The sequence below is a fragment of the Miscanthus floridulus genome, chromosome 1 (genome assembly GCF_019320115.1).
Source record: "Miscanthus floridulus cultivar M001 chromosome 1, ASM1932011v1, whole genome shotgun sequence".
Taxonomy (NCBI): Eukaryota; Viridiplantae; Streptophyta; class Magnoliopsida; order Poales; family Poaceae; genus Miscanthus; species Miscanthus floridulus.
Window position 1 is genome coordinate 190049361 of NC_089580.1, and position 71398 is coordinate 190120758.

At 45.9% G+C, this 71398-nt stretch overlaps 4 protein-coding genes across 4 annotated transcripts; 2 read left to right on the forward strand and 2 right to left on the reverse strand.

Moving 5' to 3' along the window:
* The first annotated feature begins 4521 nt into the window (after positions 1-4521).
* LOC136551847 (serine/threonine-protein kinase RIPK-like) lies at positions 4522-9645 on the forward strand. The gene is made up of 4 exons (XM_066543393.1): positions 4522-5045; positions 6080-6215; positions 7815-7951; positions 8615-9645. Exons 1-4 carry the CDS (start codon positions 4599-4601, stop codon positions 9206-9208), a joined length of 1314 nt encoding a protein of 437 aa, XP_066399490.1. The 5' UTR covers positions 4522-4598; the 3' UTR covers positions 9209-9645.
* A 1588-nt stretch (positions 9646-11233) lies between these two features.
* Positions 11234-12330, reverse strand: LOC136506515 (protein LURP-one-related 6-like). The gene is made up of 3 exons (XM_066501443.1): positions 12032-12330; positions 11654-11896; positions 11234-11514 (listed from the first exon to the last, which is right to left on the reverse strand). The coding sequence occupies exons 1-3, from the start codon at positions 12263-12265 to the stop codon at positions 11383-11385; spliced, it is 609 nt and encodes a 202-aa protein (XP_066357540.1). The 5' UTR covers positions 12266-12330; the 3' UTR covers positions 11234-11382.
* A 6224-nt stretch (positions 12331-18554) lies between these two features.
* On the forward strand, positions 18555-24629 carry LOC136551856 (probable lipoxygenase 6). Its single transcript, XM_066543400.1, has 9 exons — positions 18555-19089; positions 19932-20215; positions 20889-21126; positions 21988-22311; positions 22501-22586; positions 22713-22820; positions 22909-23213; positions 23335-23601; positions 23719-24629. The coding sequence occupies exons 1-9, from the start codon at positions 18711-18713 to the stop codon at positions 24476-24478; spliced, it is 2751 nt and encodes a 916-aa protein (XP_066399497.1). The 5' UTR covers positions 18555-18710; the 3' UTR covers positions 24479-24629.
* A 42451-nt stretch (positions 24630-67080) lies between these two features.
* Positions 67081-69805, reverse strand: LOC136506526 (uncharacterized). Its single transcript, XM_066501451.1, has one exon. The coding sequence runs from the start codon at positions 69513-69515 to the stop codon at positions 69114-69116; it is 402 nt and encodes a 133-aa protein (XP_066357548.1). The 5' UTR covers positions 69516-69805; the 3' UTR covers positions 67081-69113.
* Positions 69806-71398: the final 1593 nt, after the last annotated feature.

The following is a 71398-nucleotide window of genomic DNA, read 5'->3' on the forward strand; positions in this document are numbered from 1 at the left end:
CAGTTGGTCGCGCCCACAGCTGGTGTGTGGCATGCCTGTTCGACCAGTGGAGGGCCGCATCCAGGCACGCCAGCGCCTCGGCCACCATGGATGGGTCTCCGCCCCTAACGCCGATGGGTGGCGGGAGATCCTCCCTCGACAGGAAACTTGACCTGCGACCGCCTCGCCTGAGCCTTGACACGAAGGAAAGCAAGCTCGGCAGACCCGGAAGGTACCCACGGAGCTTCCACGACAGATGCTTCAACTGCCTCTCCTACTCGCACCGGGTAGCGACTTGTCGGTTGCCGTGGCGTTGCCTGCGCTACCAGGGCTTCAGCCATCTCGCCAGGGACTGCAAACGGCCCAGGCATACGGCGGCATCGGTGGCGAAGGATGGCGGCCGACTACGGCACCCCGCTCGCGGTGACAACTCGACGCCCCCCTTGCACGCGCCCTGCGGTGGCTCGGGCGCGGGTCTCATAGGGGGTGCTAGCTAAACCCGACAAAGACGGTGGCGACGCCGGAGTGAGCCGCGCGAGGGATGTCAGCTTTTGGGTGCGCCGACCGGCTGCGACGCAACGTTGCTGCTGCTGCACGCTGCTTCCCTGCTTCCTTGCAAGATTCGCTGGCGTTGGAGGTGTGGGCGTGCTCGGGGCCTCCCGCATGGATCGACCCAATGTTGGAGGAGTTTGCCACCTCGCTCGTGGTGAGCCCCCAATAGGAGCATGCTCGACTACTCGAGAGGGTGCCTCTTAGGAAGTGGACACATCACTAGTGGACACCCATTCTCCGTTGAAGACTGTACAGTGGATGACGGACTCGCCTCCGTCGTCGCATGTGCAGGGGCCACCACAGGTCACGCTGTCGCCGGGGGGCAACCTGATGTCGTGGATGCCGAGGTATGCCTTGACCCAGCGTTGGTCGGGGCTGCCACCTCGGGAGGCACGATGGTAGTGGCTGCCACGCATGTCGTCAACATCACTTCATCCCCTCAGATGGACTCCGCCGACAGTAGCCTCAAGAGTTTCATCGAGCGAGTCATGATGACGAGGCAGCCGCCGCTCCTGGAGATGCCCGGAGATGATTCAGCCCCTGATAGACGTCCACCGCTCGTGCTCCCCAAGAGGAGCAGGTGAATAGTAGTGCAGAGCCTATCCCACATCCCGGTGGTCAAGCGAGGCGAGCACCTTGTCTTGAAGCGCCTGGGACTAACCAGCAGGATGTCGACCCCGTCCACGTCAGCCATGAAGGCGTACGAAGAAATCTACGACGGTGACCCCGGTTGCATGGAGGCGCTTCGTGAGCTGTTCCCGTCGGACGGCGACGTGGGTGCGAGTAAGCGGCGCCGCCGCTGCTCGGCTGCGCCGGCATAGGCCTCCTAGCCGGTGTCTCTTTTCAGGTTGATCAGTTCTCAATGTAACACCATAGATTTGAGTACACTACGGTGGTTCTAAGGCCAATCTCAATGGGGTTTCATCAGAGTTTCATGGGCATTAAATATGCTGATGTGACATAGTATTGATGAAGAGAGAGATGATAAAAATTTTATGAGAATAGAGATAGTTTTATGGGGATGAAATTCTTCTACACCGTTTCCAAAATATGTATGCGTTGGAAACTGTGACATAAAATCCCTACTGAGACGGGCCTAAGCGTCCACGTACAATTCTTCTGACCCCCTAGGGCGCCGCTAAGGTGTGTTGTATTAAACTTTTTCTCTACCTTAATACAAAGAAACGCAAACCTTTTGCGTGATCGAGAAAAAAAAATTAATAAGAAAAGGAGGCAAGGAACCATCTAATTTTAATACAAAGACGTGCCTTTTGTGTGATTGAGAAAAAAAATTAATAAGAAAAGAGGCAAGGAACCTTCTAATTCATGCGTGCCATTCATCGCGCGTCCTCACGCAGACGTACGTCCGAGTTCTGGCCGTCGTCCCTACCTGCCACGCATTGACCGTACTACGTAGTACAATTTCAGCTTGCTCGCTACATCCACATGTACAGCAAGCACAAGGTCATCAACAAGTTTCTAGAAGGCCACAGCCATGTCAAGTGCAACTAACACCGTACAAGATAATCTGGATATATACTAGTTTTTTACTTTGTCTAATCTTCATCATTGAGTTGATGATTAGTATATCATGTCCCCTGTACGTGTGCGCTTTTATATAAGTGGCCTACCTAACCACAGTCCCTTGCAATTGGAAACCATGCAGCCTGTTCGTTTCGGCTGAAACGATATGGATTATTACTGCTGGCTGGTTTGGTGTGAGAGAAAAATACTGTTTTAGTTTATAATCCACGATTGTTTACGACCAAGCGAACATGCTGCATATCTGACATAGCTTTATTATCTAATAAGGCGTTGCTTTCGTTTCCAAAGCAGCCTGAAATTTGGCGCTCTGTCCTCTTCTGGATGAGTTGGACAAATTAAAGCATGAAACATCATATGGTAGTTTTTTGGTAGAACAACGAGCTGGAGGAGGTATCTTTCTTCTAGATAACGTGATGTGATGGAATGTTCATAACACGTACATGTGTGTACATCTTAAAGGACAAAATAAGCATCATCGAGTTATTTGGTGTTGTTAATAGAATAGGATGAACTGCTAAATGACCTGTTGTAAAAAAAAACTGCTAAATGACATATATAATAACAATAGATTATCTGTTTCGAGATCCTCTCAAGAATACTATGATACATTATTTACATGAGACTCTGTTTGACTTTGCACTGTTACTAACATCATCTGCCATTGGTCCAATCTTTGGACCTGCTGGGGTTTTTTTTGTTAAGGGAAGACGTTGCGTGCATGTGACTGTTCAATCAAAATAGATACTAGTACACGCGGATTTGCATCCAGTTTAGACCTTGTTTGGATTCGTATGTATTCATCGCAATCCACATGTGTTCAAGTGGATTGGAGTGGAATTAAACTAAATTCCATTCCATTTCACTCCAACATATGTGGATCGAGGTGGATACATATGCATTCAAACAAAGCCTTAAAAAATATTTAAGATGTGACCCACTATATATATATATATATATATATATATATATATATATATATATATATATATATATATACTGTTCTACGACCAAGAGAAGCAACATGAACCGGATTGCCGATCGGATCCCTCCACAAATCCCATGGCCAGACAATATATAAATGCATGCAAATTGGAGGTTAATATAGGCTCAGTTTATTTCGTTGAAAAAACAAGCCGAAATACTGTTCCAGCTGATTTGTTGTGAGAGAAAAATATTGTTCTGGATGAAAAAAAAAAAGCTGAAAAAGACAAATTAAAAGAGAAGACATGTGATATACGTGGCCCAGCTGGCACCAATTAGCGTGCGCGTGCATGGAATAGTACATCGGTACAACAGATTTGCTGAATCCCTGTTGCTGTTTGAAGTGTCACCTTGCGCTGCACCTGCACCTACGTACGTGTCCTGGGTGGCCGCCGTCCGGCCGGTACGGTAGCGGGTAGGCAGCTTGCGTCGCGGAGGATTCTGAAGCACTCCCCGTGATATGTGGCTGCTATGGTCCAAAGCGGGAAGGGCTTCTTCCCTGGCAGGTCTGATGCAGTAGCAGCAGTACGAGTTGTCGAGAACACGAGTTGTGTGGTGTGATAGCTAATTACCAGTACAAGTTGTACGACGGTGCATTATCGACGAGCAGCAAACTAAACGATCCTGTCAACTTTTCCGCGGAAGAAAAGGGAGAGGAGGAAAACGATCCACATGTTCTTCAGCAGTAGTTTTCAGCGAAAGAATAGTATTTTTCTCTCATAGGAAATCAGCATCATCAGCTAAATTTCGGTGAAACCAATTGGACCATATGTCGTGCCAACCTGCTGCAAGCAGGCTTAACTTTCCCGGAGCACACTGCACACGTGCCGCGCTTGCTCTCCTGATCTCACCGTGCCTGTGCCCTGTGTACCGTCTGAAATGAAGGCAAAAGGTACGTGTAAACAGCCCTCCACAAAAAAGTGGCCATTTTGCATCCACACGCATACGTCTGCGTCCAACGGGCCTCGTGCACGCATATTCTTAGACCAGGGTATGTTCGGCTAGTATTAAAATTCAACCGATCGAAGCTATTTTATTATGAGAGAAAAATATTGTAGGTTCCGGTAAGTTCAAACCAACGAGCTCTGCGCGCCACAGGTGACCCCGGTTCTGCTGCCTGGGCTCCGAACCTGCTGCTGGTGAGAACGGCGCGCCCCCCGCCGTGGCGCCCAACTGCCGGCACGCGCGCGCGGACCGCGCGGCCCCCCGCGCCTCCGATCCGGGACACAAAAATCCTCCTCTCCCTGCGCGGTTTTAATTCCGTGTCGTGTCAGGTGCAATGCAACCCGGCAACCAAGTCAGAGGCTGTCCGCCTGTCCGTCCCCAGTCCAGTCTCCCTACCAAACCACACCCCAGGGCCGCCGCTGATCGACTTGATAAGATTAAGCCAACAGGACGAGGATTAAGCCTAATTAACCCACCCCACACGCAAGAGCCAGCGTATATATACCCCGATGCGTCCAGCCAAAGCCGCTGGTGGGAGGCAATAAACCGGCGCAGCGAAGAGTCCATCCAGAGACCGATCGACCGACCGACCCGGCATGGCGAGGCCGGGGTGGGGCTCGCTGTTCGGCTGCTTCGGCAGCAGCTCCCACGGCAGGAGGAAGAAGGGCAAGGGCGGCGGCGGGAAGAAGAAGAAGAGCAAGCAGCAGAAGGTGGCTGCCGCGGCAGGTGGCAGCGGCAGCGGCAGCGGCAGGCCGCGGTCGCTGCAGAGCCGGATGTCGTTCACGGAGCTGAGCCTGAGCGGGATGGTGTCGCCCGAGGACCTGTCGCTCTCGCTCGTCGGCTCCAACCTCCACGTCTTCACCATCGCCGAGCTGCGCGCCGTCACCCGGGACTTCTCCATGACCAACTTCATCGGTGAGGGCGGCTTCGGCCCCGTCTACAAGGGCTACGTCGACGACAAGACCAAGCCGGGACTCGCCGCGCAGAGCGTCGCCGTCAAGCTGCTCGACCTCGAGGGCGGACAAGGCCACACCGAATGGCTGGTACGGTATACATATATAACGCTTGCTCTTGCTTATACGATGGATCGACCTGGTTAATACGGAGTATGACTATTAATCAACGCAACGCATGCAGTACTAAACAATTTCATCATTTATATATAGATAGGAATTAATATATAGTACGTCAGATTTAAGTGAGGAGGAGGAATTTACATACTGATCTATGCAACAGTGTCAGCGATGTTGTGCACGCATGGGGTTCATTAGCGTCTATCAGAGAGCAATTTCTCCTGCTTTAATTAGCTCAATAGACTTTGCTTGTTCCAAGTTAGTTGAGCTGCTCGAAGTCTGAACTCTATGGTCACATCTTGAGTCAGTCAGTTAGCTCGGAATTTTCACAGTACGTGTGCCTCGCAAGGTCTAGTACTACTCTCTCCAATCCAAAAATACATGATGCTGCTTATTAGAGATTCTGAATATTAATGCCAAATATTCACAACCAAACATATATCCTATTCTTGTTGATATATTAGCAGTGATATATAGTATTATTAGAATTTTTTAGAGCTAGTAGTAAGTAGTAAAAAGTTCCACGTCTTGTTAAGAGATTTATTAAAAAAAAAAACTAATAGGACAGAGTAAAAAGTGCACCTTTGACCCCAAAATAAAAGGGAATCATCTCGATCTGCACATTTCTTTTATTTATTCTCAAATATTATGGTTTCGTACGTACTTCCGTTTAGTTTTTAATTACTTGTATATTTGTCAATATTCGTTCAAACAAGCAAGTTGTCTTTTATTACAAGTAGAAGTTCGATCCACGGCTTGAAGTATTCCACGTACTGAACTTGTCTTCGAAAGCTTTCCTCAGTGGCTCGGTATGCTTGCCAGCTGCTAGAATGAGAGGATTCAATGGAACAGTGACAGTGTTTACTTTAGTTCAATTAATTAAATTAAAGGCTTATAGGTTCCTCAGGTGAAGCAAATCAACAGAGTATTATAATGAGAGATATTTACAGTAGTTAAACTGACAGATCCATGATCTATGTATGTAAAACCATGCATGCATGCAGACGGAGGTGTTCTTCCTGGGGCAACTGAGGCACCCTCACCTGGTGAAGCTGATCGGCTACTGCTACGAGGACGAGCACAGGCTGCTCGTCTACGAGTTCATGACCAGGGGCAGCCTGGAGAAGCATCTCTTCAAAAGTAAGCACACGTAGCCTGCCTCTTTCCATTTCCCTTTTTTATTTCATTTCCTACATAAACTTCTCATTTTCATCATGCCATATTGCCATGGCATGTCGTTTTCATAATTTCATAGGGCTGCAAGTAAGCCTGCAAGAATAAAACATATAGAGCCTAGCTAGAAAACACTGTGGCGGCAAGCAGCCAGCAGACATCGATGGTGCAGGCGACAAGAAAGGGATATCCCTTGCACGCTGTTGTCAGCCTCCTTTTCCCTCGCTGCATCGCTAAGCTAGGAAAGATATTCGGATCTCGAGACACACATCAGTCGAACTGGACGGCTCGATCACCAGCCTTTTTTTATTTCTCGCATAAAAAGCTTTATTATCGGCGAATTTATTTTGTGGCCGCCGGATCGGCAGCAACTAGCACTTTCCGTGCTCTACACCCTTGGTTTTTGTCTCGTCCATTTTCTCCCGGCCGGCCCGTTTTCTTCAGTGATGGTTCAAACTGCCTTTCGGGCGTGTCGTTGCGGCGTCAATTGATTGATGCAGTCTTGTTACATCATCTCGATCGATCTCTACTTATTCTGATCCCCTGGATCATTTTCTCTTAACCACTTTGATGTTTTTCACACCAGCATCGTCGTCCTTGGTTATGCTCTCAAATTTCATGCTTGATTCTACTGCTGCTGTACGACAGTATAGGAGTAGGACGGACGGAGACCTACACCTCCTGTTGCGTATCTAGTACTACTTGTTTTCACTGCTTTAATTAGGTTCACTCTTTATATGCAGACAAGAATAAAAACCTATTTTACTGTACGTGATTAGAATCAGTAGGTAGCATATACAGCTGTCATTCTGGATTATAAGTCAAAAGGGGGATGTGATGACTTAATTGTGCTACTACATATACACGATTCATCTCGATCATTGTAGGCACTGAGAGAGCCAATTAGCAAGATGCTTGTCGTGCTTTAACTTTGACATAACAGAGTGGAATTGAAGTTCCAGTGGAGTCTCCATGCATGGTCACTGTCAGTCCATCACACTAGGTTCTGCTATATATATTAGTAATTTTAGTATAGGGTAAAGTTAACATGGACTCATCAGAGGACCCGTTTGGAACACATAAATCTAACAGGATTCATGAAAGAACTCATCTGTTTATTTGGAGTTTTCCCGGTGATATTTATGCTTGCAAACAGTGCCTGCTGGTTGTTTTTTTGAAGTTACACTGTAAACAGTTGGCCACCGATGTGGAAGTTAGTCACTAACTCACTATTAGGCAAATCTTGTTGTGTAGTATGTGTATGTCACATCTTAATATCTTGTAGATCTGAATAACTGCACGCGGTCTGAACTACAATGAACATGAACTCGACCATATACCAGAAATTAGGTGTAGTTCATTTCCCTCATTCTAAATAAGAGGATGATGGTATTGGAAATGGACATACTCCGAACATTTGACAGCCAGCTGCCGGCATTTTACTCTGAATTATATTCTGACAGCTTTAGTTTCTTCAAATGTTTGTGCATCATCATTCAGCTGGAACCTAATTAATTTGATTACCTCAGCTGATCACCATAGCACTCAATGTGTATGTTTTTGCAGAATACGCTGCGTCGTTGCCATGGTCAACACGGCTGAAGATCGCCATTGGCGCGGCCAAAGGGTTGGCCTTCCTCCATGAAGCCGAGAAGCCGGTCATCTACCGAGACTTCAAGACCTCCAACATCCTGCTGGACTCGGTGAGCTCGACAACTAGTGCATCCGTAACAACACACACGGCATCCACACATATCCGCATCCACCTACTACTACTACCTCTCTTCACTGTTTCATATCTATCTCTCGCTCGAAAGATCAGACTCAGCTGTGGTTGGGTTCGGTTTGATGGCCGGAGCCAGTAGTGAAATATCCGCCAGTCGCGGCGAGTAAACCAGCGCTGAAATCAAACTGAAATCGTCAGGTCGCCAATAAACCAAATGCCAACTGCTGAACAACAAAATCTTGACTTGGCCTCCACCAGACCAGATCACCACTGCCGTCAGCTTCTGGGGCTCCATCAGGCAGGCAGGCCTGTGAACCAGAACGGGTCACGTGTCAACCATTGCAACGCTAGCGCCCGGCCGTATCCGTATCGAACTGTCATGTTCATGCATGCGTGCCACGGAAAAAAGATTTCATTTTTTTCTCGCAGTAAAAGCTTGCACTACTAGCGATGATGAATAAAATATGATCCATTCTTCTAAAGTTTCTGTTGCCAATGAGTAACGGAGTTGTTGGGTGTTAACTGCTCTACGTACGCGAGATTACGAAGATAGCTGACATCTGCGTGCATTTTCTACAGTACCATCCACTTTCCTTACTTTTGGAATTGATTGAAATCCTCTTTGTTAATCTGTATCCAGGATTACAAGGCGAAGCTGTCGGATTTCGGTCTGGCCAAGGACGGGCCGGAGGACGACGAGACGCACGTGTCGACGCGAGTCATGGGGACGCAGGGGTACGCGGCGCCGGAGTACATCATGACGGGCCACCTGACGGCCAAGAGCGACGTGTACGGCTTCGGCGTGGTGCTGCTGGAGCTGCTGTCGGGGCGGAAGGCGGTGGACAAGAGCCGCCCGCCGCGGGAGCAGAGCCTGGTGGACTGGGCGCGGCCGTACCTGACGGACGCGCGCCGCCTGGACCGCGTCATAGACCCCGCCCTGGCGGGCCAGTACTCCACCCGCGCCGCGCACAAGGCCGCCGCCGTCGCGCACCAGTGCGTCGCACTCAACCCAAAGTCCCGCCCCCACATGTCCGCCGTCGTCGACGCGCTCGAGCCGCTCCTTGCACTCGACGGCTGCATCGTCGGGCCATTCGTCTACGTCGCGCCGCCGGAGACGACGGCCACCAACGGCGACGAAGCGGCGGTGGGTAAGGGGGGGTCCGGCAGACGAGGAGGCCGAAGGAGGTCGTCAGGCGAAGGTGCCGCGGCGGCCGTCGTGCGGCCGGAGGAGTGATCCGTCTTCCGCCCGTGCTATCTGCTATGATGATGATGATAATATGGGTGGATTTGCTAGCTTGCACGTCCTGTGCGTGACTGGATTGTTGTCGCCTGTCGCATATGCATGCAGCTTGGAAGCATGAGCTATTCATGATCCATCGATCAAGCAGCTAGACGATCGGTGGAAGTTAACGTCGTCGTCGTTTGTGTGATTGGAAGCAGCTGGTTGCGTTTGGCTTCACGATGGAGCACGTCTACAGGAACAAGTATCCAAGAGGTTTTGAAGCGTGTAGTGTGTATGTACATATAGGATCTAGCATCTCGTCACACTTACACGAGCATCGACATTTTTAGTTACTTTTCTTCATGGTTTGGCAGATCGATATGGCAAAGGATAATGGAGTTTCAAATAGCGAAATACTCAATAGACATGAAAATGGATGTGCATTGCAATTCCACATCTCTATCGGAATCGTGAGAAACAGGAGTGCCATGGCTCTCACGTGGGCCTCGAATCGTAAGCGGGAATTCCGGAGTTGAGGCCCATCCTGACTCAAATGCAACAATTGAAACGAGCCGGAGGCAACAGTCTAATATGGGCTCCACTAAACAAAACAGTCTAATATAGGCCTACTCTGTCTCAGACCCAAGGAGAAGAAGCATACGTCTAAACCTGCTAATCACGGTCCTCCTAAATTAAAAGTACTTCCACCGTTTCAAATTATAAGTCACTTTGAATTTTTTTGGTACATCAGTTTTGCTATGTAGCACCTAGACATATGCCATATCTAGATGCATAGCAAAACGAATGTACCAAAAAAATCAAAGCGACTTATAATTTATAACGGAGAGAGTACATTTTTAGCCATCCAACTATTCATCGATTTTAGTTTTAAAAAAACTATTCATCGATTTTATTTTTGCTCATACAATATTAAAATAAAAAAACTTCGATAACTGAAATATTAATATGGATAAATATATTCATCTAGTTGGCTTCAAAGGTTGTTTTGTATTTTATAAAAAAAAACAATAAAATTGGTCTATTTCCAAAAAAACATAGGAAATAATTCATTTTAAATAAAAAGTACAAAACTGATACCATATTTTTTTCTTATAAATATAATATATTTTTTTATGTTCTATTAGGAGTTATTGGTATTATATTTGTTCCTATTCTTGGTGTTCTATTGTTAGTAATTATGGTTATTATTTATTTAAATCATCATTTTGTATTATATTATACCCAGAATTGACCAAGATAATCCATAGTAGACTATGAGTAAACAAAAAATATGTAATAGGACAACCAGCCTCATAGGGCCAAGCTCCACCACATATAGGTTGCAACTAGTACGATATTATTGGCACGACTGCGAGCATAAAACACTAGGAATGACTACAAATAAGGTCCAAACAAATCCAAATCTAGCACCAATATAGACATACAATATTTTTAGAAACATCTTTTATAGTGGTTTCACATATTTTTATTTAAATGAATTATTTATGATTTTTTAAAAAAGCTAAATTTTAATTATTTTGAGAAAAAAATAAACCACATTTGAAACCAGCTAGATGGTAATTTGCTCGATATTGATAGTTCAATGGTAGACATGGGTAATTTGTATGCAAATCTAGTGTGTTATTTTAAATTATTTTTCATAATGACAGATACCAGCAATTTAGATGTAGATTTAGGAGCTCCTTTATGTATTTGTATAGATATATATTAGATCCTACTAAATTAATGGCTAGCGGTTTTCAATTATTTTGATAATTTGTAGCACTATCTTTTTTCCTTCTTCTTTTTTTTTTTTGCAGCGCGTCTCATGAATATTAACATGGAGACGAAGTTGAGGGCCTCCAATTTGTAACGTCAAGATATGTTGGTGCATTAAGAAACAATAGTGAAGAAGCAACCTGGAGAAAAGTATTCACGATAAGCTATCATCAAGAACTTAAATCCTTTGCATGTAAACTAAATTTGAAATACAACACACTTTGATATCACATATATATATCATATTATCATGTACATGGTAACCTATCAATGAAAAGATAGGGTAAGTAACGTACAGTCCAATAAAATAATCAAGTTGCACAACTGTATTCTAACAAATTGCTAATGGAATGAATCTTATCGACAGAGGGATATGAGCAGTCTCATATATCTTGTAAGTTGTAACATTAACAGCTTGTGGACTCTCCATTCATGTTGTCAAGAATGGCAATAATGGCAACCACAAAGGCCTGGTCATAGCCCGGTTGCACCACCACTTGGTAGAAGTCCCTGCCTGTCATCATCCCCTTCGCACCAATCTGTGGAGCAAAAAATAGCATCACCCGTTGCATCATAACGTAATTTGATCTACTTCTAATTAAATTCCTCCAGACTTCATAGTCTTGGCCATGGAGGGGTTTATTTATTTATTTATTTATTTATTTATTTATTTTATACCTGCGCTACAACCTGGCCTGCTCGGTTCTTGATGGCGCAAGACCTCTGAACAAAGGATCCAGTCACCTCGTAGTCCCAGTGCCTCTTTCTCCCGTTGGGTTCCACGGTGACCCGGACATCACCCTTCATGCAGAGGACAGGCTTAGGATCCTGCAAGCTGAAAACCAGCTTGTTCGGTTCACCATAGTCGGACAGATATCCTCTCCACCAGTTGTTAACACTCAACGCTTGAACGACACCTTCCTGTGAGACCAGGTTTCAATTAGTCAGTTTTTCAACAACTGAAATGAAACATCAGAAAGTTTGATGGAACATTCAGAAAAGAAAACATATACTGTATAAGCTTCCAGCCTAGCTAGCTAGCTCCTGAATGTTTACCTTCTTGTGGATGAAGAGGATTGCACTGCCATCACCATTCCTGACGATCAACTGCCCGCTAGCTCCGATGATTCCACAGCCATCGACGCTGAAAGCCGCCCTCTGATCCTGGTTTGTAACAACAAGGCCGCCGCCGTTCACGGTCGGAGGACGCCTGCGCACCATCAGCACGGCGTGCGAGGAGCTGCAGAAGATCTTGCTCACAACTGGAGCTATGGTTGTGTACGCACCCATGGTAGTACGCGCGTATGTATGTAGCTCGATCTTTCTTACAGTTGAGGTAGAAGATAGTTATATACTCCTTCTGAATGCACACAGTCATTAGCTTGGCAATGAAAGCAAGGAATAAATAGAGTCATTTGAGTGTGGATGTGTCTCAATGACTCATCTGTGTACCTGCCTAACAGGTAACAGGGGTTGCGCGTAGAGGCTGTGAACTCGTTGATCATTGTGAGCCAAGCAATCTGGATGAAGTATGGCATTTGAAGCAAGCCAATGAGACATGCATGGCAATAACGCTTTGGTGAGTATGCAGGGCTGCTGAATCCCACACGAATTGAAGAATCTTTGAACAAGTTTGCTTTAGGCTACCAAACTACTTTATCTTTACCTTTTTGAACTGTCTAAGTTTAGCTGAAGACGGACTACTGCCTAATTACGTGCCTAATCATACAGATTGTAGTTTGTTCGCTGAATGCTGTACGTCAGTGCTAAGTGCGTGCCTTGTGAATTGTGATGCACACACAAGGTTGAGGAGATTAAACCCAGCTTATCCCTTCTATAAGTGGTATCTAATCATGCTACGGAATATATAGCAGCTCGTAGTTATTTTGTTTCCTAAAGTAGGACATTGATCTCTTCTTCCCTAAGCAAACGTTTTCTCCTTTCTTTTATACTTTTGGTCAGGAGAGAGTATAGAGTCAAACCTGCAAGCAACTCGTTGGGAAAAGAACTTTAGATGGCTTTGAACTAGGGGCGAGAGTGGCGCAGATAATTGTCTGGTCTCCGAATCACAATTTCGAGGATACAAAGAAGCATATTTTCCCAACGAATGGAGAATTCGAATCTGTTTGTGTACGGACGCGGCTAGAATATAGAATTGACAAAATCTGGCCGATACGGATTATCTGACTAGTAAGCTCGTTAGGGCACTCCCTATATAGAAATCACCATAGCTGTTAGGGACATTATTTGTACCGCCACCTAAGTGTTTTATTAATATGGCAAGGTAGTTATTGAAGAGAGAGTAAAAATCATAGAAACTAGGTCTAAGTTAGAAACCATGTCTACACAAGAACCAAGACATGAATGGATGTGATTGGTAGAGAATGGAGAGAATGTATGTGATTGGATAAAAAATTGTTCTGCAAAAACTATCCATCAGGACCTTTGTTTCTATACGTAGGGTCTTTAGAAATTAATAGGTAGCACTGGGATTGCCCTTAGCGCTCCGACGCTGATCCGACTCATATTAACACATGAACGGGCGTGACTAGCGCCCGTCGTGACGTCCGTTCGAACATCCGTGCCTACTGCCCCGCACGCGTCTGGCACGCTTCCTCTACATGCTGCAGGAAACGGCGCAGGCGGCGCACTTCCCTAGATGCATGCGGCCAACAGGAGGGACACGTGCACCGCGCCTCCGCCTCCCACTTTGCTTGTTCAGGGCCCACAGCGCATGCATATGCAGCTCCTGCCTGCCGCACCTGTCCGCGCGTGCTGCTATGGTCGCCACGCGCTGCTGCTGCTGCGCCTGCCACGCCGAGCTCCCCTGCTGTTGGGGTGCATACATGCGGGGGCCACCGCACCCGCTTTACTTCCTGCGCACATGCGGGGACCGTTGCACCTGAGGGGACCACCTCCGTCTGCACCCACTCTCCGCGTCTGGTCATGCAACACTTGCAAATAAAGCATTTGCTGCAACATATGTCTGAAACAGATGAAACATTTACAAACATATGCTTGCAACATATGTGCATGGCCATTGCAACATATGCAAGATCCAGATAAAACGCATGCAGCATATGTTTGAAACAGATAAAACATTTGAAACATACACTTGCAACATACGTGTGTAGCCAGTGCAAAATATGCAACATTGAGATGAAACACCTGCAACATACGTCTGAAACAGATGAAATATTTGAAATATACACTTGCAAAATATGTATATAGCCATTGCAACCTATGCAACATCCAAATAAAACACATGCAATATGAGTTTGAAACAACTGAAATATTTGAAACATACACTTGGAACATACGTGTATAGCCATTGCAACGTATGCAACAACAGATCTACTTTTGAAATAGTTAGATGAAACATATGCAACATACATATGAAACACATAAAACATACGGTTGCAACATGTGCTCAACTGACACCGGCGCGGAGCTCAAGGTCGCCCACGATCGATAGGCAGATGGATAGCGGCCCCGTTGAGACTTGAGAGGCGCGATGCGCGGAGGAGCGCAGAGCGGGGTGCAAGGTGCGGGCAGGAGCGCACAGCGCGAGAGGCGAGGCACGGTCGCACGGGCGGGGACGCACAGCGTGAGGCGCGGGCGACGAGTGACGTGTGGCACGAGCGAGGGTGCGCGGCGTGAAGCACGGAGGTAGGCGGGTCGGTCCCGTCCGGAAAAGGATGGACGTCGTGAAGGTACCATTATCGCACATAAATCCTTGCAATATCCACCCACTGTGAATCTAACAAAATAAAATGGATCAGGATACGAAAAAGGTATTATCCACTCCAGTCTGATTCACTTTCATCTCTACTTTGAATGTTCCTATCCAACCTGCAATGTTTGCACGGCTAGCGAGTTTTGGCTCTAACTTTGAGCTTGGCTTGTTTATACTAACCAGCAAACATGTTCATGTGCTTCAACGACATATACCTTGCTGCGTGGTTACCTGGATGATTTGCGACCATTTATTTAATGATCACTTCGTTTATTTCAATCGTCTTGGAAGAACCAGACTCTATATCGTTGTTGGATGCACAAAAAAACACATGGTTCTAACTTGCATCACCATGAGTCGTGAGTTTAGGTCACATACGGGACGAGGGGTGTGAAGCCATTGTGCAAACAAAAAAAAAGTTTGGAAGAGTCTCTTCTCTCTTTAATACTAGATAGATATATGTATAGGTATTGATATAGATATTTGGTTAAGTAGAAATGACAATGTGTTTAATAGAACAAACACTAACACTTTCTTGCGATGGTCATAGTTATCTAAAGAGAAAGAAAGAGTAGAAGTGAAAGAAAGGTGTCATTTGTTTGGAAATAACGGCGATCAAAGTCTTTGAAAAATTAGGGTGTCGAGGATGTGCCCTTTTGTTTGGATTTTGTTTGTGGAGTTTAGTATAATTTAATGGCGTGTTTGGTTTACAGAACGAGACTATGCGGAACGATCCGAACCTATAACCGATCGACGCTAACAATATTGTTTGGTTTGCAGCGCGGAATCACACCGTCCGTCGTCGAGTGCTTCAATGGAGAGCTAATTCTAAGCCATCACGAGGAACCAACTCATTCCGTGAAAAGTGCCGGACCGACTCATTCTGCTTCACTTTATGCCGCATGACTTCGTTCGCCAAACCAAAAAAAAGTTGTATTGGATGGCTATGCTTATTCACTCGCGGATGTTACAGCCCAAATATTTTACATTCTTGAATTATATAAAAAATATAGATATTGATTTGATTTAACAAATAAGGGATCTACCGGGAGTACTTGGCAGCCCAAGGCTCTGTTCGACTGGTATTAAAATCTACTGATAAATCAGCTGGAGCTGTTTCGTTGACAGAGAAAAATACGATACATTCTGTTATAGAGCCGGCTGATAAGTCGGGGCGGGCGAGATCCCACGTGCATCGTACCATGCGGTGCATCTCGGTGGGCCGCGTGGCAAGGGTGTGGGTTTGGGCGGGACGGCAAAGCCCACCCCGTGCTAAGCGTGGCACTGGGCTCTTGGCCCACCACCGGGTGTTCTTTCTGGAGAGCATCGTCGTCGAGGGTGGGCTGCCGTGTGGTCCTGTGCACTTTGCCTGCAACTCTTGGGTGCAGTCCACCAGGGAACTGCCGGGAAAGAGGGTGTTCTTCAGTAACAAGGTAATAAGCATTTTCTGCTAAAGAAAACGGTAGTACTAGCAGCATTTTATTTCCTTACTAGTTCAAGAAAAACGTGCTGTCGACCTATGCCTGGACCTGGAGTTTCTGGTACTAGATTATCATCAATCATCATTAGTATGTGCCTGCTACATCAATCCTGTGACAAATGATCGCCATTTCTGTTGGCAAGCTGGTCATGCATCCTTTCCTTCGATGTTGATAGCGAAAGGAGGCCATTCACTATAAACGTGGAGCCCAGTCTAAAGGCATGATGAATTAGTTTGGAAATGGCAAGCTTTTGAGTTGACCTCAGTAGAACATATCTGTAGTACCTGAGCTTAGTGGGTCATCAATCCCTTCAAAACATCCCCAATTCCCCAGTGGGAGACATGCCCGGCAGGAAAATCCCAGGAACGTCAAAAAGGGCAGTGCGTTCTTGGGAAAAGAACATCATTACTAATACCACTTCCAAATGTAGTCGACGCACTGAAGCAAGCCGTGGTGGCCATGATCCAGCACAAGGCAAAAGGAGGTGGAAGAAAAGGGTTGGATTTGGGATGGCACCGGCCTAAAGACGAGCAGGCAAGCCCAGCCTCCCTTTTCTTTCACCGGCACCATCAGCCACAAGCCCACAAAGATGTTCACAAAGACTGTCCACGTCGCGCGTGCATGACCATCCGACGAGGCCAGACGGGCAACGGCCGGCGGCCGCGTCGACCGGCGGCACCACCTGCACTGCACGGAGCGCGGGTGTTGGAGCCTGGAGGGCTGCTTTGCTAGTTGGATTGGACCATTGAAGCATCAAGCATACGCTACCACTCTATGTAACTTTAGCGCATCTTAGATGTGGTTAGATTCTTTTAGCCTGTTCGTTGGTTGACTGATAAGTCCGGCTGGTGCTGGTTTGTTGTGAGAGAAAAACATCGTTGGCTGACTGATAAGCCCTGGCTGAAACCAACGAGCGAACAGACTGTTTGTGACGATACATGTTTATCTGAGTTTAAAATTTTAACTTAACACGGATATTTGCATTTTTCTTGAGCATTCCATGTACTGTATTTTGCAGAGCACTGTTCCTGAATCCCAAATAGGGTACGCGCCTTTTTTTTCCATCTCGTGAAAAGACCACATGTGCCTTTTCGCACATGCCTGCAGATGCTTCTAGTACGAGGAGGATCATCTCATCGGTGAACGGACGGACCAACACATCGGCTCCACTTACGTCACTCTAATGCAACGTCGCCAGATAAGCCTTCGTCCTGTACTGCTCCTAGTATACCGCACAAGACCAGCAAGCTAACTAATTAAGCACACTCCATGCCCCTACCAACTTCTTTTAAATAAGCTAGCAAAAGCGCATAAAAAAAAGAGAGGAAACGTGCCGAAATGAGGCAAGCTTTTTACATGATTTTTTTGCTGCACTGCGCCGGGGATTCTGAGACCCAGATTCCGTTTTTTTTATCCAACACGGTGTGAAATTTCGGCCAGATGGACCGGACGGAAACCGTGGCGGCTTCACGGTGTTATGTTCGTGCCCCCATGGTCCATGGATATGGATAGCAGTACATACTCAGCATGTTCGCTCGTTGGTTTCAATCAGAGTTTATCAGCCAGCCAACAGTGTTTTTCTCTCGTAACAAATCAGCACCGGTCGGACTTATCAACCCAGAAATCGACCAACGAACAGTCTAACCACGGCGAGTAGCGAGGAAGCTTCGAGCTTCCCAAACGAGTTACGACCGACCGATCATTGCGAATTGCGAGAGAAAAGCCAACATCCTTTTCATATGAGCCCTTGTTTAGTTCCACCCTAAAATCCCAAAAAGTGCTACAGTACCTGTCACATCGAATGTTTGCGGCCTGTGCATGGAGCATTAAATGTAGACGAAAAAAAACTAATTGCACAGTTTGATGGGAAATTGCGAGACGGACGTTTTGAGCCTAATTAGTCCATGTTTGAACATTAATTGCCAAATAAAAACGGAAATGCTACAGTAGCCTCAAATTCCAACTTCCTGAAACTAAACGCCCTGACACCAAGCTGTTCGATTTTGAATTCAAACGGACGGCTGCTGATAGATGATCGTGATCTGAATGTGGCTGTCATGTCCATGTCCAGCAGAACAAACGCGGTTTCAGATGAACAGCACTGTTCTGAACTTCTGACAATTCTATCCTAACGGTTTTCACGCACAGCAGTCAGCAGAACAAGCTAGCTGTTCAATGGTACCTTAGGAGTAGTAGACTGGTAGCTGCCTGTTTTCTCAGGTCAAACAGGAACAGGGAGCAGGCCAGCTTGACAGCTTCCCTGGTCCCTGCAATGCCACCAAGACTCCGTTCCGTTCCGTTCTGCCCAGACTTGCAAATTTTATAAAAAAGAAGAGAAGGCGCACGAGGCCGAGGCAGTCGACACGGCTCCTCCTCTGCTAAATCCTAGTCACTGCTGCAGTGCTGCTGCTCCATCACGACGACGCCAACAACCTCACCTCACTAGCTCCCGCTCCCGCGGTCCCGCCTGAGCGCAGCCAAAACAAACCGAAGATCCCAAGGGCGCAGGCGCAGCAGCATGGCCGCGCCATGCAGGGAGCTCACGGGCCTCCGCCGGGGGCCAGCCGCGGCGAGGCCGCCGGTGCCGGGCCGCCGGGGCGCGAACGAGCTCTGCGTCGCGCCGTTCCACCACCGCGCGCCGCAGCAGCGGCGGCGGCGGGGGCTCAAGGTGGTGGCGGCCATCAGCGAGGAACTGCCGAGGCTCGCGGCGCCCGGGACCGGGAAGGGCGCGCCGGAGGGCAGGCGGCCCGAGAAGGTGCTGGTGCGGGCCGCGCTCACGGTGCGCCGCAAGCACAAGGAGGACCTCAAGGAGGCGCTGGCCGGCCACCTCGACGCGCTCTGGGACATGGTCGGCCGGAGCGTCGCGCTCGAGCTCATCAGCACCAAGATCCACGCCAGTAAGCAACTCACACCGCCCCCTCGCTCCTCGCTCCTCGCTCCTCGCCCTCGTCCTCGTCCAATCCACCAAGGCGCGCCGTCCGTCCTCCCCTTTTCTTTCTCTCGCTACTTAAATTACTTCGAGTTGACCTGCCTGCTTGCTCTTAATAAGTCTCGACAAACTTTCGAGCTGCCTCTGAATTTTAGCTTGCTTTCGCTAGTCGTTAGAGCTATCGGGGGCTCGACGTGCAAAGCTTTTGCCTTTTTGGGCATCTCCGTCTGTCCTTGACTGACCGCCCTGATCGGTAGCCAGTAGGTGGCACCAGCAATTAGGAAGATGCTAACTAGATGCACATGATCAACAGATCTTTCTGCGGATCTTCAATAGTGGAGGCGTGATAGCCAATGAGCGTCCGTGTGTGCGATTCTCCGCATTAGTATATTCGCTCTGCATTTTCCAACAAATTGTTTAACCACAACAAACAAGGGACGACCTAAACAACTGTCAACTGGAGCAGTTCAACTTTATAACCGCTGGCATCTTTCGCTTGACCATGATTTCTCCAACATGAGAACAAATGGAGCAGATTTTTTACAGGACCTCCTACCTCCCAGTATTCAGAGCACTGCAAAACATTAGCCTCCCCTTTAGCAGTAGTAGTCCCCGTCCTGATTACTGCTCTGAATAGTTCAAGCTCAAATGAGTCACTATGTAATACTGAACGAGACATGTTTCCCCTTCTCTCCATTATCACCATGTGATCGGCACCCAAAGCTAGTCGCTTTCCATGTCTCCATATTTGACTTCTCTTCTCAAGGTCGTCCTAACCTTCCCGGGTCGTGGCACGTGAATCATTGGCAGGGACCAAGAAACCGTTGCAGAGCGGTCAGGCATCGATCAAAGACTGGTGCCAGAAGAGGGGTGTCAAGGGAGAGCACGTCGTGTACACGGCTGAGTTCATGGTGGATTCAGACTTCGGCGAGCCCGGCGCCATCACCGTGGCCAACCGGCACCACCGGGAGTTCTTTCTGGAGAGCATCGTCGTCGAGGGTGGGCTGCCGTGTGGTCCGGTGCACTTTGCCTGCAACTCTTGGGTGCAGTCCACCAGGGAACTGCCGGGAAAGAGGGTGTTCTTCAGTAACAAGGTAATAAGCATTTTCTGCTAAAGAAAACGGTAGTACTAGTAGCATTTTATTTCCTTACTAGTTCAAGAAAAACGTGCTGTCGACCTATGCCTGGACCTGGAGTTTCTGGTACTAGATTATCATCAATCATCATTAGTATGTGCCTGCTACATCAATCCTGTGACAAATGATCGCCATTTCTGTTGGCAAGCTGGTCATGCATCCTTTTCTTCGATGTTGATAGCGAAAGGAGGCCATTCACTATAAACGTGGAGCCCAGTCTAAAGGCATGATGAATTGATATGTTGTTGTCTATGCGCTGTTCAAATGGCAAGCTTTTGAGTAGACCTCAGTAGAACATATCTGTAGTACCTGAGCTTAGTGGGTCATCAATCCCTTGCACTGTATGTTCATGTGTATTTTTAGTAAAATTGTAATTTTTACGAGCCCTGTTAAAATTTATATTCTGCCGATCTCTTACAGTTTAGTAGATAATAGGTCAAGGACCATTGAAAATCCATAATTATGTGTAGTTGTAGCATTAGCCTTATTTAGGGTGTAACCCCCATATGTTGTCTTTAACCATCAAATGGATTACCTTTCCTCTTTATGAGAACGTAACTAATATTAAGAATTTACCCAATAGGAATTTGCGGCATCATATTTCTGATAAGACCTAGATAATCTCATGCAGCCGTATTTACCATCTGAAACACCACCTGGACTTAGAGAACTAAGGGATAAGGAGCTGAAGGACCTTAGAGGAGATGGCACAGGAGTACGGAAGTTATCTGACAGAATATATGATTATGCAACATACAATGATTTGGGGAATCCAGATCGGGGAAAAGAGTTCACCAGGCCAATCCTTGGAGGTGACAAGATCCCTTACCCACGGCGATGCCGAACTGGTCGTCCACCAACTGATACCAGTAAGTTCTGTTGTTCTCTCAAAAACCAGTAATTTCTGTTACCTTTAGGAAAAATGTTTGCATATAATGGCAATTAGAATTTGGCCAAAGGCAAAATGATGCTTGTTACTTTCCAACTATAGCCACAATCATATGTGCATGTCCAATTCTACTTTGATCAAATGCCTTGTCACTTTCAGACTTGACAGCTTCACCCATCAGCCACCTTCCCCACATGGGTTGATGATGTCCAAATTTTGAACAAGATAACATATGCCTTTTGAATTTTGCTTTACACCTAACTTGAGGAAGACAGAAATTAGATTGACCATTTGATTGCAGAATCTATTCCACACGCTTCTTGGAGAAAAATAAAATTTGAGTTATCATGTTTCAGCAGAACAATTCAATGGATTCAGATCAGGATCACGGAAATGTCATGGGTCAAGAGTCTCAATAAGTACTGAACATTTCGGTTAGTTAGGTTGGATGTACATGACCTTTAGCAATCAGGAACACCAACAGGCTGTATCCACACTGAGTTTTATTCCCTGTATTTTCCCTTTTTTCATTCTTGGGCATATTTTCTCTTGGATGCTCTCCATGACATTGACTACCGTACAGAAAAGTATTCGTCATCGTTTCTCTCCATTAATTTTCTTCTATCCTTCAAAATGACACAGAGTTTCCAGCCTGTAATGATTTACCACTGGAGGGTTTTACTAAATTTTATCAACCAACTCTTATGGTAAATTATGGCATTTATGATTTAAATGAAGCTGTTTACTACAAAATGGTTGCTCCAAATTTTGAAGACTAAGCATGCCTGTCTTTCACCTCATAGAAACACTGTAGCTAATTGTGCATTTACCTGTGGTGTAGACATGCTGGCTGAGAGCAGAGTAGAGAAACCACACCGGATATATGTACCTCGGGATGAGGCATTTGAGGAGCTGAAGCAAGGTGCCTTCTCATCAGGGAGGCTGCGGGCAGTACTTCACACCCTTATCCCATCGATGATTGCAACCATCTCAGCTGAAACCCACAGCTTCCAAGGTTTCCACCACGTTGATAATCTCTATAAGGAGGGCCTCAGGCTGAAGTTGGGTCTCCAGGAGCACCTGTTCCAGAAAATACCCCTTGTTCAGAAGATTCAGGAATCAAGTGAGGGGATGCTTCGCTATGATACACCTAGAATTCTTTCCAGTAAGTAAAATCTATTCACCCTGTTTTGCAGCACTACTTCAGCTGTACTTTTCAGCGAACGAACAGTGTTTTCCTCTCACAACAAATCAGCATAAGCATCAGCAGCAGCCAATGCTAGATGTTCTTCAGATTCAAGTGCCTTCTTGTCCAGAGAACTGCTGCTTTAATGATCATACTTTGATTATGCAGAGGACAAGTTTGCATGGCTCCGTGATGATGAGTTTGCTCGTCAGACTGTGGCAGGAATAAACCCAGTTAGCATCACCAGGCTCACGGTAATGAACTTAAAAACATGATTATTGTGTACATAAGTAAATATACTGCTGATAATATCGATCAACCCCAGTGATACATAGCCTTCTTATACAGTACTACTTTACTGAGCTGTTATTTGGAAATAGGTTTTCCCACCAGTGAGCAAGTTGGATCCTGCAATCTATGGCTCACCAGAATCATTGATCACGGAAGCGCACATCGCTGGACAGCTCAATGGACTCACAATACAACAGGTACTGTCAATATGATGAAGTTGAAGGTTATGTCATTATGTAAAATGAAATTTCTTCTTCTGATCCTGATCATGCATCATGAGTGCAGGCAGTGGACGAGGCAAAGCTGTTTATATTGGACTATCATGATGTCTATCTTCCATTCTTGGACCGGATTAATGTAATAGAGGGACGGAAGGCATATGCAACCCGGACAATCTTGTTTCTTACCAAAGCTGGCACATTGAAACCAATTGCTATTGAACTTAGCCTTCCTCCAAGCAAGGCAGGCAAGCCCCGGCCAAGCAAGGTCCTTACCCCTCCCAGTGATGCTACCTCCAATTGGCTATGGATGCTTGCCAAAGCTCATGTCAGCTCAAATGACGCCGGTGTTCATCAGCTCGTTAATCACTGGTATGGTTTCCAGAATGAACTGTTATATAGTGAACATGCGCACTACCACTGTCAATTTGGTTGATTCTTTACAATGTCAATCCTGAAACACTTACTAGCAGTCTCTGACAAACTCTTCCAGGCTGAGGACACATGCTATAATGGAGCCGTTCATATTGGCAGCGCATCGGCGAATGAGTGCGATGCACCCAGTCTTCAAGCTCCTACACCCCCACATGCGGTACACGCTGGAGATCAATGCGCTTGCACGGCAGAGCCTGATCAGTGCGGACGGTGTCATCGAGTCGTGCTTCACCCCTGGCCCTGTCTCCTTCGAGATCAGTGCTGCATACTACCGCAACCACTGGCGGTTCGACCTAGAGGGCCTCCCTGCTGACCTCGTCCGCAGGCATGCATGCCGTTGCCCCCTCCCTATCTATAGTTGCTTGATTTTACTGAACAGAAAGCTCTTCATCGTCATGGCCACTGACATTTACCCGCCCGTGCTTCGTCATCTCTTGGTCAGGGGAGTGGCTGTGGAGGATGAGTCGCAGCCTCACGGCATCAGGCTCCTCATCGAGGACTACCCTTACGCAAACGACGGGCTCCTGCTGTGGTCGGCCATTCGCAACTGGGTGGAGTCGTACGTGCAGCTCTACTACCCGGACGCCGGCACCGTTCAGTCCGACGACGAGCTCCAAGGGTGGTACCACGAGACGGTCCACGTCGGGCACGCCAACATCCGGCACGCGCCCTGGTGGCCCTCGCTCTCCACGCCGGCGGACCTCGCGTCCATCCTGACGACGCTCATCTGGCTCGCGTCGGCGCAGCACGCGGCGCTCAACTTCGGGCAGTACCCGCTGGGCGGGTACGTGCCGAACCGCCCGCCGCTGATGCGCCGGCTGCTGCCGGACTCGGAGCGCGACGCGGCCGAGTACGCGGCGTTCCTGGCGGACCCGCACCGGTTCTTCCTGAACGCGATGCCCGGGGTGCTGGAGGCCACCAAGTTCATGGCGGTGGTGGACACACTGTCGACGCACTCCCCCGACGAGGAGTACCTCGGCGAGGGGCGCGACGAGCCGTGGACGGGCGACGCGGCCGCCGTGGCAGCGCACGCCATGTTCGAGGCCGACGTGCGCCGCGCCGAGGAGGCCATCGAGAGGCGAAACGCGGACCAGCGCAGGAAGAACCGGTGCGGCGCTGGGGTGCTGCCGTACGAACTGCTGGCGCCCAGCTCGCCGCCGGGGGTCACGTGCCGCGGCGTGCCTAACAGCATCTCCATATGAATGCATCGATCGTTCATGATTCATGAAAGGCCCCATATCGTTTTTCATTTTTTTCCTACGGGTATATGCAGTATTACTATTGTTTTTTATTGAAGCAAATCTGTGCGACCTTCACTCCTGAATTACATTGAGCTGCTGGGGTTTGGAGAGTGATCAGGCTACGTAGATATAAAGGAGAACAACAACAAACCAAAAACACCCAAGGCCTAAAGATAGAAATACACAACGAAACACACATATCTGCAGTATGCTCCATCGAACATCAAATCTGCCAATAATGAGGAATGAAAATTGGAATGAAATGTTTGCCTGTTTTAGCTCCTTCCTCAAGGATCGAAACGGCCAATGGCTGCTTTCGCATAATTTTTTCTCTTCCATCTCATAGGTTGTTGTCTCGTGGTATCTTTTTTCATGTGTGGATAGTGTGCGTTGCAGTTGTGTTCTTTTTCTGTACTTCACCAACTCTATTAATACATTGACCATTAGATTCCCTATCAGCTTCTCTTTAAAAAAAACTAGAGAAACACTAAAATATTCCTCATGAGACTGGCAAAGTTCGTTTGCGGAGTTAAAGTGGTACAGTGATAGTGCGACAGTGTTGTGTGGCGTGAGTTCAGGTCCCCATCCTATCAATCGATGTGTTTGTCATTTTCTTTTGCTTACAATTGTTACTTGTTAGCTAGGTTTTCGTCATCGTTGTGGTTGTTTTTTGTTTTATTGGTCAGTTTGAGCTTTTCTTCTCTTTGAATATAATTGATAGCCTGTGTGATTCGTTTGAAAAAAGATCCAAAGAAGGCTAATATGGCGCATATGCCCTTTTAAATTCCCAGTCATCGTTCCCAGTAAGGAGGGGGTGAGGGTTATAGCAACTCCAAAAACATCTTTATATCCTGCCTAATTGATAGGAATAGAGATTTTTATGAAAAGGATACACTCCAATAGGTTCTTTAATTAGATCTCCAAATATAGTCATTCTTTATTCTGGATTTTCCGCTAGCTAAAGATGGAGAGCGGGGCTGGCTCTCTAGAGTGCATACATGAAGTTGTTAAAGGGTCGAAAGATATAGAGAATGACTTCTCTTCAAATGGCTCTCCAAATAATGATATAGGGAGTGAGTTTAAGAAAAACTCTTAGAGATGATCTTAATCAGTGATTGGCCTGATTAACATAAATTTTTCAAGCAACTTGGCAAGTTGCCACAACATGATCTTTCGCTGCAACTCCATCTTATATATGCACATCAATGGTTGCTTTCTCTTATTTTCATGAAAACAACACTTGTGAACAATGATCATCGGCTTCGTTTGTGGTTTGTGCAAACATGGCATATTTGGAATATTCCTAGTACATCGGCTTAATGTCTTATTACCGGAATGTAGTTATATTATTACACTATTGGTGAGCTCGACCTTATTATAGGGTCAAGATAGCGGACTAGAGGGGGATGAATAGTTCTTTCTAAAAATTAAATACACCGGCTAACCGGGACAAATGCGGAATTAAAACTATCGGCCTAGCCAAGACTACACCCCTCTATCTAAGTTCATAAGCACCTTATAAAGATCCTAATTAGGCAACAAAGGTGTCAGGCTAGCTATAGCTCACCTAAACAATTCTAGTAGCAAGGTCATATAAACCTATGCAACTAGAACTTCAAGCACCGGAGGAGCTCCTACACAAACGAGTAAGCAAAAAGCACAAATCTCCTAAGCTCACCAGCATTGCTCAATAACAAGGCTACACAAGCCAAATTAGAGAGCTCAAATTACTTAGCTACACAAACTAAGCAATGTGACTAACAAGATTACTCAAACCAACTAGTCACGCGAGGGAGCTACTTCTATGCTACACAAGCAAGAAGGTAACTAGCAAGCTACACAAGCTAACTAATTACAAGAGTAACTACACAAGCACAATATATATGAAAGTAAATATAAGCTTATGTATGGAGATGCAAACCAATGGGAAGACCATTGTTGACACAGTGATTTTTATCCCAAGGTTCATTTGGTTGCCACCAAGCTAGTCCCCGTTGTGTCAACCGCTCACTTGGTGGTTCGATGGCTAATAGGTGTTTCACAAACCTAGCCCACATGTTGGGCGTCATAAGAACCTACCCCAAAAGTCAGGGTAGCTCAATGACACGCTCTATTAGAGTTGCTCTTCGCGGCTTCCGCGGGGGAGCACAACACCCCTCACAAAGCTCTTCTCTAGAGCACCACACAATCACCACGCGGGCTTCACAATGGAGACTACAATCCACCAATCCATCTAGGTGATGGCAATCACCAAGAGTAACAAGAAATCCCCCAATCACACAGATTTTCTAGTGCCACCAAATGCAAATCCTCAAATGCACACACTAGGTCACTCAATCCCTCACTCAAATTAGCACCAAGCTTGAGAGGAAGACGAAGGGGAAGAGTGAAAGGTCCTAATATGGCTAGAGGGGGGATGAATAGCCTATTTAAAATCTACAAATCAACTAAAGCAATTTGATTAGTATAACAAAAGGCGAAATGCAAACTTGCTCTAGCTCTACAAGGGTTGCAAGCCACCTATCCAATAATTCTAGTTGTTATGATCACTAGGCACACAATCCACTAGGTTACTACTCACTAAGAGCTCCACTAGATGAACTTGATCCACAAAGCAAGCTCTCAATTCAAGCTACACTAAAAAGCTTGATATAGCTAGTTTGCGGGAATGTAAATGAGTAAGTGAGGTGATTATACCGCCGCGTAGAGGAGTGAACCAATCACAAGATGAATACTTTATCGATCACCTAGAGAATACCAAAGGGCAAGAGACAACCAATTTTCTCCCAAGGTTCACGTGCTTGCCAACACGCTATGTCCCCGTTGTGTCGACCAACACTTGGTGGTTCAACGGCTAAGAGGTGTTGCACGAACCTCGTCCACACAATTGGACACCGCAAGAACCTACCCACAAGTGAGGTAACTCAATGACACGAGCAATCCACTAGAGTTATCTTTCGGCGCTCCGTCGAAGAAGGTACAAATCCCCTCACAATCACTGGAGATGGCTACGAACAATCACTAACTCGTGCCAATCCTCCTCCGCTGCTCCAAGCCATCTAGGTGGTGGCAACCACCAAGAGCAACAAGCGAATCCTGCAGCAAAAACATGAACACCAAGTGCCTCTAGATGCAATCACTCAAGCAACGCACTTGGATTCTCTCCCAATCTCACAAAGATGATGAATCAATGATGGAGATGAGTGGGAGGGCTTTGGCTAAGCTCACAAGGTTGCTATGTCAATGCAAATGGCCAAGAGAGTGAGCTTGAGCCGGCCATGGGGCTTAAATAGAAGCCCCCACGAAATAGAGCCGTTGTACCCCTTTACTGGGCACAACACGGGGTGACCGGACGCTCTGGTCATATTGATCGGACGCTGGACCTCAGCATCCGATCACACGATGCGTGCCACGTGTCCCTTCTCTTCAAATGTTGATCGCCCGATCTCAATGGTCAAGTGACGACCGGACGTAGCAGCTCAAAGTGACCGAATGCTGAACCCCAGTGCCCGGTCGTTTCTAGTAAGCATCCAGAGATGACTTTTCACGACCGGACATGTCCGGTCATGCTCGACTAGACACACCCAGCGTCTGGTCACACGGCGACTCCCCTGTGCACTGCAATGTCAGTTGGACCGAACGCAACCCTCCAGCGCCCGGTCACTAAGTGACCCAGCGTCCGGTTAGAGACCGACGCCAGCGTCTTCGCTGCTTCTTTTGACCAGACGCGCCGGTCTTACCGAGACCAGCATCCGGTCACTTACAATGACCTCCATCTTTTCTGTCTAGGGCGCCGGTGGCACTATCAGATTGTCCACACTCTATGGGCTGACACTCTGCCGGTGAAGTTCCTAACCCTTGCTCAAATGTGCCAAGCACTAAGTGTATCACCTTGTGCACATGTGTTAGCATATTTTCACAAACATTTTCAAGGGTGTTAGCACTCTACTAGATCCTAAATGCATATACAATGAGTTAGAGCATCTATTGGCACTTTGATAACCGTATGAGTTTCACCCCTCTTAATAGTATGGCTATCGATCATAAATGTGATCACACTCACTAAGTGTCTCGATCACCAAAACAAAATGGCTTCTACCATTTATACCTTTGCCTTGAGCCTTTTGTTTTTCTCTTTCTTCTTTTCAAGTCTAAGCACTTGATCATCACCATGGCATCACCATCATCATGTCATGATCTTCATTTGCTTCATCACTTGGAATGTGCTACCTATCTCATGATCACTTGATAAACTAGGTTAACACTTAGGGTTTCATCAATTCACCAAAACCAAACTAGAGCTTTCAATCTCCCCATTTTTGGTAATTGATGACAACCCTTACACAAAGATGTAAATTGAAATTTGATTGAATCCATGTTGCTTGCCCAATCATATTTACCATGTGTAAAAGGATATGGACAAGTTTCATGAACCCCAAATGGTAGCAATTGCTCCCCCTACATATGTGCTAAGAGTTTGGATTGTAGCTTGCGCATATGCTTAGATAGGAAATATAGGAGACAATGTCTACCAAATGATGCTAAGGTATAAAAGATGGACCTTTGAAGCGTGATACCAATCGGAGTGCACCATTATACCATCCTTAGCACCATGGTTAGCTTGATACCACTTGGAAACACTCAGAAATAAAATCACTAGATAACCTATGCATGCTAGATTTTCATTTCATCATTCAAACCTATAACTAGCATACACCACACAAGCATGGATATTGAAATTTAAAACTTGTGTCATGCAAGCAAATATATGAAATGCACATTCAAATACAACATACAAGTTTATGAGCTTGCTCCCCCTACTTGTGTGCATTTTTTATTGATCCCCTTATAATGTCATTTCATTTGTTTGCTCCTCCTATCTTACTGTCTTTGTGAATCTCTCTCCCCTTTATCAACAATTAGCACAAAAGGTGAGCTCAAATTATAGATAGGTTGAGGTAAAACCATGTGAAATAAGGATCATTCTCCTAATTTGGTTCAATCTAAATCACTTGCAAAAGATATTTAACTCGGTTTGATCCAAGGACAAGCTTCTTCACATCTCTAAATAAGGGTTATCTTGTACCATGTTGAGTTAAACACTTATAGCTTATTTTCTAGATCAAACACTAGGTTTACAAGCCCACAAACATGTCATATGCCACCACTAGATCATTTCAAGCATACAAGCAATAGTGGTACCATACAAGCATCAAATTCATTTGATTTTTATGAATGAGCCTAGGACATGATAGGAATGACTGGATGAACTAAACAAGTCCTTAGTAATGGATGGATGACATGTCAATCAACTTTACCTTGCTTTGCTCGAAGGAGAGGCATGTCATATAAAGGGGGAAGCATCAACACATATTTGAGAAGTCAAGTATGTTCAATTCATTCCTTAGCTTGCAAAACCTCTTCTCATCAAGTGGCTTAGTGAAGATATTGGCAAGTCGATCTTCGGTGCCCACACTCTTAATGCAAACGTCCCCTTTTTGTTGATGATCTCTTATGAAATAATGGCAGACATCAATATGCTTTGTTCTTGAATGTTGAACTGGGTTGTTGGTGAGCTTTACGGCTCTTTTATTGTCACATAGCAATGGCACTTGCTTTAATTTGATTCCAAAATCACTCAAAGTAGCCTTCATCCAAAGTAATTGAGCACAACAACTACCGACCGAAATATACTCTGCTTCGACGGTTGAAAGTGCTACACTATTTTGCTTCTTCGATGACCAAGACACAAGTGATCTTTCCAATAGTTGACATGTGCCCGATGTGCTCTTCTCTCAACTTTGCATCCCGCATAATCAGAGTCCGAATATCCAATCAACTCAAATCTTGCTCCTTTGGGATATCACAATCCAACATTTTGTATATGTTTCAAGTACCTCAATATTCTCTTTGTTGCCTTCAAATGACTTTTTCTTAGTGAGGTTTGAAATCTAGCACACATATATACACTAAATGTCACATCCGGCCTTGATGCGGTCACATAGAGTAGGCTTCCAATCATAGACTGATATATCTTTTGATCCACCATGTTGCCACTAGCATCACTATCCAAGCTTCCACTTATTCTCATTGGTGTACTAATAGTTTTAGCATCATCCATTCCAAACTTCTTGAGCATGTCCTTGATGTACTTGCCTTGACTCACAAATGTGTCATTCTTCATTTGCTTGATTTGAAGACCAAGGAAGTAACTAAGCTCTCCAATCATGGATATCTCAAACTCACTTGCCATCATCTTGCCAAACTCTTCACAAAAATCTTGATTTGTTGACCCAAATATGATATCATCAACATAGATTTGCATTACAAACAAGTCATTTCCAAGCTTCTTGGTGAAGAGAGTGGTGTCAACCATTCCCATTTTGAATCCCTTAGAGAGTAGAAAATTCCTCAATCTCTCATACCATGCTCTTGGTGCTTGTTTCAATCCATACAAAGCCTTTCTCAACTTGTAAACATGGTTGAGTTTCTTTTCATCTTCAAGGCCACATCATCTAAGGGCAAGGCAAAGCAATAATCATCAAGTGAAGATGAAGACTTGAGCTTTGATGAGATGGATGATGAGAAGATGGCTCTCTTTGTTAAGAGATTTGGCAAGTTCATGATGAAGAAGGGCTACCGTGCTAGAAGAAATAAGTCTTCATCCAAGAACAAGGAAGAGTCGAGAAGGTGCTTCAATTATAGACGCAAAGATCATCTTGTTGCTCAATGCCCCTACAATAGTGACAATGATGACAACAAGAAGAATAAGAAAAAGGACAAGAAGGAAAAGAAAGAGAAGAAAGACAAAATGACCTTCAAGAATAAGAAGAAGAAGGGTGGTTCATATGTGGTCACTTGGGATAGTGATGCTTCCTCAAGTGATGATGATGATAGTGATGATGACAAGACCACCAAGAAGAAGGCACTTGCAAGCATTGCTATCAATAAGAAGCCTTCTTTCTTCGATACTCCATCATGCTTCATGGCTAAGGCCACTAAGGTACAAACTTGTGATGATGGAAGTGATGAGGAACATAATAATGAAAATGAAAGTGATAGTGATGATGATTAACCAACTAAGGATGAATTACTTGACATGCTAGATGATGCTAAAGAACACTTTGACATTAAGAAAAGGGAATGCAAAAGCTTGCGTAAGGAACTAAAAGCCCTTAATCAAGCCTTTGATGAGCTCAATGCATCTCATGAGAGGCTAGAGGAAGCCCATGAGAAGCTTGGCAAGGCTCACAAGAAGCTTGAAAAAGCTCATTCCTCTTTGCTTGATGAGCAAAATAAGAAGAAGCATGTTGATACATGTAATGTAGGCTTAACTTGTGACTTAATTGATGAATCATTATATAAGCCTATCATTGTTGCTCCCACTAACCCTTCTTATAGCACATCTACTTCCACCTCATCTAGTAGTGATGGTTTCACTTGTGATGCCTCACTAATGGTTAAGAATGAGACCCTCAAGAAGGAGGTCAATGAGCTCACTCACACTTTGGCTAAGGCCTATGGTGGTGAGGACCGCTTGCTTATGTGCTTGGGTAGCCAAAGAGCTTCTCTCTATAAAGAGGGATTGAGTTATACCTCCAAGAAAGGCAAGGTGGCCTTCGCTCCTCACAAGACTAGCTTTGTGAAGAACAATGGTCGGTTTTACACTAGTTGCAAGCAAGTTGGTCATAAAGAGCATGAGTGCAAGAACAAGACCAAGAATGTTAATATATCATCAATTAATATTAATTCTTTCTATATGCTTACCAAGGGTACAAATGGTGTGAAGGCTAAGTTTATTGATACACCATGGATGGGCTCAAAGAAGAAAGCCATTTGGGTGCCAAAGAGCTTGGTCACTAACCTTCAAGGACCCAAGCAAGTTTGGGTACCTAAAAAAAATTGATCTTTTTTGTAGGTCAATTATGAGATAGGTAGCACTACTCCAAGTGATGAAGCAAATGAAGATCATGACTTGATGATGGTGATGCCATGGTGATGATCAAGTGCTTGGACTTGGTAAAGAAGTAAGAGAAAAACAAAAAGCTCAAGGCAAATTGATAGGAGCTTTTCGGTTTAGTGATCGAGACACTTAGCGAGTGTGATCACATTTAGGATCGATAGTCGTACTATTAAGAGGGGTGAAACTCGTATTGAAATGCGGTTATCAAAGTTCCACTAGATGTTCTAACTCATTGCATACGCATTTAGGATCTAGTGGAGTGCTAACAACCTTGAAAATGTTTGTGAAAATATGCTAACACATGTGCACAAGGTGATACACTTGGTGGTTGGCACATTTGAGCAAGGATAAAGAAGATACGGTTGAAAAGGAGTTGTTTGTGCTCGTCACGGGGTGACCGAACGCGTCCGACATGCGTACCGGATGCGTCCGGTACTGTCTCAATGGCAGTATTACTGACGTGATCGGACGCGTCTGATATTGATACCGGACGCGTCTGGTATTCTGGCCAGGCGCGGGCAGAGTTGCCGAGGTGACCAGACTTTGGCTCAGTGGAGTGACCGGACACTGACGAGTTACTGTTCAGTGTCAGGTCAAAGTGATGTAGCCCGAAACAGGATTGCAAAGAGCGACCGAATGACGCGTCCGGTGTGAACCAGCAAGTCTTGGGGTTTTAGCGCAATAATTGATCGGACACTAGGAGCGTTCGGTCTGGTGTGACCAGACATGTCCGGTCGGCCCAGAGCGGCTCTAGGAGCTCTCTGGACTCGACCGAACGCTGTGTCTCCCACATTCGGTCATTTTCTAACAGCGCATCCGATCATGTCGTATTAGCCGTTGGGCGTGAATGGCTAAACAATTTGAAAAGGACACATGGCGGTTAGGCTACGACCGGACATGTTCGGTCACCACACCGGACGCGTCCGGTCGTTCCGCAGTCAGCCCAATAATTGAGCCAACGGCTCTATTGTTTGGGAGTGTCTATAAATACCATTTGGCTAGCTCTAGCTCACCCTCTTGGCCATTTTACATTGACATAGCAACCTTGTGAGCTTAGCCAAAGCTCTCCCACTCATCTCCATCATTGATTCATCATCTTTGTGAGATTAGGAGTGAATCCAAGTGCATTGCTTTAGTGTTTGCATCTAGAGGCACTTGGTGTTCGTGTTTCGGTGTGGGATTCTCTTGTTACTCTTGGTGGTTGCCACCACCTAGATGGCTTGGAGCAGCGAGGATCGTCGAGCAGAGGTTGATGATTGTCTCTGGCTCCGATCGTGGAGATTGTGAGGGGTTCTTGACCTTTCCCCGGCGTAGAGCCAAAAGGTGCTCTAGTAAATTGCTCATGGCTTGTGTGATCCTCATCTTGTGTTGGTTGTGTGGGACCCTATTGAGGATTTGGTGTGTGATGCCAATTAGTGCGTGAACCTCCAAGTGAGTGAATCGCCACAACGAGGACTAGCTTGCCGGTAAGCAAGTGAACCTCGGTAAAAATCATTGTGTCATCATTTGATTCTAAGGTGATTGGTCTTCATTGGTATTCATTCTATGATTGATTGGTTCATTCATCAACTCGGCGGCATAACCATCTTGCTCTCTCTCTTTACATTACCGCAAACTAGTTGTCAAGCTCTTTAGTATATCTAGTCATGAGAGTTTGTTAGTTTGGTTAGTGTGGCTCTTTAGTTAGCCTTTTGAGAGCACACTAACTTAGTGTAGTGACATAGCCATTGTGTGGATAGAGACTATATAAACTAGAATTATGGTAGGTGGCTTGCATTTTTAGTAGGCTAGCGCAACACTTGCTTCGCCTCATATTTGTCTAACCGGTTTGCTAAGTGTTGTTGTAGAAATTTTTAATAGGCTATTCACCCCCCCCTCTAGCCATTAGGACCTTTCAAGTGGTATCAGAGCCATGGTCACCGTAATTTGAGGCTTAACAACCTTCGGTGTCAAAATGGCTCAAATCAACAACACAAAGAAGCCACCCAATTTGATGGCTCCAACTATCCCTATTGGAAGGCTAAGATGACAACATATATTAAGTCAATCAATAGGAAGGTTTGGAAGGTGGTGGAGACCAAGATTGAGATTGATGATGAAGAGGCTCCCACCGCCGCCGAAGAGATGCTATTCCAAAACAATGGCATTGCTCTTAGTGCCATCCATGATGCTTTGGATGAGAGAACATTTGAGCAAATTAAGAACATTGAGAGAGCTCATGAGGCATGGAAGAAGTTGGATGAATCATTTGAGGGCACTCAAGCCGTGAAGGGTGCAAAGGCATACATTCTCAAGGAGAAGTTTGCAAGCTTCAAGATAAAGAAGGATGAGAGTGTGCCAGAGATGTTTCATAGGCTTCAAGTGCTTGTCAATGATCTCAAAGCACTTAGAGAAAAGGTGAAGGACATGGACTTCTTCCATAAGTTCTTAAGATACTTACTCTCAAGATTTGGCACATTGGTCACTATTCTAGTGAGGTGTTGTTTGGACACCATGACACCAAACCAAGTGTTGGGAGATATAATGACCGATGATACATATAGAGATGATGATAAGAAGAAAGAAAAGAAAGAGAAGAAAGATAAGAAGAAGAAGAGTGTGGCATTCAAGGCCACATCATCCAAGGGCAAGGTAAAGCAATAATCATCAAGTGAAGATGAAGACTTGAGCTTTGATGAGATGGATGATGAGAAGATGGCTCTCTTTGTTAAGAGATTTGGCAAGTTCATGATGAAGAAGGGCTACCGTGCTAGAAGAAATAAGTCTTTATCTAAGAATAAGGAAGAGTCGAGAAGGTGCTTCAATTACAGAAGCAAAGATCATCTTGTTGCTCAATGCCTCTACAATAATGACAATGATGACAACAAGAAGAACAAGAAAAAGGACAAGAAGGAAAAGAAAGAGAAGAAGGATAAAATGACCTTCAAGAATAAGAAGAAGAAGGGTGGTTCATATGTGGTCACTTGGGATAGTGATGCTTCCTCAAGTGATGATGATGATAGTGATGATGACAAGACCACCAAGAAGAAGGCACTTGCAAGCATTGCTATCAATAAGAAGCCTTCTTTCTTCGATACTCCATCATGCTTCATGGCTAAGGCCACTAAGGTACAAACTTGTGATGATGGAAGTGACGAGGAACATAATAATGAAAATGAAAGTGATAGTGATGATGATGAACCAACTAAGGATGAATTACTTGACATGCTAGATGATGCTAAAGAACACTTTGACATTAAGAGAAGGGAATGCAAAAGCTTGCGTAAGGAACTAAAAGCCCTTAATCAAGCCTTTGATGAGCTCAATGCATCTCATGAGAGGCTAGAGGAAGCCCATGAGAAGCTTGGTAAGGCTCACAAGAAGCTTGAAAAAGCCCACTCCTCTTTGCTTGATGAGCAAAATAAGAAGAAGCATGTTGATACATGTAATGTAGGCTTAACTTGTGACTTAATTGATGAATCATTATATAAGCCTATCATTGTTGCTCCCACTAACCCTTCTTATAGCACATCTACTTCCACCTCATCTAGTAGTGATGGTTTCACTTGTGATGCCTCACTAATGGTTAAGAATGAGACCCTCAAGAAGGAGGTCAATGAGCTCACTCACACTTTGGCTAAGGCCTATGGTGGTGAGGACCGCTTGCTTATGTGCTTGGGTAGCCAAAGAGATTCTCTCTACAAAGAGGGATTAGGCTATACCTCCAAGAAAGGCAATGTGACCTTTACTCCTCACAAGACTAGCTTTGTGAAGAACAATGGTCGGTTTTGCACTAGTTGCAAGCAAGTTGGTCATAAAGAGCATGAGTGCAAGAACAAGACCAGGAATGCTAATATATCCTCAATTAAGATTAATTCTTTCTATATGCTTACCAAGGGTACAAATAGTGTGAAGGCTAAGTTTATTGGTACACCATGGATGGGCTCAAAGAAGAAACTCATTTGGGTGCCAAAGAGCTTGGTCACTAACCTTCAAGGACCAAGCAAGTTTGGGTACCTAAAAAGAATTGATCTTTTTTGTAGGTCAATTATAAAGCCAGAGGAAGGCATTGGGTTCTTGATAGTGGGTGCGCTCAACACATGACCGGTGATGCAAGAATGTTCAACTCAATCAATACCAATGGTAATGATGGTTATGATAGTATTACATTTGGTGATAATGGCAAAGACAAGGTCAAAGGGCTTGGTAAGATTGAAATATCCAATGACATGAGCATATCCAATGTGTTGCTAGTAGAGAGCTTGAACTTTAATTTTTTATCCGTGGCTCAATTGTGTGATCTTAGATTCAAATGCATATTTGGGGTAGATGATGTAGAGATAATAAGTGTAGATGGCTCTAACTTGATCTTCAAGGGCTTTAGATATGAGAATCTATACTTGGTTGATTTCAATGCTAGTGAAGCTTAATTATCTACATGTTTATTCACTAAGTCTATCATGGGTTGGTTATGGCATAGAAGGCTTATCATGTTGAAATGAAACAATTGAATAGATTGGTCAAGCATGACTTGGTTAAAGGCTTAAAAGATGTAGTGTTTGAGAAAGATAAGCTTTGTAGCTCTTGTCAAACTAGAAAACAAGTTGGAAACACCCATCCTAAGAAAAGCATGATGAGCACTAGTAAAGCATTTGAGTTATTACACATAGACTTGTTTGGGCTAACTCAATACACTAGCATTGGTGGCAACAAATATGACTTTGTGATAGTAGATGATTACGCTAGATACACATGGGTATTCTTTCTAGTGGACAAAAGTGATGTGTTTGCAACATTCAAATCATTTGTCAAGGGCATTCACAATGAATTTGAAACAACCATTAAGAGAGTTAGAAGTGACAATGATAGTGAGTTCAAGAACACTAGAATTGATGAGTTGTGTGATGAATTTGGAATTAGACATCAATTTTCGGCCAAGTACACTCCATAATCAAATAGCCTTGTTGAGAGGAAAAATAGAACATTTATTGATATGGCAAAGTCTATGCTTAGTGAGTACAATGTGAGTCAATCCTTTTGGGCCGAAGCTATCAACACGGCTTGCTATTGTAGCAACTGCCTCTATTGTCACCCATTAAAAGAGAAGACACCATATGAGCTCTTGAATGATAGAAAGCCCAACATTACATATTTTTTGTCTTTGGTTGCAAATGCTATGTCTTAAAGAAAGGCACTAGATTGGGCAAGTTTGATAAGAAATGTGATGAAGGATTCCTACTTGGATGCTCAACTACTAGCAAAGCATATAGAGTTTGGAATTTGGATAGTGGTACTCTTGAGGAAGTTCATGATGTTAAATTTGATAAAACCAAGGGTTCACAAGAAGAAAATGAGAACTTAGAAGATGTTAGAGGCATTCAACTTTCAAATGCCATGAGGAATATGGATGTTGGTGAATTGAGGCCTAGGCAAATGAATGATGATGAAGATGATCAAGTGCAAGTGCTCTCTAACTCAAATATACAAGATGATACAAATCAAGCTAGTACAAGTGTCTCTCATGATTATGAACAAGATCAAGTGGCTAGTTGAAAGGATCTGGGATGTCGCCTAGAGGGGGGTGAATAGGCGTTTCTAAAAAATCAACACCTTTAAAAGCGGAAACGATTAGTAATAGGAGTTTCCAAAATGGAAACTCCAAATCAGAGTAATACCACCCCTCACAAGTTAGCCACAAAGTATATAAAAGATACTAGGTAAACCTAGGGAGCCAAACAGCGGCAACCAAAGAGTTGAATCAAAATGCACTAGTCAGTTAATGTCGGAAGTCCCGACAGTTTGGGTCAGAACTTCCGACGTGTCAGAAGTCCCGATGTTTGGGTTAGAACTTCCAACGTGTCAGAAGTCCCGATGATTGGGTCAGAACTTCCAACATGTCAGAAGTCCCGACAGTTTGGGTCAGAACTTCCAACGCAAACTGTCAGCACTTCCGACCCTACGGGAAATGAACTACAAGTGCTAAAATGAACTTTGTGATGCCAATAACTTACAAACCCACTTCCTAGTGGTAAGGTAAGGTGTTGGGTCACTCTCTTGACGTTGATAAGCCACCACTCTGTAGATCGAGGCCCAAACCCTAAGAAATAGCTAGAGAGAGGAAGACAACCAAGTACATGTAATTTCGAGCAAATCACAACAACAACAAGCACGCGGGAGACAAGAATTTATCCCGAGGTTCGGTAGCCCCACAAAGGAGCTCCTACGTCCTCGTTGTTGAGGTGACCACTTTGGTCGGAGTCTCTTCCACCTCCTTGCCTCACTCAAGGATACCACAAAGGTCACTTGAGTTTCTTCACTAGAAAACAAGGGTAATACAAACTTCCCAAGGCTCTTCCACAAGATAGAAGCTCTTGGGCGATGCCTAGCCGGCTAGGGGAAAATCCCCAAGAGTAACAAATGCAAATCAAACCGGCTTGACGAAGAAATCAAGTGCTCAAGCTTGCTCAAAGTGTTTTTCTCACTCAATCCACTCTCCAATCACTCAAACCCTTTGGGAATCGAAGTTGGAAGCAAAGGAGTGAAAAGAGGGGAGCCTAGAATGCTTGGGGACTATTTAGGCCGAGTGTTCGTTGCAATGAAATGAGTGGGCAACGGTTAGATTGAAGGAGAGGGGTATATATACTCCAAGGCAAAATCTAACCGTTCAGATCTACGTCGGGACTTCCAACGCAGATCTCGGGACTTCCGACATATGAAGAAAACACTGTTCATGCGAGGTCAAAGTCCACTCAAGACAGCCAACGTCGGAACTTCCGACGAACGTCGGGACTTCCGACGTGCACAGTCAGCAGGTTAGTAGAACCATCGATGCCGGGACTCCCGACTTGGGTCGGGACTTCCGACGTCCACAGTCACCACGCAGGCTGTGACTGGGAGTCAGCACTTCTAGCAAGAGTCATGACTTCCGACTGTCGAGAGTTCCGGCTTACGTCGGGACTTCCGACACCGATAGTCACAGAAAATTATTCTATGTGCTCGTGAAGTGCTAGAGTGTCTCTCTTTTAATTTTATTAATATGCTTGAGCACTCTATCTTCCTCAGACCACCTAAACTTGCATCCCTCTTAATAGTACGGCATACCTATTAACTCAAGATCAAAAGAAAAATGAAACTAAACCTTTTGAGTTGATCTTCTTTAAATTGATGCCGTGTCTTTCAATCTTCATCAAGTGAGGGTGCCAACATGTCAATATTGATCTTGTCACTTGAGCATAGCCATCTTGAGCACGTGACTTGATTCCATTCATCAAATATGAATAACTCCAAATGCATCAAGTCACTTTAATCAACTTGTCCAATATAGATTTGATCCTCCACATCAATATGACCATCATAGCTTGATTAGTACCTCAACTAAATGCAAGTACTTTCTTCTTCACCCTAGCTAGGTTCTTCGGCCACCAAGCCGTCGCTTACCCTTCACCCTTGCTTAGTACCTCAAAGCCTTTCCTTGCTATCTTCACCATCTCAAGCCATCAATTCACATCTTGTGTTGAATCATCCATTCATTTGTATTATTATCTTTTTTTATTTCAATTTAGCAAGCTTCACTTAAGAGACCATTCCATATGCAATCCCTCATGTCTCATTAATTAATTCTAACGAGCTTGCTTTCACATAGTATATGGAATCCCACAATAGATAAGCCTTTGTATGAGTTTCATTTGCATTGTTGTCTTGTGCTTAAACTAGATTGTTTATACAACACATCATTTTGGCTTTTCATTAAGTATCTGTGAGATAACCTATTACCCGTTCACACTTAGCAAATGGGTTAGACCTTTAATCACGTTGTCATTCAATCATCCAAAACCCACTAAAGGGCTAGATGCACTTTCACTAGTGCATCATCTCAATCCAATGATCAAGCAAGTGCAAGCAATCAAGTTTCAATACTCCAACCAACCAATATTGCAAGAGATCATCCAATGGACACTATCATTGGTGATATTTCAAGAGATGTGCAAACCATATCAAGATTGGCCTCATTTTGTGAGCATTTCTCATTTGTGTCATCCATTGAACCAAAGAAGATATATGAAGCATTGAAGGATGTTGATTGGGTGAATGCTATGCATGAAGAATTGAATAATTTCACAAGAAATCAAGTATGTGAATTGGTAGAGAGACCAAAGGGACATAATATGATTGGAACCAAATGGGTCTTTAGAAACAAGCAAGATCAAGATGGGATAGTAGTAAGGAATAAAGCAAGATTGGTAGCACAAGGATATACACAAGTTGAAGGTCTTGACTTTGAAGAAACGTATGCCCCAGTTGTTAGATTGGAAGTAATTAGAATCTTATTAGCCAATGTTTGTGCTCACAACATCAAGCTCTATCAAATGGATGCCAAAAGTGTATTTCTCAATGGTTACATCAATGAAGAAGTATATGTTGAGCAACCTCCTGGTTTTGAAGATGATAAGAAGCCCTACCATGTGTACAAGTTAAAGAAGGCATTGTATGGCTAGAAGCAAGCACCTAGAGCATGGTATGAAAGATTGAGGGACTTCCTACTCTCTAAAATGTTCATGATGGGAAAGGTTGACACCACTCTTTTCACCAAGAAGACTGGCAAAGACTTATTTGTGTTGTAAATCTATGTTGATGACATCATATTTGGATCAACCAATCAAGACTTTTGTGAAGAGTTTGGAAAATGATGGCTAATGAGTTTGAAATGTCCATGATTGGAGAATTAAATTACTTCCTTGGTCTTAAAATCAAGCAATTAAAGAATGGTACATTTGTGAGTCAAGACAAGTACATCAAAGACATGCTCAAGAAGTTTGGCATAAGTGATAGTAAAGTCATTAGCACACCAATAAGGACAAATGACAACTTGGATAGTGATGTAGGTGGAAATATGGTGGATCAAAAATTGTATCGGTCTATGATTGGAAGTTAACTCTATGTGACCGCATCAAGGCTGGATGTCATATTTAGTGTATGTATGTGTGCAAGATTTCAAGCCTCACCAGGAGAAAGTCATTTGAAGGCTACAAAGAGAGTATTGAGGTACTTGAAGCATACATAAAATATTAGTTTGTGGTATCCTAAAGGAGCAAAGTTTGAGCTAGTTGGTTACTCCGACTCAGATTATGTGGGATGCAAGGTTGAAAGGAAGAGTACCTCGGGTACATGTCAATTGTTGGGAAGATCACTTGTTTCATGGTCATCAAAGAAGCAAAATAGTGTTGCATTATCAACCACGGAAGCCGAATACATATCAACCGGTAGTTGTTGTGCACAAATATTTTGGATGATGGCTGTAACACCTCGGGTGTTTAAATATTAAAATATGCCATGTCATCATATGCATTGCAAGGCATTTGGTCATATTGAAAACTTTGATATGCATTCACTAAAACAAGTTTACATTTGTGTTATGAGTAGGGATGAAAACGGTACGGATATTTTTCGACCGTATTCGAAACCGAATCCGTTTAGAGGGGTTGAGATCTGTCCGTATCCAAGTTCGAATATCCAACATTCGATACCGTATCCGTATCCAAATACTCAAATCGTATATTTATGATGCCGATATCCAATCGTATCTTATCCGACATAGTTGACACTATCCGTATTCGAATTCGAATCTAGACAGAAATATGAAAACAAATGTAATATCGGTGATATCCATCCGTATCCGATCCATTTTCATCCCTAGTTATGAGTGTTGAATTGTATTGTTTGAATCAAGTTCAAAATTTTGGTTGGATTTGAATTTTCAAGAAAACTATAATTTTTAGTATTTAAATCCTACCCTGAAAACTCATTTCAAAATCTAAGCATATTTTGGGGTTGAGCCCAAAAGCAAAAGTGTAGAGCTTGTCAAGTTATATAAAGTTTGTTTTTGGAGTTTTCAAAGTTGTTATGAAAAATTTGAAGTAATTCAAAAAGGCGTAATTCGTTAAATGTCCCCTATTTGAATTCAAAAGTTCATTTCAAAATGTAGACCGAATTAGGGGTTGGTTATAAAAGCAAAGTTGTAGAACTTTGAATTTTGAACAACTTTTATTTTTGGAGATTTTTGAGTTGTTATACAAATTTGGGAGTAATTTGAATTTGAAAACGAATGGCAATTCTGTAATTACTGTGAACAATGTTCACCATCTAAGCTACACCGCCGGCGACCTTCGGCTTGCTTCCAGGCGCGTTGTGGCCGTCTATGGCATTGCGTTGGCGTGGGAAAAGGCTCCGTCATGGCTTCCTTTGGCTTCCTTGGCCTCTCTATAAAGACCAAGACGCCGTCATCGTCGTTTTTCTTCCTCCTCTGTTTTCTCCCGCCGCCACCGCCATACTCCATTGAGCTTCACCGTCGCGGTAGCACCTTCCTGTCTTCAGCAAAGCTTGCCATAGCTTCACCTACTCCTTGCGCACCTAGCCATCCAACTATGATCGCCTGATTTCACTAGGAACCCGTGGTGCGAACCTTTCTTCCTCGCGGCCGATCACCTCACCGTCGCAAGCGCATCTCCGTGGCCAGCGTCCTCCGATGAGCCGTTGCCCTAGATCAGTGTACCTACGGCTTTGTCTCAATGTTGTGGTGCTTAATCCCTCGTTGCTTGGTTGTTTTGCCCACTGCAGTCGCCGGAGCGCTGTCACCGACGATCTTTGCTCCGCCGTGATCACCGTGGACGTCGTCACGCGTCACCGTTACTTCTCTGGTCTCGCTCTTTGCTCCAACGCGTTCGGGGTGAGCTACTGGTGCTTCCTGAATCCTTTGTTTTAGCTCTACCGGCCTTGTTTCACCGGCGTAGCACCGCCTAGCCGTCGTGTCCGCCATGACCGGTGTCGAGCTCGGGTTGTGCTGTAATCAGTGCGAATTGTGTCACCAATCGATGCGCCTAGTCGTAGTGAACGTGTTGGTAGCTTTGCCATCGCTGTTGGTCTCACCGTCGGCGAGGAAGCGTCGGTCAGCGCCGTCGCCATCGTGGTCAAAGCTGGAGGTTGAAGATGACAAGTGGGGTCGGGTTGTCAGTGACTCAGCGTTCAAAATGAATTTTCTGTTTTTCAGATTTGAATGAATAGTAATAGATTTTGTTATTTTTGTGTAGAATTATTTAGAGTTCTAAAAATTATGAAAAGTTTTGTGTGACCTCTCTATGATGTATATTATTTAGGAAAAATATGAAATATTGTTTTTCAGTACTTTTTGAATGTGATGAAAATGGCTCAATTTATTAATAAATAGATTTCCATGATTTTTCTAGGCTTATTTAATTGTTCAAAAATTATGAAATTTGTTTTGCCACTTATTTATCATGTGATGAACCTTTACTAAAATTTTGAGCTCAATTAGAATAAGTTGATTTATTTCATAATTCTTAATTAATTAATTAATTCATAAAAGCAAATAGTAACCTTTAATGATTTAGGTTTTGTTTGAAATTTTGGATTGAGTGATGACCTTGGGCCATTAGTTGATAATTATCCTTGGCAATTGATGTATGTGTTACGAAAAAGATTTAGTTAGTTTGACTTGTAACTGTACCGCGAAGGAAAGTTGTATTCCAGTTGTTAACTTTTGCATCCATCATTAAGCATCATATTTCGTATTCCGCATCATGTTAAACATGGCATTGTTACTATGTGTAGTGAACGAAGGTGAACACATGGTAGTTAATCAAGTTGCGGAGGAGGTTAATCCGTCTGTTGAGGTCGGATCGAATACTTGTGGAACGTCGCAGGAACCAGACTTTTCCGTCAACGAAGGCAAGCCCCGGATGCATACAACCCTACCTTGTGTTTTACAAATTAATTTCGCTTTTGCTTTTCTACACTGCATTAAATGATTAAGGAGTTAAGTAAAAGCCTAATTGGTGCATTACCAACATTGTTTTTCCGTATCTACCTTGTTATCAGTTTTACGTCGTAAATGTCTAGTTATGCTTAGCCATGCTTAGACAGATCAAAGTCGGGTGATTACCTATCACCTGCAAGTTTCAAATGGATCCTTGGTTACTTATGTTATCATGAGATATGAGAATATGGAGTAATAAATCTAGACCGAGCGGATTCGGTATGTGAGAGCCACAAGACGTGGAGGTCTTGTGAGCGGGTTCTTTCCGCCTGTGTCGATTAAGGTCCGTCCGTTGTTGAACTATGTGCAGTGAGACTTTGTAGTACTAACCACATACTCTGGTAAGCCTTAACTTGGTGATTCTATTACGAGAATGGCTACTCATGCACTGGGAGTGGAGAGATGGAGGGAATAGCGTGTACCCACGTGGCAATGGGTTGGATTGGTGGAGTACTGTATTCTCGGGTGGCGCGGACCCATTCTTGTTTTAGAGGATCCGAGAGTAGGTTGGTATATGTAGGTTGGGGACCTGCATATGTCGTGTGGTCTAGAATTCCCAGCTGGGTTTATAATCGGTTCGAATCGTCATTGCTCCTCGGTTATGGAGACTGACTTCTCTGTTCATCATCGTAGTTTAATAACTGAAACTTGAGAATGGTTTGTGAAGGTGTTGGATATGAAGTTTCATGATCTCAATACGGGTCATGTCAGCTTTGTATATGATCTTTATGAAGTTTTAAATGTTGATATAAAGAATTTTGTTAAAGAGCTTTTACGCAAAAGAACTTTGATTATTGCTAAAGCCATACCTTGAATCCCTGAGCCTGCATTCCTGAGTTCTATCAGTTTTATTTCGGTTAAGTCTTGTTGAGTACTTTTGTACTCAGGGTTCATTGACCCTTGTTGCAGGTGAGGCTCATGAACATGTCTGTTTTGGGCCGTGCTGCATGACTGTTGTTCAATGCGATGACAATAAGTAAATGTGTGGCCCTTGGGTAGGGCAATCTATTTGTGTGTTTGTATTATGTTATAATGCAACTCCACTACTATGTTTTGTAATAATTATCAAACTTAGTTGTATGGTTTGAAACAAATGGTTTGTAAACTATGTTATTGTAAGACTTCCGCTGTTTTTACTCTGGTGTATATGTTTGAAAAAATGTTGTTTTACTGCAATGACTCTATAATGTGATCCTGCTCAGAAATCATGGATGATTCGGGGTTCCCCGAGGACACCCGACAGACTTCTTAAGTTACCAGGAACATATGCATAGTTGTCAAAGGTCATCGGACAGTGACAAGTGCATGTGGGTCCTATAATTTAGGAGGTTCTGCCACAGAATGGTATCAGAGCGATCATTACAAAGTCTTTGTCGTATTGGTTTACAAAAAACTTCAAAATGATTTGGGATGACTAAACTTAACTTGTTAATTTGGTCTAAATTGCTTCTGACTTATCTTATTTCTTTCTCGTCATTCCTTATTTGATAAAAAATGCTTTGTGTGGTGGAGTAGTAATCTTATTATGCCCTATATAATAAGTACTATTGTTTATGTACCGTAGGAGCTTTGATGTTTAGTAACGTAAGAATCGTTCATGCATCATGTCATTAATGAAACATTGCACATTTTCCAGTTATAATCATTCATATGAAGTTGAAATAAAATGAGGTTCAAAACTTTCTCCTTCCATTTAGAGAATGGCTATTATTTGTTATAGCTATTTTGTCCTAATGAATTTGTTCATGTACCAAGCTTTGCTAGTAAACCACTCTTTGATTGTACTTGATCATAAGTTCCATATCTTTGGGAATTTCTTGATGCACTTTAATTTTCCCCATCTACTCAATGTTGAAACTTAGGACTAATCCTTGAATTCTCAAACCTATGCATGTGTCATGTCTTGGTCTCTTCTAATGCAACACATGCTAGTTCCTTGATCTTGCTAGCTTGACAAGTGTTACTTGTGAGTTACTTTAGTTGTGCCCTATGGTGGTGCCATGATCCATGATTTACGGTGCCGCATCGAAACCTGGGGTCTCCTATGGACTGTAGCCATAAGGAAATACTGCTGGGCGCTCGCTGGTGTTGAGGTCTACGGTCATGATCCACTATAGCTTCACAATTAATGTGATTTACTCATCTTGGAACTCTCATTTGGAATTCATGTTCCATCATTCCATTGAAATTACTAAATCCTTTGTCCCTTACAACTGTCTTTTGATCTCGTTTGTAATCTCAAAACCAACTGCTCAGAAATCGTGGATGATTCGGGGTTCCCCGAGGACACCCGACAGACTTCTTAAGTTACCAGGAACATATGCATAGTTGTCAAAGGTCATCGGACAGTGACAAGTGCATGTGGGTCCTATAATTTAGGAGGTTCTGCCACAATGGCCACCTTGAATGACTTTGGAATCAAGTTCAAGAAAGTGCCATTGCTATGTGACAATGAGAGTGCAATCAAGTTGACCAACAATCTAGTTCAACATACTAGAACAAAAGCACATTGATGTCCGCCACCATTTCATAAGAGATCACCAACAAAAAGGAGACATTTGAATTGAGAGTGTAGGCACCGAAGATCAACTTGCCGATATATTCACCAAGCCATTATATGAGAAAAGGTTTTGCAAGATAAGGAATGAGTTGAACATATTGGATTTCTCAAATATGTGTTGATGCACCTCCCCACTTATATAACATGCCTCTCCTTCGAGCAATCCTAGGTAAAAGTTGATTGGCATGGTATACATCCTTGCTAAGGACATGTTTAGTGCATCTAGACATCTTTCACATTTAAGAGGCTCATTCATGAAAATAAAATGATTTTGATGTGTGTATGGTACCACTATTGCTTCTATGCTTAATTTGGTCTAGTGATAGCATATGACATGTTTGTGGGCTTGTAAACCTAGTATTTGTTCTAAAAATGAGCTATAAGTGTTTAACTCAACATGGTACAAGATAACCCTTATTTGGAGGTGTAAAGAAGCTTGTCCTTAGATCAAATCGAGTTAAATATCTTTGGCAAATGATCTAGATTGGACCATATTTGGGAAAATGATCCTCACCCCATTGATTGACATTGATAATCTTAACCTACCTATATTTTGAACCTTTGTGGTCATTGATGACAAAGGGGAAGAAATAAAGATATAAGTGGTAGGGAGAGAAATAGTGAAAATTGACATAGGAGGAGAGATATGACAAAGAAAGGGATCAATTAAAATTTTGAGCACACAAGTAGGGGGAGCAAGCTCATGAACTTGTATGGTGCACTTGAATGTGCATTTCATATGTTTGCTTGCATGGCACAAGTTTTAAATTTCAATATGCATGCGTGTGTGGTGTATGCTAGTTATAGGTTTGAATGATGAAATGAAAACTAGCATGTATGGGTTAAGTAACTAGACTCATGCTCACATTATGAAAACTAGATCCTTACTTCTAATGTTGATCTCACAGGGTATTCTAGTTTTTGTGTATGTCTAGTTACTAATGGTGCTAAGGATGGTATATTGGTGCACTCTGATTGGTATCATGCTTCAAAGGTCCATCTTTTATACCTTAGCATTATTTGGTAGACATTGTCTCCTATATTTCCTATCTAAGCATATGTGCAAGCTACAATCCAAACTCTTTGCACATATGTAGGGGGAGCAATTGCTACCATTTGGGATTAATGAAACTTGTCCATATCCTTTTACACATGGTAAATTTGCTTGGGCAAGCAACATGGATCCAATTTAATTTCAATTCATATCTTTGTATAAGGGTTGTCATCAATTACCAAAAAGGGAGAGATTGAAAGCTCTAGTTTGGTTTTGGTGAATTGATAAAACCCTAAGTGCTAACCTAGTTTATCAAAGTAATTATGAGATAGGTAGCACTACTCCAAGTAATGAAGCAAATGAAGATCATGACTTGATGATGGTGATGCTATGGTGATGATCCAGTGCTTGGACTTGATAAAGAAGTAAGAGAAAAATAAAAAGCTCAAGGCGAAGGTGAAATTAATAGGAGCTTTTCGGTTTAGTGATCGAGACACTTAGTGAGTGTGATCACATTTAGGATCAATAGTCATACTATTAAGAGGGGTGAAACTCGTATTCAAATGCGGTTATCAAAGTGCCACTAGATGTTCTAACTCATTGCATATGCATTTAGGATCTAGTGGAGTGCTAGCACCGTTGAAAATGTTTGTGAAAATATGCTAACACATATGTATGAGGTGATACACTTGGTGGTTGGCACATTTAAGTAAGGGTAAAGAAGATAGAGTTAAAAAGGAGTTGTTTGTGCTAGTCACGGAGTGACCGGACGCGTCCGACATGCGTACCGGACGTGTCTGGTACTATCTCAGCGGCAATATTCTTGACGTGACCGGAAGGCGTCCGATATCGATACCGGACGTGTTCGGTATTCTAGCCAGGCATGGGCAGAGTTGCCGAGGTGACCGGACTTTGGCTCAGTAGAGTGACCGGACGCCGACGAGTTACTGTTCAGCGTTAGGTTAAAGTGATATAGCCCGAGCAGGATTACAGAGAGTGACCGGACGTGTCCGGTCGCCACACCAGACGCATCTGGTGTGAACCAACAAGTCTCGGGTTTTCAGCGCAATAATTGATCGAACGCTGGGAGCGTCCGGTCTGGTGTGACCGAATGTGTCCGGTCGGCCCAGAGTGGCTCTAGGAGCTCTCTAGACTCGACCGGACGCTACGTCTCCCGCGTCCGATCATTTTCTAACAGCGCGTCTGATCATATAGTATTAGCTGTTGGGCACGAATGCTAAACTATTTGAAAAGGATACATGGCGGTCAGGCTACGACCGGACGTAGCGACCGGACATGTCTGGTCACCACATCGGACACGTCCGGTCACCACACCGGACACGTCCAGTCGTCCCGCAGTCAGCCCAATAATTAAGCCAACGGCTCTATTGTTTGGGGTGTCTATAAATATCGTTTGGCTGGCTCTAGCTCACCCTTTTGGCCATTTATATTGACATAGCAACCTTGTGAGCTTAGCCAAAGCCCTCCCACTCATCTCCATCATTGATTCATCATCTTTATGAGATTGGGAGTGAATCCAAGTGCATTGCTTGAGTGTTTGCATCTAGAGGCACTTGGTGTTCGTATTTCGCTGTGGGATTCTCTTATTACTCTTGGTGGTTGCCACCACCTAGATGGCTTGGAGCGGTGAGGATCATCGAGCGGAGGTTGATGATTGTCTCCAGCTCCGATCATGGAGATTGTGAGGGTTCTTGACCTTTCCCCGATGGAGAGTCAAAAAGGTACTCTAGTAAATTGCTCGTGGCTTGTGTGATTGTCGATAGAATATTGTTGGTAGTCCTCCAAGGGGTATCCCATGAAGGTAGATTGATCAGTAGAGAAGCGTGTGATCAAGAACAAGAAGGCAACAGAGGCACATGAGTTAGACAGGTTCAGGCCATTAGTATGACGTAATACCTTACTCCTATGGTCTGTTGGTTTGTATTAGCTATCATATGATATTGCGTGAGTTTGGAGGGGGTCCCTACCCACCTTATATAGTCCAAGGGGGCAGGGTTACAAGTTGGTTAGATCTGAGAGATAACCGAAAAGTAATAATAGATTACAGGAATCTTGGGATCATACGTATCCTAACAGATCTCGTAGTATCTTCAGGATATCTTTCTGGTGTCTTGCGGGAGGCACCGAGCAGAGTCATGCCCTGCAAGGCTTCATCTTGTGGGCTAGGCCACCCCTAGGGGCGTAGCCCATGTGGTCTACTATGGGTATCTAGGGTCATACCCCCCACAGCTAGTCCTTGAGCGCCTTGTACCCATTGAGCAACACCGTCTTGAGCTTATCCGAGCAGGTGCAAACAAAACCAAGCAGTCAAACTCATGGTCTGACCACCATGATGAGTTGCCGAGCAGCGTGAACTATAGCCGAGCAGCATGAACCATAGCTGAGCGGTATAACCCAAGTACGGCTTGCCATAAGGGTGTAAGGAGCTCAAGTTTAGAATCAAAAATTTCTTCGCAATGGACCAAGTGTGCCCACTTAGAGTCCGACCATGAGAAAAAGAGATAATCTTCTTTAGCTTCAAGAGGCGCGGAGTCTTCCAGAATAAAGCAAACACATTCACCATGAGGTGAAGTATGCCCACTTAGTCCCTGAGCCTGACAGTAGATGACGTAGTCATGTGGTGCCAGGGTCCAAAGTAGAAGAAAAATAGAAGACTAGACGAGCAGGCGGCCAGTCCTCGAGCGTAGCCCTGAAAAGCACATTCACTGCAAGGTGAAGTGTGCCCACTTAGTCCCCGAGCCTGACAGTAGGTGATGTAGTCACGTGGTGCCAAGGTTAGAAACAGCAGTCAACTTGGAAAAAACAGAATCACGGAGAAAAACCCTGGAGTAATGGCTGTACAGTAGTAATTACTGAGCCGTAATGGTTGGCGGAGATGTCGATGAAAATTTGGTGAGCCATAACAAATTGCAGAGATAAATCGGTGATACGGGCCAAGGCTGCGTGAAGGCCCAGGTAACAGCCCACCTTCAGCTGCGAAGAATTCAGAGAAGCGCAAACCATAGGAACGGTTTCCCAAAAACCCTCGAATGCAAAAAGGTGGGGGTGCTTTATTACTGTGGCGCTGCACCCCGCGCTCCTACCTTTGCCCCTTTGCCATTTCATCTTCCTCTTCTGCCATCACATTTCTAGATTCACATCTGCTACTGCTTCCATCGCCAAACCCTAGCCAAATCTAAGAGATGGCGCCAAAGAAGGGAGGTGCGAGACCAGAGAAGACGAGCCCCCAGAAAGCGAGCGCCGAAGTCCAGCGTGATGAAGAGTGGGTGGCGTCATGGACGGGAGAGGCGGAGCTCAATAGATTGGTGGAGGCGGGTGTTCTGCCTGACCGCGTCCCCGTCGAATGGCGTCTGGCCCTTGATGAGCCCTTCCCCATGCCTCATACCGACAAAGTGGTGGTATTTGAGGATTATTTCTAGCGTGGGTTGGGATTCCCTATTCATCCATTCCTGAGGGATCTGTTGGAGCTCTAGGTGGTTAGTCTGTGCAACCTCCACCCAAATACCATATTGCACATATCCATCTTCATCTATTTCTGTGAGGCGTATCTCGGAATCCTTCCACACTTCAATCTCTTCCGTCACTAATTCTAGCTGAAGAAGAGAGGCGATGGTGGTTCCAAGGTGGTCGACGGAGTATATCTTTAGCTACGCGATGGGATGGTGGGGGAATATCTGACTGTTCCACTAAGCACATCGCTGAAGGGGTGGAACACCAGGTGGTTCTACATGAAGCAGAGCCACCCTACAGTCCACTGCAATGCCAACCACATACTAGAGAGCCAGAGGAGCCAATCGGAGATACCAAGCAGTGCTGATATGGAGCAAGTGAGGGAGTTCCTTGGCTTAATAAAGGGCGTGAAGACCAACGGTGGATTAGTGGTGGCAAGCTTTATAGTGTGTCGTATCCATCCCTACAAGGAGAGGGCCCACCCCGCCTTTGAGTTCAAGGGGGAGACCGATGGTACCCAGGAGATGTCAGAGATGTTGTCGAGGGATGTTGTGTAGGAGCGAGCCACAGAGCTGTTCACTCCACTTGCCTCATTCAACTTGCCAGGGTAGACGAAGCCCTTTCACTTCAAAAATCTGCCTCCTCAGGTAAATAGCTCAGTTGTGTATTCCTAAAGCTTTTGTATCTTTTGTCATTGCCGAGCAGTTGACTAATTTACTCATGCGAAGATCCATTCGCAGGAAAGAGCAGTATACTTCTCGGGCGTGCCGAGGAGCGATTGTTCGAAGGGAGCAGATTCCCGGCCACCACCGCAGCCTGAGGAGGAAGCCGTCAGCATCTCATCGGAGAGTCCATCCCTAGTGTCGGAGAAAATTTGGGGGAAGAGGGCAGCGGTAGATGAGCTAGCCCAGAAGAAGAGACAGACGGTGGCCACCGCTCCCCTCAAACCGGGCGGCATCTCACTTGATGGCAACCAAACCACTCGGACGCGAAGGACCGCAATGTTCGAGTGGTCGGATGATGACGAGATTTCGGTGGCTGCTCCACCGAGCACTGAAGCACCTCCGCACAACATGCACGCAGAGGAACAATCAAAGAGAGGTGAAGAAGTCCCCAAGCAGTGGGCGAGGAGAGTCCCCACGCAGTAGGCAACAAGGGCCTCTACGCAGCAGGCGACAGGAGTCCTCGAGCAGCAGGCGGAGGAAGTCCCAGAGTGGTAGGCGGAGGAAGTCCTAGAGCGACGGGCAGAATAGAGGCCAACGGTGGAGGAGGCGGGACCTCCACCCTAGAGCATAGAAGTTGACCCCACGGCCTCGCCTAGGTGCTCGGGTAGGCATCATCGGTTCAAGAAATTGTACCGACAGACCAAACCATAAGTATCCTTGCCTTGGAGTTACTTTGCTGTTGTTTCTTAGCTTTTTGACGACTGACGAGATGATCTGATGCAGTGCAAAGTGTGCAGAGGATCCAGCCCCACTGAAAGGTCCTTGTTTGGTTTTGGTAATTGAGTGACAACCTAGGTGGACTAATTATGTTTATGTGAGATACACAGGTGATTAGTCCGCAGGTATATGTGTGTGAGCAACATATGCCATGAAGGTGAAAATGGCTTGGAGATGTTGCAAAGCTCACAGATGTGATGATGAAGGAGCTTAAATGCACTTGAGACATGACATTGAGTCATGTGATCAAGGTGGAGAAGATCAAGACAAGACTTGGCTTGATGGACCGGTTGCAAGCATGAAGGGCAAGTCAAAGGCTTTGGAGTGATGGACCGCATGGTGGTGAAGCTTGAGCAAGACTTGGCGCCGATGGACGATGGCAACGGTGAAGAGCAAGTAAAGTCAAGATCGATGAACCAATATGATCACGTGATGATATGAAGTGGATCATATCATTGTTGATCATGTTGGTGCATGTGTTGCATCGACATTGAAGGAGATGGAATGGAATGCGCAAGGCAAAGGTATAACCTAGGGCATTTTATTTCACCGGTCATAGGTGTGTAGAGAAGTTTATGGCCGGGTTTAGGATAGATGGCCATACTATCAAGAAGGGTAAACTTGTTTGCATATCGATTATCTAGTGCCACTCGAGTGATCTAACTTTGCATCGTCGCTAGGATCGAGTGGCGTGGCAAGTTGAGTGGCTAATCCTTTGAAAAATGATTGTGAAAATGCTAACACACATACACATGATGGTGTACACTTGGTGGTATTGGCACATTTGCAAAGGAGAAGAAGTTGGTGATGAAAATGAGTGAGTCACGCTGGTTACAGAGTGACCAGACATGTCTGGTATGGTGACCGGACACGTCCGGTATTTGGCGGCGTACTCAGCGATCGGATGCATCCGGTCGCCACACCAGACGCGTCCGGTGTGACTCAGAAAACACGGTGTTCGACAGTACAGTCGATCGAACGCTGGCTGCGTCTGGTCTGGTGTGACCAGACACGTCCTGTTGTCAGAGGATGCTTACTGTACTCAACCGGACGCTGAGGCTCAGCATCCGGTCGGTTTCAAACTGTCGCGTCTGGTCGGCCCTAGAGGCTTACTGGACTCGACTGGACGCAGCGGTGTAGCGTCCGGTCATTTTGGACTATGCATCCGTCGTTGTGTCAAAGAGCCGTTGGAGGCAACGATTGGACACGTGGTAGTCTGGCTGCTACCAGACACGTCCGGTATAGCGACCGGACACGTCCGGTATGCACGATCGGTGCGTCCGGTGCTGTGTCCGGTCGACCCGAAAAACACCCAGTGAAGGGGTAATGGCTCTATTTGTTCATGGGGTTATAAATAGAAGCCATGGTTGGCCTTGGGCTGGTAGTAGAGCACACTAGAGCCTTGGTGGCTTGTGTAGTAGTGCTTGGGAGCCCTCCATCTCACACATACTTGATAGCGATCATCCGATTGTGTGAGTGAGCGATTCTAGTGTGATTGCATCGTGAGGTTGCATCGAGTGGCACTAGGTGATCGAGTTGCAAGCCGATGGTGCTTGTTACTCTTGGAGGTTGCCACCTCCTAGATGGCTTGGTGGTGGTCTCTGTGGAAGCCCGCAAGAAGCTTGTGCGGCGCTCCGAAGAAGAGCTTGTGAGGGGCATTGTGCTCGCCCCGTGGGAGTCGCAAAGAGCAACTTTAGTAAAGCATGTCATTGAGCTACCCTCACTTCTAGGGTAGGTCTTGCAGCGCCCGATGTGCGGGCTTGGTGGGTGATGCCAATTAGCCGCCGAACCACCAAGTGAGCGGTCGACACAACAGGGACTAGCGTGTTAGCAAACACGTGAACCTCGGGAGAAAAATCATCGTGTCAACCTTGTTCTTCCCATTGGTTTGCATCCCCGTTACACAAGCTTGTTATTATTTTCATATACATTAAGCTTGTGTTGTTGCTCTTGTAATTAGTTAGCTTGTGTAGCTTACTAATTACCTTCTTGCTTGTGTAGCATAGAAGTAGCTCCCTTGCGTGGCTAATTTGGTTTATGTAACCTTGTTAGTCACATTGCTTAGTTTGTGTAGCTAAGTAATTGCGCTTTCTAATTTGGCATTGGTTGCCTTGTTATTGAGCATTGCTAGTGAGCTTAGTTGGCTTTGTACTTTTGCTTACTAGCATGTGTAGGAGCTCCCTTGTTGCTTAAAGTACTAGTGGCATAGGTTTGTGTGACCTTGCTTCTAGAATTGGTTAGGAGAGCTCTAGCTAGCCCGGCACCTTTGTTGCTTAATTAGTATCTTTGGAAGGTGCTAGAGAATATAGATAGAGGGGTGTAGTCTTGGCTAGACCGATAGTTTTTAATTCCGCACTTGTTTCGGTTAGCCGACGCGATTAATTTTAAAAAGGACTATTCATCCCCCCTCTAGTTGCCATCTTGACCCTTTCACCCGCCCGTCCGGACTGTCGAGCAACCGAAGGCTGGTCCCAGAGCAGAAAAGGTGCCGATAGACCCCATGCCAGAGTCCCCAGTTGCTCAGTGGCCTACGGAGGAGTCAACCGCAGCTGCTGATGGACTTGGTGGTGGTGAGAGGTTGGCTTCGACGGCTGATGGGTCAGCGATGGTGCCGGAGGTGATGATGGAAACCACCGGATCTTCGAGGGTAGAGGCTAGAGCTGCCGATGCCGCGCTGGCATTTGGAGCGGAGGGGCCTATGGTGCCGATGGAGCAAACGGCGCTGCCTAAGGCGTCGAAGGGCGTGGTTGGACACGCTATCGAGCAACCAAGCCCCTAGGTGGTGCCTCCAGCTATGGCGGAGGAGGACAAGGTGGAAGAGATCGAGCGTGCTAAACCTCGACCCCAATCTATCCGAATCCTCCGCAAGCACGGTGATGAAGTGGTGGTTGTCGAGGAGGAAGACACCACCAAGGAGATGAGGAGACTAAAGTCCACCCTTGCCAGTGTGATGAAACAAATCGATGTCAATACTGCATCTGGAGAGCTTGTCTTTGACATTAGAGATCGGAGTTCGTCATTATCATTGTGCATTTGCAGGGGGTAACTCGAACTGCCGAGCAGCGGCACCAGCTAATAAAGAGGATGGAGCCCCTCACCGAGGAAAATGAAAAACTCAAAGCGGCGATGAACCTCACGAAGAAAAACATCTAGAGGGCCCAGCACGAGCGAGACCTTATAGAGTCCAATGCGCGGGACCTAGAATACCAGAAGGGCATCCTACCGGAGCAGCTGTCGGCCACGTCCAAGTAGCTGTGGAGCAAGTCCAAGCAGCTAGCCACTATCTCCGAGCAACTAAGGGGTGCCTCCGAGCAGTTGGAGCAGCTGTAGAAAGTCTCTGAGCAGAAGAAAGGCATGTCTGATCAGCGAAATTGCTTGGTGTTGCTAAAGCATCATTATTACTAATGACCATTGTGCTTATAGAGCAATATGCGGAGCTCGGCCAGCTATGCCAGGACATCGAGCAACTCCGAGAGGAGAAGGCAAAGGAGTCCGGGCGAGCAGACAAACTGGCCAGGGAGCTAAAAGGTGAGTACTTCCTGGTCGGAGTTACTATGGAAGTAGTTTCCTTACTTAATGGAATCTTGTAATGCTTGCAGACTATCGTCGGAGGGTTAAGGTACAGTTTGATGTGCTTGTGTAGGAGGCCAGGACCCAACAGGAGAAGTTCGATGCCATTGTCATCAGAGTTAAACCGGTGCTCGACTATGTTGACCTAGAGGTGGCTCCTCAGCCCGACGGTAGGCCGCCGCGCTTAGACATTATCATCTAGAGGTGCAAGGCAGTGTGGGAGAGCTTCAACCGCGATGCTGTTGTTACCGCCATTACGCATGCCCTTGCGGTGGTTCGATCCCACTATCAATCCGTTGACCTTTAGGCAATAGGGGCCAGATTTGCCGAAGGGATGGGCGAGGCAGAGACCCAGTAGCTGGAGGATGAGGTGGAGGACGCGGCGAAGAAACAAGCCGACGACATAGACCTATTTGGCGAGACAGACGGCGATGGCGGAGCTCGGTGATCTGCTCGGATAATATTATCTGTAATATCTAGAGAAGGTAGTTAGAGCGCGCGAGAGCGCAGAAAACATTTATGTATTTGTATAAATGTTACAAAGTGCATGTTCATGCGACTTGCTCGTATTTGCGGTGAAAAATCATTGGAGAAATAACCCAATGCAATTATACATAGTATAAGTAGCAGCCGAGCAGTTAGTTCATTACTGAACTCTTTGGCCTCAGCTATCCCATAGTCCAAAACATCGAGTGCGGAGCCCGTGCACGTGTAGGAGGAATAGGCATCACCAAGGAACCACAGCCGATCACCCATAACGCAGAGCACGGAGCCCGTAGCGCGTGTAGGGAGAGATCGGAAACTGGGTCTTTTACATAGAGAATAGAACATAACGTATGTTGCTCGCTGATCGGCGAAATATGTTGGAGATTTGGAGAAAAGTGCTCGGCGATTTGGAGAAACCTGTTTGGCAAAATACGATAGCGATTTGGAGAAACGTGTTTGGTGATGTGGAGAAACGTGTTTGGCGAAATACGATGGCGATTTGAAGAAACATGTTCGACAATTTGGAGAAATGTGTTCAGCGATTTGGAGAAACGTGTTCGATGATTTGGAGAAACATGTTCGGTGATTTGGAGAACTTGTTCGGTGAAATACGTTGGCGATTTGGAGAACTTGTTTGGCGAAATACATTGGTGATTTCGTATTGGAGTTTGTTATGAAATAACATAGAGCTCGACGACCGTAAGTGGAGGTGAAACCGTAATGGAGAAAAGGTGGAGACAAATTATGGAGACCAAAACTTTATTCATCATAAAGTGGAGAGTACATATCTAGGGCGTTTCAAGGATAGAAACATATGAGCTGCTCGATGTGCCATGAGTTGGGGACATCGATTCCGTCTAAGTCATATAGGCGATAAGACCCTGGTCGGGTAACCTCTTTGACGACGTAAGGCCCTTCCCTAGGGGAGGAGAGCTTGTGCATTCCCTCGGTTTTTTGTTTTCTACGGAAAACGAGGTCACCGACAGCAAATGAACGAGCTTTGATGTTGCGGTTGTAGTACCTTCGCAAGCCTTCTAGATACTTGGCTATGTGGACGCAAGTGATTAGGCGTTCTTCCTTAGCCCTATCGACGTCCTCTGTCTGAATAGTGGTGGCTTGCTCTTCATCATAATTTTCCACCCTAGGTGCTCGGAAGGCAATATCCACTCATAGTATGGCTTCTGATCCGTAGACCATGAATTATGGAGACACACCGGTGCCGCGACTAGCTTGAGTGCGCAGTCCCTAGACTGCATCCGATAGCTCCTTGAGCCATCTGCCCGGATGCTTTTCTTCTTTCTGATATAGCCTCTTTTTGAGGGCATCAAGGATCATGCCGTTAGCCCGTTCGACCTGGCCGTTGGCTCTAGGATGGGCAACGGAGACGTATTTGACAGAGATGCATCGATCTTTGTAGAAGTCCCAAAAGTGATGGCCAGTAAACATAGTTCCAAGGTCGGTGATGATGTTGTTCGGGAGACCGAATCTGTGGATGATATCTTCAAAGAGCTCGACTGCTTTCTTTGTAGTAGCCGAGACGAGCGGTTTATACTCGATCCACTTGGAGAACTTGTCGATGGCGACATATACGTACCAAAAACCACCTGGCGCTGGCTTGAAAGGTCCAATCATATCTAGTCCCCAGCATGCGAAGGGCTAGGAAGCTGGGATGACCTGCAGCTCTTGTGGCGGCACGTGTATTTGTTTGGCAAAAAAATTGGCATCCTTTACAACGTCGAACGAGGTCTTCTGCATCGGAGATGGCCATGGGCCAGTAAAAACAAGCTCAAAAAGCTTTGCCGACCAGTGTTCTCAAAGCCGTGTGGTTGCCGCAGGAGCCAGAGTGAATTTCGAGAAGTAGCTTCACTCTGTCTTCTTGGGTGATGTATTTTTATAGTATCCCTTCTTTGACACTTTTCCTCAGCAAGTTATCGTCCACCAGCATGTAATGCTTGCTTCGACGGATTAGGCGTTCGGTTTTAGTCTTATCAGTGGGTACTTCGACGCTGGAGAGGTACTTGATGAACTGTTCCCTCCAATCGGTGGCCGATGAAGATACCGTAAATACCAGCTGCTCGGCGGGGGGAACTTTCTAAATTTCCTTATCTTCCTTAATGGATGGCACCAGAAGATCTTGAATGAAGACTCCCGGTGGAATCACGGCGTGAGAGGAGCCTAACTTGGATAAGTGGTCGGTGAGCTGATTTTGATCGCGTACCACGTGGTGGTACTCAACACCATAGAATTTCCCTTCAAGCTTCCTTATTTCTACGCAATATGTATCCATCTTCTCACTAGAGCAGGACCAGTCTTTATTGAGCTGGTTGATGACCAGCGCATAGTCCCCGTATACCATGACGCATTTAACGCCAAGCTCAATAGCTATACGGAGTCTATGGAGACATGCTTCATATTCGGCGGCGTTGTTGGAGGCTAGAAAATGTATCCAGAGAACGTATCGGAGCTTATCCTTGGTTGGCGTGATGAACAGAATGCCTGCACCAGCACCGTTGATGTTGAGAGTGCTATCAAAGTACATCACCAAGTGCTCGGGACAGGTAGCGGCGATAGCCTCTTGAATCTTAGTCCACTCAGCGACAAAATCAGCAAGCGCCTGAGACTTTATGGTAGGCATGCTTCTGAATTTGATGGAGTAAGTGCCGAGCTCGATAGCCCACTTGATGATATGACTGTTGGCCTCTTTGTTGCGAAGAATGTCTCCTAGAGGGAACTCAGTGACCACGGCGATCTTGTAATACTCGAAGTAGTGGCGGAGCTTGCGTGACGTAATTAGGATGGCGTATGGCAGCTTCTGGACCTGAGGATAATGAGTCTTGAACTCATTAAGAACCTCGTTGATGAAATATACCGGACGTTGCACCTTATAGGCGTGCCTGGCCTCCTCGCTTTCGACCACAATGGTTGTGCTGACGACACGAGAAGTAGCGGCGATGTAGATCATGAGAGTTTCGTCTGGCCTTGGTGCCGTCATGATTGGAGGCTTTGTTAGGAACAACTTGAGCTGCTCGAAGGCTGTGTCTGCCTTCTTCGACCAGGAAAAGCGCTCGGAGGTATAGATGGCCAACGGGCCGGCCTAGCCCAGCACAGCACGGGCCCGTGAAAGCATGGCCTGATAGGGGTCAGGCCGACATGGCACGCCGGCCCCCCCGGGCCATGCCTCACAGGGCCACGGGCCTGGCCTTTGGCCTAGGACAGCCCTATGGGCCAATTTCTATGCCGAGCCAGCCCGAGAAGCACGCTACGGCTAACGGGTCATGCCAGCCCAAGGCCCACTAAGAGAGAGAGGTGTGGAAGGGTAGGCAGGGGTAGCCATTGCGTGCCCAAGGAGCGAGGAGAGAGGGTGCCGCCAGAGGGAGGAGAAAGTGCCGCTACCATATCTCCATCGCCAGATCCACCTACACCGAGGAGGAGGATGCCGGATCTGCCACTGGGGACGAGCAGGGGGCCAGATCCGCCGCCGAGGATGAGGTGGGGGCTGGATCCACCGCTAGGGATGAGTTGGGGACCGATCTTCCATCGGGGATGATGTGGGGGCCAGATCCACCATCGGGGATGAGGTGGAGGGCAGATCTACCATGGGGGATGAGGTGGGGGCCAAATTCGCCACAGGGGACGGGGTTGGGGCTAGATTCACCGCCGAGGAGGAGGTAGGGGCGGATCCATGCCCCACACGCGTCGTCGAGCGAGATAGGCCACGCTCGCTGCTGTGGTTGGAGGGAGAGGGAGGAGGGGCGCCGCCATGGTGGGAGCGAGGAGGGTCACTGGCGTGGTTGGAGGGAGAGGGAGGGCCACCGAGGAAGTAGAGTGGGGGGAGGGAGAGACCGCGTGGGAGGGGACTGCACGGGTGAGCGGGGAGGGGGAGGGGGAGGGGACTGCACGGGCCATCAGGGAGGGGGCATGGGGAGGCGGCAGGTCAGGCCGCTAGCGGGCTAGCTGCTCTATAGCAGGCCATGCCATGCTAGCCCAGGTGCCTGGGGTAAGGCCCTGGCACGGCCTGCTCCTCTGGGCCGGGCCAGCCCGGACCTGCTAGCCTCCGTGTGGGGCCGTGCTTGGGCCGGGCCAAAAAATGGGCTGCGGGCCAGGCCAACGGGCTTGGGCTGCATGGCCATCTATACTCGGAGGCCTTGAGGAGTTTGACGAATGGTAGCCCTTTTTTGCCGAGCCACGATATGAAGCGGCTTAAAGCAGCCATGCAACCTGTAAGCTTTTGTATATCCTTGATGCATGTTGGCCATTTCATGTTGGTGATGGCAGAAACTTTGTCAGGGTTGGGCTCAATGCCTTGTGCGCTGACAATGTAGCCCAGGAGTATACCAGATGGAACTCCAAAGATGCACTTTGAAGGGTTCAGCTTCCATCGGTATCTTTTAAGGTTGGTGAACGTTTCTTCGAGGTCGGCGATAAGATTATCGGTGGTCTTGGACTTGACGACCACATCGTCGATGTAAGCTTCGATGTTGCAGCTGATCTGTTGATCACCCTGGTGTTCTTGAGTTCGAAGGACATGGTGGTGTAGCAGTACATACTGAAGGGCATGATGAATGATGTCTTGATCTGGTCTTCTTCCTTGAGGGAGATCTGGTGATAGCCAGAGTAACAATCGAGGAAGGAGAGCAATTCGCAGCCGGCGGTGGAGTCTACAACCTCATCTATCCGAGGCAAACCGAAGGGGTCTTTAGGGCAGTGTTTGTTAAGATCAGTGTAATCAACGCACATTCTCCATTCTCTATTCTTTTTTCGAACGAGAATAGGGTTTGCTAACCACTTAGGGTGATACACTTCTTTTATGAATCTGGTAGCTAAGAGCCATTTTATTTCTACCCTAATAGCCTCCTTCTTGTCTAGCATGAATCGGCGGAGTTTCTGCTTGATTGGTTTGGTGGTCGGCGAGACATTCAAGGAGTGCTCGATTTTCTCCCTTGGTACCCCCGGCATGTCTGTAGGTTTCCAAGCAAACACGTCGTCATTGGCACGTAGAAAGGAGACAAGCGTGCTTTCCTATTTGGGGTCAAGGTGAGCCCCAATCTTCACGGTCTTGGAGGGGTCGTCGAGGCTGAGGCTGACCTCCTTGATTGGCATGACCCCAATCTTCACGCTAGCCATCTAGATGGAGAGGTCGGTGGCTTCGGTGAGGGCGAGACTCTCTGGCTCATAGGCATAGGCGATGGAGAGGTTGGCCCGCAGGGCTAGGACTCCTGTAGGCGAAGGCATCTTTAGCACTAGATACGCGTAGTGCGATACAGCCATCAACTTGGCCAGAGCTGGCTGACCAAGTATGGCGTGGTAGGCGGTGTTGAAGTCGGCGACGTAGAAATTGATGTGCTCGACTCGGTAGTTACTTGTCTGTCGAACTGTACTGGTAGGGTGATCTCTCCAAGTGGTTTGGATGCCCTGCCAGGTACCACACCCTAGAAGGAGGAGTCTAAGGGTGTGAGATTTGTCATCCCGAGGCCCAACTCCTTTAGGGCTCCGACGAAGAGGAGATTCAGAGCACTCCCACCGTCGACGAGCACTTTTCTGAAAAGCACCTTCTGGACGGTTGCGTTGAGGATGAGGGGGAAACGCCCTATGTAGGGGATGTCCGCCCACTGGTTAGCCCTGTTGAAGGTGATGGGGACCTTGGACCATGGGTGATAGCTGGGGTTGGCAGCGGCATCTTTCCGTAGTGACGGCGAGCACCCACCGGGCGGCGAGTTTCCGTTCTCTTCTGCTCTCGGTGGAGGCGAGGCCCCCAAAGATGGTGGCGACCACCTTGTCGTGGTCCTAGAAGGCATTGTTATTACCCCCAGGTGGTCGGCGGCCTCTGGCTCCGTCGTTGGTGTCGTCATCTAGCTTTTTGTCCTAGAACTCCTTGGCCAAGCTGAGGCAGTCCTTCATCTTATGTTTGGTGTTCTTGTGGAGAGGGCATAGGCTGTCGAGGATCTTTTTGTATTGCTCGTCGTAGTTGCGCTTGGCGCGAGGTTCATTGATGGCGGCAACGATGTGGTCTGGCCAGCGGCGACGATTTTGGCCAGACTTGGGTCCTTCTGGCCAATCACGACCATTGTCACGATGGTAACTGCGGTCGTCGTAGCGACGGTCATCAGGGCGATCGTCGTAGCGGCATGTTGGGCGATGAGTGCTTGCATCCTCGTTGAAACGCACCTCGGCTTGCTCAGCGTCAGCGTACTAGTTGGCGGTCATGATCATCTCGCCAATCCCAGTAGGCGGCTTACGGTTGAACTTGGAGCGAAGCTCATAGTGGTGGAGTCCTCGGATAAAGGCGGTGATGACCTCAGCTTCCGTGATGTTGGGAATAGAGTTCCTCATCTCAGAAAAGTGTCTGATGTAGCTACGGAGGAGCTCGGACGACTTTTGGTTGATGCGGTTCAGATCATGCTTGGTGCCTGGCCGAGTACATGTAGCCATGTAATTATCGGTGAAGATTTTTTTCAGCTCTTCCTAGGATCCGACGGAGTCCGAGGCAAGGCTTGTGAACTAGCTCATGGCGGCCGACGTGAGCATAACGGGAAGATAGTTCGCTATGACACTGGTGTCTCCTTCGGCGGTGCGGACAGCAGTGGTGTAAGCCTGTAGCCACTATGTTGGATTCATCCTTCCTTCGTAGGGCTCGACCCCGGTGATTTTAAAACCACGAGGCCACTGAAATGTTCGGAGCACCCTTGTGAATGCTGGGGGCCCTTCGGGGTTGTCAGCACCATCGTCTACAGCGTTGCCAGTGGCGAGCAGCTCAAGAGCTGAGTCTGGGTTACCGTACTCTTGCTCGTACTCCTAGCGGTGGCATACTTCTTCACGGCGACCGAAGCGGCGTTCGTCGATACGCCGTCGTGCATCTTGAAGATTGTTGAGGTGCACTTGGATGTCCTAGTCGACCTCCTAGTCATGTTGGCAGTGATGTTCGTTGCGGTTGCCCCTGGCTCCTCCCTGGAGGGGTTGCCTGTCGTCACGGTGCTGGTCGGTAAAGCAACTTTGGCGGCGATCGGTTCTTGTCGCAGCTGATCGGCGAATCGAAGTTGTGGAGTATGAAGGTCTCTGTTCCTAGCGGATCTCATTGACCTGACAGTATGCCGCTTTAAGCATGGCGGCAACCTTGGTGACCTCAGGTGTCTGTGGGAGCCGGGCGAGCTCGTTGGCGGCCACTACGAGGTTGGCGCTCGGTGTCTTGTAGATGTCGTGGCCATCGACACGGATGAACTCGTCGTCGAGGTTGCACTGGAGGGGCCTTCCTTGCGAATCAAGCTGCTGCTCGGCCCTCGCAAGAGTAGCCTCGTTTGCTCGACGCTGCGCACGGTTGACATTCCGGTTCTCGCAGGTGGTGCGCTCCTCCTCGGTTTTGCCGTTCCGAGGGGGGCTATCGACGCTGACGTTGAAGATTGCGTCGCCCCAAAATAGAGGGGGAAGAAGTAGTTCGGTGGTCGTTTCGACAGCGGTCTCCGTAGAGCCCTAGGACTTGGAGTCCGGATTCTCCTTCAGGATGGTCTAGAGGGACGCTCCGGAGCGTCGACCGACGTAGAGCATGTTGACGGCCGGCGAAGGCTGGTCAACGATCTGGTCAGCCGGAGGATGGACATCTCCAACCTGGTCGATGAATCTGCCCCTTAGGGCATCTTGGTAAGCGGCGGCGGCGTTGGTGATCCCAAAGGGTAGGGCCGTAGCCCCTAGAGTTTCTCGAGCAGCCTCCAATAGATCTAGATCGGAGGGTGGTCGGTGCTGAACCAGAGTGTCCAGAGCTGACTCGGCGATGGAGAGGTAATCGACGAGCTTTAGACCAACCTGGTCGATAGATGCGATCAGATTGTCATTATTGATCTGCCTCCTCTGGTAGCGAGGAAGCGGGTGGCAAGTTGTCGATGAAGGCGACCTCGGAGGTGGCTCTAAGATCAGATCTGCAGTCGTAGGTGCAGGGATGATTGACGCAGAATTGATCTACACCAGCTCGAGGAGCTCTCCGACTCCGTCAGCGTTGATGACCCACGAGATGGATCTGACCGTGAAGATCTGGCTGGGCTATGGGAGGGACGAAGAGCCTGCAGAAAAAGCCATCTTGTTCGATAAGGAAACATCACGCACACCCCTACCTGGTGCACCAACTGCCGACAGAATATCGTCGGCAGTCCTCCGAAGGGTATCCCACGAAGGTAGATTGATCAGCACAGAAGCGTGTGATCAAGAACAAGAAGGCAACAGAGGCACACGAGTTAGACAGGTTCAGGCCGTCAGTATGACGTAATACCTTACTCATGTGGTCTGTTGGTTTGTATTAGCTATTGTATGATATTGCGTGAGTTTGGAGGGGGTCCCTGCCCGCCTTATATAGTCCGGGGGTAGGGTTACAAGTCGGTTAGATCTGAGAGATAACCGGAAAGTAATAACATATTACAAGAATCTTGGGATCATACGTATCCTAACAGATCTCGTAGTACCTTCAGGATATCTTCCCGGTGTCTTGCGGAAGGCACCGAGCAGAGTCGTGCCCCGCAAGGCTTCGTCTTGTGGGCTGGGCCACCCCTGGGGGCGCAGCCCATATGATCTGCCGTGGGTATCCGGGGTCGTACCCCCCACAGTGATCCTCATCTTGTGTTGGTTGTGCGACACCCTATTGAGGGTTTGGCGTGTGATGCCAATTAGCGCGTGAACCTCCAAGTGAGTGAATCGCTACAACGAGGACTAGCTTGCCGGCAAGTAAGTAAACCTCGGTAAAAATCATTGTGTCATCATTTGATTCCAAGGTGGTTAGTCTTCATTGGTATTCGTTCTTGTGATTGATTGGTTCATTCCTCAACTCGGCGGTATAACGATCTTGCTCTCTCTCTTTACATTACCGCAAACTAGTTGTCAAGCTCTTTAGTGTAGCTAGTCGTGAGAGCTTGTTAGTTTGGTTAGTGTGACTCTTTAGTTAGCCTTTTGAGAGCACATTAACTTAGTGTAGTGACATAGCCATTGTATGGATAGAGACTATATAAACTAGAATTATGGTAGGTGGCTTGCATTTTTAGTAGGCTAATGCAACATTCGTTTCGTCTCATATTTGTCTAACCAGTTTGCTAAGTGTTGTTGTAGAAATTTTTAATATGTTATTCACCCCCTCTAGCCATTAGAACCTTTCATCTTCTCCACCTAGTCGTATGACTCCATACCATGTATCTCATATGTTAAGCTCCTTCATCACATTTGTGAGCTTTGCAACATATCCAAGCCATTTTCACCTCCATAGCATAGGTTGCTCACACAAGTGTACCTATGGACTAATCACATGTGTATCTCACATAAACAATTATTACTCCATCTAAGTTGTCACTCAATTACCAAAACCACGAAGCTTTCTTTTATACAACAAAACTACTGTATAACCAGTCCTAATGAAAATTATTTTGGTACCGATGTCCTCCTTAATTCCCAGTTTGTGTTCCTCTTTCTCTTAAATGGCACGTACAGTTTGTGTTCCTCAGCAAAAATAAATAAATCAATCAGTAAATGCTCTTGTTTACATAAATTTGTCAGGCAACCGGGCAACTTGAGACATCTTAAGCTACCAACGGTTGCTTTCTCCTCGCCAGGAGAACAACGTTTGTGAACAATGATCACTGGTTTCCTTCTTATAATTAGGCAACCAACCATGGCATATTTTGGACCATTCCAGGCTCCCAACAAAATTCAAATTAATGACTTGATTGCTACTAAGTATATAATGATATCTTTTACTATTTTTTTTCGAGAACGTGCTTAGCATGTGTTTCATTAAGAAAAAGTTTAGAGTCTTACACGCCCATCATCACATCACGACGATGTCCTATTAGTGATAGTGTTGAAAACAAACAAAAGGCACCGCTAGACGGTGGAACGCACACTGCTCTGTTCGGCTGCCATTATATCAGGCCATGCTACAATATTTTTCTCTCTTAATAAATCAGCCGTACAAATCAGCACAAACGACTTATAGACCAGTCGAACAGAGGCTAAGAAACTGATTGTGCCACACTGGTTTTACGAAAATAGTATATCACAATACTACTACTGAGTTTTCTTTCCTCTAGAATAAATAACATCACTACTGAGTACGCCCATGACCAAAGGCAGCACTCAAATACTAAGCAAACAGCTAAGATCATCATAAGAAAGATGTTAAACGACAGCTAAGTGGCGAAAGTGTCCAGTGCGACCGGCGCATTAGCTCACACTTTTGATGCATACTACTAATCTAAGATACCAAAACCTGACAAATGAGCCGCCAAGTCATCATAATATGTCCCTTTGTTCCTTTCTGAAAATTGGAGTTGGAGGCAGGTCATCATGAGACTAAGAAAGATCTATGCATGGCAGGATCGAAAGGTACGCGTATATTGGTTCTAATCAAGTGGTCCAGGTTCCTGATGGAAACGGGCCTATACAAAATTCCCTGGTCAAGACAAAAACTCGTACGAAATTGTTTTTTTAAATTCGGGGAAAGGGTATGGTAATTGGTGGCCACATCATGATCTTCACGCCATTGGTGCACTGGTCTAGTGCTCCACCAAGAAGCGATCGATGATTACGTCGCGCATGGAAGATTCGGCTTCGCCAACGCTATCATCAACTCTCACCACCATCGCTCTGAGCTGAAAGAAGAAAGAACAGCAACAGAAGCGCCGAATCATTTCAGCACCAAATTTCGAATTGAATGCTGTGTGGTAGTACGAAATTCTGCAGAGAATAAATGCGTGATGTTCAAGCAAACCATGTTTAACTGGAAATTTTCGTAAATTTTGTAAACACGCCGACAAAATTAGTGGGTAGGATCCGGCAGTTTATGAATTGCCTGTGTATGTGATAACGACCGCTGTCTGAATGTCCATAGGACTGATGTAAGCCCTGAATCCTCACTAAAATCACAGGAATGGATTCTTCATGTCGGACGCGCGACGAAAAAAAATTGCGGAAGAAATCATGGATCCTGATTAGGTTCAGTTTGGCGCACCGCGCACGTGAAGATGAGCATCACATTCACAGTCATGCATGATTGGTACTCACTCCACTCCATTGAGCCCAACAAAATCATTGAAGGTTAGCATCTCCTTCAACCAATCAACAACCATTAGTTCAACATCAAGAGTGGTTTCCCGTCAGTCGCAGGCCTCTGAATATTTTTTTTATAAGCCAGATGATTCACAAAGTTTATTTATTTTTCAGCAAAGTTGACTTCATCAATCTTACTCCTCTTCTGATTAAAGAATCAGTAGCAAAGTAGTAGTAGTAGCAAGCAACATTAACATACTCGCAAAAAAAAAAGGCAAGCAACATTAACATGGTTTCCCTGGGAGGCCAGCAGATAAGAACAAATCTTACTTGAAAAGGCCAAGCATATCACCAACAAATTAAGTAACAATATTTATCACTTTGTGCCCAGTAACTTACCTTAAAATCTGGATGATTTTGTATTCAGTGACTTGGCTTTATTGCAATGTGCAATTTAGATATCAATCCTTGCTTTGGACTACACTTTAGTGGCTAGAATCTGCAAGTTGCAGTGTTGCACTGTATCTGTGATGCTACTAGATGAGTAAAAAAGTCGTTATATGCAATGCAACTATATATTTCTGTATTATTTACTCAAAGCGATCCTCAGACTCGCGTGATCTGAACAATTGCTCCACGACTCCATGAATTGTATTGTCCTCCATGCTCTGTTACTAAAAAAATCCATAGCATGTAACCAGCACTTATAGTAGCTGGTTAATCTTGGAATTTAAGATACTCTGTATTCACCTGCACGGAATGTTTGTCTTGTGCTAGTAGAAGCCTACTAGATTTGACGAAGTCTCAGTAGAGTATATCTGAAAATAGTTCTATGATTTAGTCTGAAAAAAAGGTATTTCCACTCGACCGCGCCTCTGCCCCTGCGTCTTTTCAGTTTCTCTATGTATTCAGCAAGGATAAATGAATGAATGTATTGGCATCTTACCCTCAGCCAAAAATGACTGGCATCTTCAATCTTCAGCAGTGCTAAATCATAAATGTACATATTGGATGAATTTGATCTAAATGACAGGAAAGATGGGATTCTCCCATCTTGTAGCTTTTATATGTACTTTAAATCTCTCACAGCCCCTTTTGTCCAAAATTTCTGATGTTCCACGTCGCTTGTACAAAGGCTGCAGAAATTTCAGCGTTCATGTCCGAATTTAAGCATACAAATATTCAGAACTAATAAAAATGTAAATTACGAAAAGAGGACTAGCAGAGTAGCTAGCTAGCGCCGCCTGCAAGAACAAATCTTCGATCCGTCCCATTCAGATTCAGGCGGTCAAGAGGCGGCCTCCTGGAACTCCACCACCACCACGGCCTTGTCCTCCTGCTTGCCGCCCGCGTCGGCGTTGCGGAGGAGCCGCCGCACCGCCGCGATGAGCCGCTCGGCCGCGGCCGGCGTCCGGCGCCCGCCGAGCGCGCGGCAGAAGGCGGCGTGCCCCGCGATCGCCGCCTCGACCTCCAGCACCGACCCGCCCCCGGCGGCGACCTCCTCGCCCACGGCGTCGCCGCAGAGCCCGCACAGCCAGTGCCCGCCGTACCGCGCGCGCACGCCGGCCGCGTACGCCGGCGTGCACTCCTCCCTGAGCCCGCAGCACGCGCACACCTCCCACTCCTCCGCCTCGGTCACGGCCACGATGGCCGGCGCCACCTGCTGCCCGGCCGCCGCCGCCGCGGACATCGAGGAGAAGCCCAGAGAATCCGCCGTCGCGGTACGGCTGAAGGCAGGGGGATCAAAACTTCTCTTCCGAGAATTTGGATTCGTGAAGGCAAGGGCAGCGAGGCGCACTGCTACTCGCCGGTGGTGAGGGCGTGGGGGAGGAGTGGTGGATGGAGCGGCGGTTCGTCCATGGAGGGTGAGGAGGTGGAGGCCTGGAGGGCAGCGGTGCTGCGATTGGTGGAGCTGGTCGCTCTGTGGGTGTGCGGCTTTTGTATTCGAGGTCTCCAGGAGACGAGCTGGAATGGAACGGGGAGTCAGTGAGGCCGGCAGCGTCGGTTAAAATGGCGGGAGGACGGAGAAGGGTGTGGTGAGGGGGTTCAAGTGGGGCCCGCATCGCAAATGATTGAGGTGGGAATTGCTTGGTGTTGAGGGGTTTGATGAAACTGCGGCTGCTGAGCTGGCAGCGACAGCTATGCTGGTTGCAAACCTGGGGCGCGTTTAGTTGGCCGGAATTTGGACGTGCAAAGTTTGCATAGTGTCAGATTTTCTACCGTAGTATTTCGTTTGTATTTGGTAATAATTATCCAACCGTTGACCAATTAGGCTCAAAATGTTCGTCTCGTAAAGTACAACCAAACTGTGCAATTAGTTTTTAATTTTGTCTACTTTTAGTATTCCATACATGTACCGCAAGTTTAATGTAACGGGAAATCTTCTTTTTGCATAGTGCCAAAGTTGGGAACTAAACAAGGGCATGCTCGCGTTGCAACGAGCGTGGTTGTACGGTAAAGTCGTGTGTGGGCACAATGGCCATGACAGGTGGTGGCTGATCGGAGGCAGCTGCCTATGGCATCGCGGCCTGACAATTGCGGTTAAGTGAGCATGCAACACTTATGGTGCCCTTAACGATCGAGAAGAGCGGCGTGCATGCGAGTCCTGATTATGCCATTAGTGTACGTGACAATGCAATAGTTGGTGGAGGTCAGCCTAGCAAGGAGCAGTTGGATCACGAGACGGTCAATCGATTGCTCCACTGTTGGTCTTTCCAACAGCAGGTCCTCATAATTTTAGTATATGTTTGATATGTCCTCTTGCCGGTTGTAATAAAACATATAACTTACGTCATTTTCTAATATGTCTTAGAATCAGACTATGTATTATGGCTTCATGCGTGCTACTCTAACTCGTATAAACATGAGTTATGAGTTTATGTCATAGATAGAGCAGTGAACTAGTTATGAATGATTATTTTTATCTCTAATTTTTCACATACTAATCTTGATAAAACCAGCCAAAACTCTTATGCTTAGGGAAGTGGAGTGACAAACGAGCCAGGAGAGTGGAGTGTGACAAATGAACCAGGAGAGTGAACCCAAATTTTAGAGGAATAATTTTTTCATTTAATCTTAGGCCAGTAAATAATTGGAGAAATAAAATTCTTGCATACCTCAACAACCCGTGTTGCTGCTCCTCGTCGGCCACCGTGTCCACATGTTCATGATGTGTCCGAAGAAGATAAATCTTAAGGTAAAAGGAGGAAATAAATATGAATAATTATTTATGAATTACTCAAAACATTAAAAGTGTCTCACGACATCTATTTTTATGTAATCATCGTTAATATTTACCATATTTTGGATTTTCTTAGTTAGTCTATGCAGTCCATCATTCTTCAGGTTTTTACGTCAGTACTTGATCCATGAAGTGGTATTCGTAGATGGACCCCATACGTCTATAGCTTTAGCTGATTTTTTTTTATTCATGGCTTTAGCTGATTTTATTGTGCCTTGGTGTTGAGACGGGTTGGGCTTTAGCTAGCAAATTAAAAAAAAAATCCATCTCACCCAACCGCGAACCGTCCATCCACCTCCCTCCGCAATACTAAAAAAAACAAATCTAACACG

Coding starts and splice junctions, on each gene's coding strand:
- LOC136551847 (XM_066543393.1), top strand. CDS start 4,599: ATGGCGAGGCCGGGGTGGGGCTCGCTGTTCGGCTGCTTCGGCAGCAGC. Junction 5,046..6,079: donor AAGGCCACACCGAATGGCTG/GTACGGTATACA, acceptor GCATGCATGCAG/ACGGAGGTGTTCTTCCTGGG. Junction 7,952..8,614: donor CCAACATCCTGCTGGACTCG/GTGAGCTCGACA, acceptor ATCTGTATCCAG/GATTACAAGGCGAAGCTGTC.
- LOC136506515 (XM_066501443.1), bottom strand. CDS start 12,265: ATGGGTGCGTACACAACCATAGCTCCAGTTGTGAGCAAGATCTTCTGC. Junction 11,897..12,031: donor TCCTCTTCATCCACAAGAAG/GTAAACATTCAG, acceptor CTGGTCTCACAG/GAAGGTGTCGTTCAAGCGTT. Junction 11,515..11,653: donor CAGGCCAGGTTGTAGCGCAG/GTATAAAATAAA, acceptor TTTGCTCCACAG/ATTGGTGCGAAGGGGATGAT.
- LOC136551856 (XM_066543400.1), top strand. CDS start 18,711: ATGGCCGCGCCATGCAGGGAGCTCACGGGCCTCCGCCGGGGGCCAGCC. Junction 20,216..20,888: donor GGGTGTTCTTCAGTAACAAG/GTAATAAGCATT, acceptor AATCTCATGCAG/CCGTATTTACCATCTGAAAC. Junction 22,312..22,500: donor TACACCTAGAATTCTTTCCA/GTAAGTAAAATC, acceptor TTGATTATGCAG/AGGACAAGTTTGCATGGCTC.
- LOC136506526 (XM_066501451.1), bottom strand. CDS start 69,515: ATGTCCGCGGCGGCGGCGGCCGGGCAGCAGGTGGCGCCGGCCATCGTG.